A 72,089-nucleotide genomic window follows, 5' to 3' on the forward strand; every position below is an offset into this window, starting at 1 on the left:
CTACCCCGAAACTCGGAATAAGACCTATTTGGAAATAGGATCTTTACAGATGTCATTAGTTGACATCATACTGTATTAGGGTGAGGTCTAAATCCAGTGACTTTTGTCCTTTTAAGATGAGAGGGCACACAGAGACACAGGGAGAGGCAGTGTGAAAATGGGGCCAGAGATTAGAATCACGCCTCACAATCCAGGAATCTAAAACATTGCCAGCATCCACCAGAAGCTAGGAGAAAGGCAAGGAAAAATTTTTCCCTCAGAGCCTCCAGAAGGAGTCAATCTTGCCAATATCTAGACCTTGGACCTCTAGCATCCTGAACTATGAGAGAATAAATTTTTGTAGTTAAGTCACCCAGCTTATGGTAATTTGTTATGTCAGCCCTAGGAAACTAATACAGATGGCCATGAGAATATGCCCTACACCTCTCCATCTACGGGTAGTATAAAGCTCCCAGCTACTTCATTCTGATATCCACAGGGGCATTTGCCCCAAGGCCACCTTTCTCATGGGCTCCTCCAAGCCAGTGACCTACTGCAGCAGATGTGCAAAATAGACCAATTCCTGGGAGACACACAGTCCTTTGATGAGCCACGTTATCTCAATGACTCTTTGACAACCCTACCACATGTCTTTAGACTGACCAGTCCCGGACGCTGACACCAAACCTTCTTTCCTTCTCTTGGAATAGTCTTGTCTCCTGGTCTCATGGCTCTCCAACCTTCCCCAGCTCCCTTCCCATTTTTTTTTTCCTCATTAGAGTTTCCCTAATAAAATCTACACTCATTTAATTGTACCTTGGTGTCTACGCCTTGCCAAACTCAACATAACCCAGAAGGGAATTACAAAACCCAATTTCTATTTTAAACAGATTTCTTTGCCTGGTTTGTGGAGAATGGACTCAAATTTAACAAAATTGCGAGAGCAAAGACCAAATAGGAAGCTCATATAATAGCTAGAAGAGCAAGGCTTGTGGCTTGCAGTAGGCCAGTGGTAGCAGTGGCTATAGTGGTCAGATTCCAGATATACTTTGGCAACAAAAGATAATGAATCCTGGTGATGGATTTATGTGAGGGTATGGGGAAATTGGCATCGAGATTGATTTCTTAATTTCTACCAAGAAGGAACACTAGGATATTGGTGGCATTCACTGAGAGGCAGAAGACTAGAAGAAAAGTAAATCCACAACTAAAAGATTAAAAGTTCAGTTTCATATATATGTAAAGATCAAAATTACTTGGAATTATCTAAACAAAGATTTCTCAGACAGGTATAAAGGTATGAAGCTAAAATTTCTCTATGAATTCAGGAAATATCAGAATATAGTGTAGAAAGCTGAGGAAGTAGTTAGAATCACCTGGAGAAAAAAAGATAGCATGAACAGCAAAAGGGTAGTCCTGAGGCCTTCCAAAATATACAAGTCAAGAACACAAGAAGAAACAGATGATGAATGCTAAGAAGGAATAATTACAGAGGTAGGCGGAAAAGTGTGAACATGGTATCCATAAGCCAAAAGAAAAGAGAATTTGGAGGATGAGTGGAAGGTCAACTGGCCAAAAGCTGCTATGAGTACAAGCAAGAGGATTTCAAATCATCTGCTGGGTTTGGAGACTGAGTCTTGGGTCATCTGCCATATTGGTGCAGTGGTCTAAAGAGAAAAGAAGACTTCAGGCTCAGTTGACACCAAGCTGGGAAACGTTTTTGCCCCAAACACATAGCACAGATAGCAGAAGCATGGTTTTTCATATTAAGATGATACAGCCAAGGAGATTTCCATTTCATGTGGTATTTTTGAATGTATACTTAAGCACTTTCCCAACACTGCCTTAATAGTTTTTAAAAAATTAATTGTAACTCTGACAAAAAACAAGACACATTTTTGTGTAGACTAGACAATCAACAGAAACATAGAACAGTAATGAGGGCAATACATACATTGGCTCAGAAATGAAAAGAAACAAAAGCATAGCAGAGGCACCAACACCCTTTCTGTCAGGCATCAAGTTCTGATCCCTTGGCATTGAGGGATACTTAACTCCCAAGAAACCAAGGCAACTTATTTAGTTGACATTCATTGGAATGACCATATCCACTTCTTAAATATTGAAATATTTCTGTACTACTTAGTAAATAGCCTGTATTCCAACCCCCTCCCACAAGGTGTTGTTTTAAACAAATCATTTAAGAATAATGTTACATGTACAAATTATTGAGTCATCATATTCTTAGCTATTTAACTCTTTCTCATTTTACTACTTTCTGTAGTAAATACATTCCTGCTATAACCTAACTCTCCATGTCCTTTCCAAAAATCACCGGCACAACCTCACCAACTTTATTAGAAATGACATCATTCATTATGTTTAGGTCACTGGGGACCTTTGCCCATAATCTCAGTCTCTACTGCCATTTCACTTGGAAACTTGTGGTCCTTCCTTAAGAAAAAGTGGTACCCCAATGTTTATAGCAGCACTCTCAACAATAGCCAAATTATGGAAAGAGCCTAAATGTCCATCAACTGATGAATGGATAAAGAAATTGTGGTTTATATACACAATGGAATACTATGTGGCAATGAGAAAGAATGAAATATGGCCTTTTGTAGCTATGTGGATGGAACTGGAGAGTGTGATGCTAAGTGAAATAACCCATACAGAGCAAGACAGATACCATATGGTTTCACTCTTATGTGGATCCTGAGAAACTTAACAGAAACCCATGGGGGAGGGGAAGGAAAAAAAAAAAAAAAAGAGGTTAGAGTGGGAGAGAGCCAAAGCATAAGAGACTGTTAAAAACTGAGAACAAACTGAGGGTTGATGGGGGGTGGGAGGGTGGGGAGGGTGGGTGATGGGTATTAAGGGGGGCACCTTTTGGGATGAGCACTGGGTGTTGTATGGAAACCAACTTGACAGTAAATTTCATATATTAAAAAAAAAAAGAAAAAGAAAAAGTGGTCATTACAAATACTTAGACCTCAGAAATAAAGACTACCTACGTACTTTACCCTAAAGAAGTAATATTCAGGTATAAAGTCAATGAAAACTTTAAAAGAGTGATACTCAAACTGCAAACACCCAATATAATAAAGTTACTCTTTAAAGCAAAGGGACTAAAAATAAAATATAACAAAGTTTGTATGGGACATTACCCTGAATTTTTCACTGAATAAAAAAATTATTTCTTAAGTATGGCATATTTTTCATCTATGTGAGATCTATAAGTACATGCCTCCAAGTCATTATTGATACAGAAGTCTATATGGTCAGACACTAGGACTAAAGCACACATTATTTTGTGAGTGCTCTGCCCAAATGAAACCAGAGCAACGAAACATTAAAGCAGAATCACTGTGAACTCTACTTGGAATCCCTCATATACCAATGATCCTGGGGAGGTTTGGGGATCCATACAAAGGCACTCCCTGTCCCACAACAAGAGCGCTAGGTATTTTTGTTTGTAGTAATGAAGTATCCATAAATATACCTCATGTTGCACAAATACTCCAGCTACCTGGATAAAGAGCATGCATGCCAAAGAGGGGAAAAAAATCAAACAGAATGCATTTCTATATTAATAACTCTGTCTTAATAGCAATACCAAGGGCCATGTAGCTTTCTGGCCAGGGTTTAAGATATCAGTGGAGGCCATCTACACCAGGCAGAAAAATAAATCTTTAGAATATTCAAAATATCCATGTCCTGTTTGAAGAATACACAGGGGGAGAGACAAAAGTTTCCCCTGACTTTCAGGTGCACTTGGGCTGCCAGCAAGTCCGAGTAATCAGTGGCCAGACCCCACACATGCTCTGCTCTCTGTTCACTGGGCAGGCATTTGTTAAGGTGTAAATTATTTATGGTGGTCTCCAAATGCTCTGAAAAGTTACTTCATTTTCTTAAAAATAACAGAAAAAAATGATGAGACAAGTATTAGATGAAATAGGAGCTTAGTAAAGGTATATTCCAAGAATTAAAGGTTGCCTTGATTGGAAAACACACACACGTGCATAAATCTTGCCAATACCAAATGAAACATCTGATTCTAATTATTCAATTCTCACTTTCTTGTCACTTTAGACTCTAAGGACATGAATAACAATGTTTAAATGTAAGCATTGAAAATAGACAATGGCTTAAGGCCTCATCATTTTAACATATCTTCACTGAGTGATAACAGATACCCCAAAAATGCATAATTAATTACTTTGTAGTTACTCCATCTCTTAAAGATGCTCAAGAATACTAAAAACTTAAGAACAAAAATGCAGCACTTTTAACTCTTCACTGAAACTCAATTGTAAGGTAACAGTACAGTGACACTGACTTTTTTATTTTTTCGTTCTGTTTTATAGGTGTAAGAAAGGGGGGGGGGAGGAAACCAATTATCTGTGTTAACCAGCAAATTCGTGGTCAGAATGCTGTCCACAGCAAGTGACAAAATACTTGATCATGTGAAGCTTAAGTAATAAAGTTATCCCATTTCTTCATTTAACAAGAAGTTTCAAGTAGCAGTTCAAGGATTGGTTCAATAGCACAAATATGTCAAATCACTGGGTCCCAGAGACTAACTTGCTTACTCTTTTCTTCATAGCCTCAGGGTGCTGGCTGCCAGCTCCAAGCAGTATATCCCATGGAAAGTTGATGTGTGAGTAGATGGGCTCCCTAAAGGAGCCTGAGCCAAGGAATGGGCTTCAGTTGATGGCATCCAAAACACAAGAGGCAGAAAAATCCCCTTCCCACAGCTAGCTCGAAAACTCTCTCTCTTATCTGGGAGAAAAAGCAAGTTCCTTAAATCCTCCCCCCAGCAGATTCTCCATGAATTCTCATTGGTTAGAAGTAAACCACATGTTCACACTTAGGCCAATCAATGTCTAAGGGAACCAGATTACCACATTGAATTAGACAAACCAGCTTCATCTGGGGCTGGTTTAGTTGCAGCCTGAATAGAATCAGGATATTGTTAACAAAGAAGCAGAATGTTGGTAGGCAACAAACAGCATCTGTCACAACCATACTTTGCATATACTAGAGGTCAAAACATTTGGCTCAACTGGACATTTCAAGAAAAGTAATTTCTCTTTTTTCCCCAAAGTGATGTAGAGTTTCAACTTTACAATCCAGCCCCCTGGTTGCCCTCCATGCTGGCATAATAAAGCACCAGGAGATAGATGCCTGTGGGCTTCCAAGGTGTTTAGATCCCCAGTGACATGAGACTCCATAGATTCAAGTCAGCATGCTGAGCTCCCCTACCTGGGATTAAGCAATTACTGCAGACTTTAGGACACAGAGTCACAGTGAAAAATACAGCTAACCAGAAAAAATGCATATTACTACTTCTATTTCTGAGCAGTTTTCCAGCTTAAGTACAACCCGTGGCTATAATCTGATCAAGAAGTATCAGAGCTAAGGCTAGCTGCGGCAAAGAATATCCGTGCTGACAAGTTAAACACTGATTGTTCCCCCAAAATGGAATGGCCAGTTTAGATTATATCAAAGAACTAATAAACATCATTCTCTAGAACTCGAAACTGAACCAGATATAACTCAGCTTGAGATTTTAACAATTTACTCTACCCTTTGTTACTGATTTTTTTATTTCAACTTGACTTGAATACTCTGCTATAAACCCTATTATGAGAACACAGTGGTATTCTATCCAGTCGGCCCTGCAGTTGTAAATCGGAAATTCTAAGCACAAGTCTGATCTTTCTGTACTGTGAACTAATGCACTCATAGACATTGACCTAGGGCCAACCATTTCAGGTGCCTAAAATAAGAGATAAATGAAAAAGTTCTTCACATCCTATTACGGACACAGATGTGAACAATTATAAGGTGATGCGCAAGAAAGAAAGAATCTGGAAAAGGAGTATAACACACAATACTATGTACTCAAGATGGGCTTTGGAGGCAGACAGAAGGTGGTTCAGATCCAGCCTGGGCCACTTATATGCTATATGACAGTGCATGCATTGTTTTCTCTCTAAAACTCAGGAAAATGTAATATTACCCCGTACCAGGAAGGTTTTAAGAATTCAATGAGATGACAAATAAGTGCTTGGCACCATGCCCCACAGAGAGGGGAAGCTAAACATTTGTCCTTTTTCCTCTTGCTCCTCTCCCTTCTCCAGGCAGAGAGCAGGGAAGACTGTTCCAAAGGGTAAAGCTCCAGCTTTAGGCACAGTGGACCAGGGCTCAATTGCCCTGCCTAAAAGTGTTTAAGCAAATTTGAACTGAGGTCAGAAGGAAGAGTTGGGAGTTAGGCCCTGCCTGTTAGCTTCTTTCCTACTGCAGCCAAATTCACACAGGCATCACCCTAGCTGGGGCCCTATTTACCTCCAGCCACGCTCCACGAATCAGGAATTAAAAATGTCTTCATTGGGGCTCCTGCGTGGCTCAGTCGGTTAAGCATCTGACTTTGGCTCAGGTCATGATTTCATGACTCCTGTGTTCGAGCTCTACATCAGGCTGTCTTCTGTTAGCACAGAGCCTGCTTTGGGTCTTCTGTCCCGGTGTCTCTCTGCCTCTCCCCCAAGCTTGCTCGCGTGCGCACTCTCTCTCTAAATAAATAAATAAACATTTTTTTTAGTGTTTTTTCCTCCATTTTCTCAGGTCCCATTCTCTTGTGCAAAACATATAATCTGGCACTCATTCTCGACACGGGATGGGAATTATTCTCAGGTTGTTTGGATTTTTTAAAAAGAAACTACGTGGTCATGTAATTTACATAAAATACAGTGTACTCATTTAAAGTGCACGGTACAGTGAAAATGCTATTAAATATGTAACTACATACACATCTAACTACAGACTATGGAACGTTAACATCACCCCCCCAAAATTCCCTCATGTCCCTACCAACCCTTAAAGTGAGCACCCTAGGGAACTACTGATGTGACTTCTATCCCTAGAGATTAATTTTACCTCTTCTAGACTATCATATAAAAGGAATTCATACCGCAGGCATTGCTGTATGACTGACTTCTTTAACTTAGCATAATGTTTTTGTGAACCATTTGTTATCTATTATCAATATTTCACTTAATGTTATTGCTGAGTAGTTTTTTTTATTATATGGATGTACATGATGAGGGACATTTGGTTTGATTTCCTGTTTTGGAGTTTATGAATAAAACTGCTCTCGACATTCTTATTCACAATTATATGGACATATATTTTAATTTTGCTTTCATCAAAACCTAAGAGTGAAATTTATGGATCATATGACAAATGTATGTTTACACTTTTAAAAACTGCTTAAATGGCTTTTTAAAGTTGTACCATTTAATATCCCCACAGACAATGTATGAAAGTACCAGTTGCTTCACATCCTGATCAACACTTAATATTATCGTATTTTTTATTTCAGCCATTCTTCTAGGTATCTTCCAGTATCTCATTATGATTTTTATTTGCATTTCCATGATAATTAAAGACATTGAGCATCCTTTCAAGTACATATTGACCCCTCGTATTTTGTTTTAGTAATATTCTGTTCAACCTCTTTGCTCACTTTATATAAAACTGAAGAATCAGCTTGTTAATTTCTGCCAGAAAGTCTGCCAGAATTTTCACTGAAATTGCATTAAATCTATAGATCAATGTGGGGAAAGATGCCACCCTAATGGGGTTTTCAATCTAAGAATATGGTGTATCTCTCCATTTATTTAGGTCTTTTTTAATTTTTCCCAGCAGCTTTTCGTAGGTTTGGATATAGGACTTGCATATCTGCTACTGAATTTATCCTTAATTGTGATTATAAATGGTTTTCTAAATTTTACTTTCCAATTGTTTATTATCAGTATGTGCAACTGCAATTGAATTTTGTATGATTGTGGTGGGTTGAAAAATTTTCCCCAAAATTTGTCTCCACTCAGAACTTCAGACTGTGACCTTACATGGATGTAAGATCTTTGCTGATATAATTAAGTAAGGGTCTGAAGATAGAAACATCTTGGATTTATCTGGGTAAATACAATGACTGGTACCCTTATAAGAAGAGGAAAGGACTCAGAGAGACACACATAGAAAAGTCCACATGAAGTTGGAGGCAGAGGCTTGAGCTACACCTGGGGCCACCAGTCACTGGAAGAGGCAAGGAAAGATTCTTTGCTCAAGCCTTCAGGGCAGGTTGTTCAATATATACTTTTCTAGCTGTTGATGTGGACAAGTCTCATATGACCCCTTGTATATTTTGCCTCTCATTTATTTTGGCATGTGCACTGATGATAAATCTATTGCTTCTTCGCTCCAAGTCCATAATTTTTTTTGTCCTGCATTTTTAGAGTAAAGCAAAACCCCATAAACACCCCTGGTTTGTTAGCTAGCACAGTGTCAGGCTTTGCTAGTGGAGAGGGTTAGAGGGACACTGGAAGAAATAGCACAGAAAAGGGCTTCTTTTCCCAGTTCTGGAGTGATTTTTTCCCCTCCCTCTGGGATGGCAGCTGGTGGCATGCAAGGTTCCCAGAGATGCTCACTTTCCAGCCAGTTTCTGTGACCCTCCAGAGGGCAGCTGTCTGCAGACAAGCTTCATCCCTCAGGGCCTAAAAGAATTTCTCCACCATCTATAATCCATAGCCACACCCTGTCCCATGAGATCGGAATCTATGGTTGTAGGAGGAAATGTCTTGCAAATTTTTTGTTCCTTCCTTGGCTATGCTCCTCAGTCCCATAGTAGCAACTCCCATATTCCTAAGGATCCTTTTCTACTCATTTTAGTCATTAACCACTTTTACAAATTAATGTTTTTTGTATTAAATATTCCTGCTTAATGGAGTGACATCTTTAAAGTACTTAAGGAAAAAAACTGTCAGCATAAAATTGTATATGCAGTGAATATAGCTTATAAAGTAAAAGAGAATTAAAGACTGCAAATAAACAAAAACAGAATCTGTTACTAGCAGACCTGCATTATAAGAAAGATTAAAGAAAATTCTTCACATGAAGATAATAATACCAGAAAGAAACTTCAATCTACGCAGGGAAGTAAAAACTACCAAAAGTGGCATAAACAAAGTTAATAAAAAACTTGTTTCAAATACTTTTCAAAGTCCATTGATTGTCTGAAGCAAAAATAGTAGCAGCATTTTGTGGGATCATAACTTAGGTAAAAGTATAATGTGTAGCAAAACTCGTATGAAAGATGGGAAGGAAGACTGGGGACACATTGTTGGAAGATTCCTACATTGTACAGTAAGTGGTATAGCATTATTTGAAGGCAGACTGTAATTAATTTTAAAAACAATCTCTATGACAAACCTTACATCCAGAGAAATGAAAACTTCTGCTCACACCAAAGAATGCCCACAAATACTTTTTGTGATTTTATTCATAATCATCAAAATATAGAAGCAACCCAAAATCCCCCTCACCTGCAGAATGGATAAACAAACTGGCTATCCATACCATGGGATAGTATTCAACAATAAAGAGAAACAAACACCTGATATATGCAACGAAATGAATGACTCTCAAATGCATTATGCTAACTGAAGGGGCCAGTCTCAAAAGATTATATACTGTGATACCATTTCCATAACATTCTAGAAAAGGCAAAATTATGGGGACAGAAAGCAGATCAGTGGTTGCCAGGGCTCAGGGTGAGAAGAGGGATTGACCACAATGAGGGTTGGGGAATTTTTTTTAAGATGATAGAACTGTTGTATGTATTGATTGTGGGGTAGTTACATGCCCGAATGCATTCATCAAAACTCATAGAACTGCATACTAAGAGTAGTCTATCTTACTGCATATAAATTATATCTTAATTTAAAATAAAATGAAAAAAATTGTCAGTTTCCCCATTCAAATTACTGGTGTCACATCTATCCCTGACTGGAACTTGACTGTGTACCAGAAAGTTTATTTTATTGTAGTTTATTAAGAATATTTTTTATAATATAAGAATTTAACTATAGCCACTTAAAATATATTAAGATTAAGTTGCTCTGGCCATTGTTTATGAAGTAGATGGTAGGCTTCTACTGCACAACTATTTGTTTGTTAGAGAATCCCAAGGTACCGCCTAGAGAAAAACTTGGGCTGGCATAATTTCATCCCAGCCAACATCCCCAGAATGGTGTGTGGCCTTCTCTTCAGGAATGCACCCTAGGTAAGTGTCTCATTTTTTGCAGTAAGATCTCTACCTTGCCCCCAGTATGCTAAAGTGCTAGAGCATGTGTCCATGCACAGGAGCAGCAATGCCAAAGAACATCATGCCAGTTGCTATCTAGGCCACAATGCCAAATTCACTGCTGCTCAAAACCTAGCAAAAGTTTCAGTGGAAAACAAGAATTATGGAAGACTGCTCTAAGCATGTGCCATCTAATCTCTCCTCTGGATTCTTTAAAATTTGTCCCTGAGTTAAATTAGACCATTCAAGAGAGCAGTCTACCTACACAACATCATGGTGGCCTCTATGAATTGATGTGATTGAATTACCATTAAGGACCTAGATTGAAGAAGGTTATAAGAAAGAGCTCAATGAAGCTCTTTGTTTTTATCAAGGACATTGTTCACTTTGGTGCACAGTGCCTATATCTGTCCTTAGTATAACATATGGTTGTGTTTCTCTTGGTCAACATTGTGACACAGAAACTAAGACTGGTCCTACTGCCTATTTATTCACTCACTGCTAGAAATCTTAAAGACGAGTCTAGCTTAGTATTGGTAATAGTGCATTCCATGAACTAACCTACCTGTAGTTACTTTAGTTCCCTTCTTTTATTTTTGCTAGGACTCATTTTTCTTACTCTTGTTAATTCAGTTCATCCTGCTATTTTATATTATAGCTACCTAGCAAAAGATGAAATATAAATAAATTGAAAATTGCATACATGTATAGGGACTTGTGATCAGTTTCCCTGTGGGCTAAATAAAGCAAATGTGCCCTTTGTGCTCTGGCCCTGGCAAAATTCAATCTTCTGCATATAGAAAAGAGTGAAACAGCCAGCCATTTTAGGCCACACTTTTACCATCACTACAATTTTTGTCAAAATCATAGGTCTCAAAAAGTAAAAAGAAAGATTACCTTTAATGACACTTTCTTTTTATGATGGTTCAGATTATTTGTTCTTATTCTGGTTTACCTGCAATGAAAGATACACCACAATTTTTAATCTAGAAAATTACTTGATGATACTGTCACTGTAATAAAATCCAAGCTATAAGACTAAGAGAAAAATAGGACTTGGCAAGTAGAGCACAGCATTTGCCTGACCTGCCTACTACATACAAGAATACACAACACATAACCTAACACCAGTACCATTACATTTTTTTTTTTACATCTCGGCATAAATTTGCTGTTGCAAGACTGGGGTGATAGTACTATTTATAAATTTATTTTGGAAAATCTGGATTCTAATCCTGACTCTTCTGGGTTCCCTGAGTAGGTCACAACTCTTAGGACCTCAGTTCTCAGCCATGCCAGCAAATGATAGTGACCCTGAATATAAATAAGAGTCCTTTAGCTAATAACATCCATAAATCAATAAATAATTATTGGACACCTGCCATGCTTCTAGTAGGCACTGACGCTCATATGTCTGTTTATGAGATGTCAAAATTTCTACAAAACATTGTGTTAGATCTCAAATTTAAAGGCACACTATAGATAAATCTCAAAGTTCCAACTATACTATTATTGAAACACAGTATCTAACAAATTACTGCAACAAACACCACAAATTGTACACTAACTCCCAATTGTGTTTATTTCAATGATTCACCCTGTACAGGGCTATCCAACTCCAAAACTCTACCTTTCTTCTCCCAATACACTCCCTGTGAGTTTCCTCCTCTGTGTTCTTTTCCCATTCTTCAGGAAATAAGGGTAGACTCTCAATGTTTAGATTAACACTTCTTTCCACCTGTGAAGTGATCCATATCTTAAAGAGGGTGCAATAAACACTAGTACTATCTTTTAGTCCATGTATACATGATCTTAGATTCAAGAACGTAGCACACACGAAGATTTCCCAAGGTGTGCTTTTTGAGAAAAAGAAGTATGTCTGTAGGGATGTGTCTGTGTGTGTGTGTGTGTGTGTGTGTGTGTGTGTGTGTGTGTGTGTAAAACAAAGAAAATCCAGGCATAAATTGTTGTTATAAAAATAAGTTGGCCTGTTATAAAAAAAAGGGGGGAAAGACTATTTGAAACAAATATAGTGAAGAGAAACTGATTCATATACTATTAAGACTAAAATGGAAAGAAAATGGAACAAGCATTTCATTTTCCACTCATCATTTTAGAGCTTGAAAAGATGAACAGGAAGCAAGGATTTGTCCAGAAATGCAACTATGTTTTCACAATTTTAGTAAGCCAAAATAGGATAAAATCCAACATCTGCAATTTGAGAAATGATTTTTATCATTTTAGTAAAGTCTATTTTAGCACATGAGCAGATACCTTTTTTATGCTTCCTGCAATGCATAACCTTATCCTGTCCTCTAAAGCTTTCATTTTCCCTAGAATGACCTGACAGCCAGCTGAAAGCTCAAGATGGGCCGCCTGACTGATTATACCCTGGGAATATTTATGTAACTTCTTGATGACAGCAAAATACTGAAAAGAGGATACAGGAGATAAAGTAATGGAAGCTGGCCTAACTTAAGCCTCATGTAATCCCTAGCATCTCCTAAATCACAAGGTAAGATTAGTCAGTGATAAAAATTCTTTAACAGTTGGCAGCTGTCTGAAAGCCTGCATTTTCCTTTTGAGTGGACTGTCAAATTTAGAGAATTTATGACCTGACCTATCAAAGATATTACCTTCAAGTCCTTGACCAATTTTATAAACATTACAGACAACTATTATTATGTGGGGTTTTTTTTTTTTTACTTTTATTGTTTTTTATCGGAGTTACATCCCAGCGGTTCACACGGTGAATAGTTGAATGCTACACCAAATCACAGTGGCATCTGATCAGGCCAAAGCTCAAGAAATGGTTTTCCTCTTTACTTCTGACTTTTGAATGACTTCCATTGCAAATGTGAAAAGGAGTCTTTCTTCTTTCCTGTATGTATGTCAAAAATAAAGCATTCTCTGACCTCTTAAAAATCGTCTCAATTTTTACCTTTTAAGAAACAAGAAATCTTTCATCTTTTTTCTGGAGTCCAAGAAATAATGTTACATAAAGCTCCATGCAATATAACACAATTTTTAAAAAGCTTCATATGAACAAGGATGATTCACAGTGATAATCAGAGAACATAAAACACTAGATATTATGCAAATATATCATTATAATAAGATTCTTTAATATAACTTTGATCACTATTAGGATGCCTACATTATAACATTTATTTAACAGCTTCTATGTAGCCTGATTCTTTCACTGCAATGTAATGTGGATATACTAGTTTTAAGTCAAAAGTGCATTCTACTGTGATGAATCTACCTGGGATTCTCTCCAGGAACCAAATAGTTTTATTTATTAGATTTCTTCCTCAGTGAAAGATACAGTGAGGGGGAACATTACTTTCTGTTAAATTTAAGAAGCATGTAATATAACAGATCAAATCTACAGTGGATAAAAGCATAGAAAAATTCTCTCCATTTCTTTTGCTAATGTGTCCACGACCTAGCAAAAATACTGTGCTCCAGGCACAATGAAATGCACATGCTTGGGAGCACTACTAACATTTAAATATAACAATAAAGGCACAAAATGCCACCACAGCAAAACTGACACTTTGTAACCATGATCCTGTGACATTGGACTCTTAAGGTCAACCTTCAAAAAATACATGCACAGAAGTTATAGGTTCACCCAAAAGTCAACAATATAACTAAAAAAGAAAATCACAACCTACAGTTGGCTCCAGAGAGTGAGAATTAAATAGAAAATTCCCGCATATATTTTGAATTTTGTTCAGAATGGTCTGTTTTGGTTCAATAAGTGAGGGATGAAAAAAACAGTAAAAATCCAATTTGAGCCTTACAGTTACAAATCTTAAACGTTTTCTTAAAACCAACCATATTTTATTCAATGAAACCAAAATCCTAATAATAACCAAAACACCCATTTTTATAGTTTAATTTCAGATCTAATAAAAATTAAACTAGAACAATATTGGCAATACAGAAATTTTTAATATTAATGATTAGGATGACTGCTGTATCAGGGTCCCAGCAATATATGTGTTGCAAATTAAGGGATTTATTATAGATATTAGACTTAATCAATGGTGGGAGGAGACACAAAGTATAAGTCCAGAAGGCAAAGGTTGGGGAATCAGCCCCAGAGGACAGGAAGGGGACCTGATGAAATCTATGGATGACTGTTAACTCTGCATCTGATGATGAACCCAAAGTGGCTATAGGTCAGTAGGGCCTATGGTAAGGAATAAACATTGGATATAAAAAGATGTAGAACAAGATGGACTGAAGTCTTCAAAGACAAAGCTAAATCAATGAACCCACTGGAATACTTACAACCTCTATCACACTGGTGACCTACAGATGAGGCTGGTACTTGTCACCATATGTGCCTGGTCTGAGACTCAGAAAACTAAAAGGGTGATCTGGAGAGGCTACAAGCACAGATGATGCTGTACTCCATCCAACAAGATGAGCCAGCAGATCAGCATCAAATTCCCTATTTGATGTTCTGCAGTACACATTAACCACTATGAGTACATCTTATGTCGATAGTAAAGCAATAGAAGATGAGGGAATGGAAGGAACTGAGATAAATAGATGATAGATAGATAGACAGACAGATAGCTTGTCACCATATGTGCCTGGTCTGAGACTCAGAAAACTAAAAGGGTGATCTGGAGAGGCTACAAGCACAGATGATGCTGTACTCCATCCAACAAGATGAGCCAGCAGATCAGCATCAAATTCCCTATTTGATGTTCTGCAGTACACATTAACCACTATGAGTACATCTTATGTCGATAGTAAAGCAATAGAAGATGAGGGAATGGAAGGAACTGAGATAAATAGATGATAGATAGATAGACAGACAGATAGATAGATAGATAGATAGATAGATAGATAATGTATATGCAAACACATTCATATCAAAATAAGTAATAAATTATCATGACTATTACAGTTCTTATTTCTAATTGGTCATACAGTTGTAGCTGGTATGCATACCTTCCTTCTTCCACCACCCATTACACTTTCCCTTTGCCTTAGAAGCAATTTTGTTACTCAACTTTCCTCACCTGTTGAGGTGACTCAAACCTGTATTTTTGAAGTGTTTGGGCCATCCATATTAGATTATTATGTTTTTTCCATTAACTCTTATGAAGTTTCCAAGAGGTACCCCAAGGATATTTGCACTCTAGACACACCCTTCCCACCCCCAAGCAGCATAGTAGCAACATAATTACTCCCTTGATAATCAAGATAAACAACCCAGCCACCATAGCACCTCCTTCTGTGCCTGCTGATTGACTATCATGAGAAACCCAAAGTGATCAGTCTCAACTTCCAAATTAAGGGAACCAGTACTGTGTCCTTGTAGAAGCATTATTCCTTGGGAACTCTGACTTCTAAATCAGCAGAGCCTAAAGTCACTGGGACAAGGAGCCAACATTTTTCTACTGGATGATCACTAGGGGAACTATGAGAGGATCCAGTCCCATTTTCACTCCTTGATTCCAGGAACCTTGAATTCTGGATTTGGGAAAAACAAGACCATGTATTGCACACTGATGGAAAGCATATACCACATCCTGAAGAATACTGTCCCAACCCTGCAGTGTGTTGTCATATAGCTGGTGCTATAATAACATCTTCATAAGATCACTTCACCACTCTATCTGGTCTCTACTAACTATAATAGAGGGTTTTAAAAAAAGCATTTCCAGGTAAATAGCTACATACCAAGTTATGAGAGTATGTTTCCTCCAAAAACAAAACCACATCTGGAACAGCAGCTAGAATTGGAATTAGCAACCAATTAAGGGTATGCCAATCAACTGACATTCTCCAAGACCCATCTGTCTGCTGCACAGCCAATATGCAACTTGTGTGAGGATGTGAGTCACCATTTTGCAAGACCCAGTGGTTGCCATATTCTCTGAAATAACTTCTAACGTGTACTTTGTCTTTGATTTATTCTTTTGGTAAACAGAAAAGGGTCTATGAGCTACCTACCACATGGCCTTTCTTATTAAAATAGCCACCATTCCATTGGTTGGTGAACTAATGTAGGGATTCCGCGAGGTGCTGAGGATGCCTATTATGATGATGCATTCCCAAACTGGGGAAATAATCACAGGATGGATTCAAGGACCCATTGGTATACTCATATCCAAATCAAAAGTCTATTGATTACCTTGTATCCATAAGCCACTTCTCTGACTGTGGACTACAATGGCATTGAGGGTTCCTAGAAGTAAGTGTCAGTTATGAAACCACTATCCAGTAATTGCCAAAAACACTGGTTGTTTCTCTTCTTCACTTTACTACCCTGGTAAATAACAATAGGTCCCTTTAAGGAATGTTGAGATTTCCAATATAAGATGTTGGCTATTTTAAAGGATCACTCCTCAAGGGAACCTGGCCTCCCCTTCATTCAAGGAATTCTGGATCTGGAAACTGGCTCATGTCTGGGAATTAATCAAGAGGACATGACTCCACTGTTGTTATTCAAGTCAGGCTTTTGTTCCCAGACCTAGAATTTGCCACTTAAACAATTCAAGTAAGACTATAAGAGGCTGTAAAAATATTTCAGTTTGACAGACACCATGATTACCAAAAATCTCTCTCTCCCTGTAGATCAAATTCTGAATACTGATTCAGCTCTGCTGTCTAATATGGTAACTACACCCACCTTGCTTTTTACAATTAAGGGCCACCTTTTGGTGGCCCTGCCACTCGGGATCTCATCATCTCCTTTGAATTTTAATGGCCTTATTAATGACAGCATACCCACTGTCAGTCCTGATCTATAAAGAATAGCCACTACAGAGGTCTTAAAGGATACTGGTCTCCTTTACAAATATATTTCTTATAGTTTAAATGCAAAAAGTGTTCTCTGGATCCTCCTATGAAATACAGTTCAGGGCTAGGTGCATAAATCTTATGTAACATACCACCTCTTACATTACAATTTCTTAAGCCTTTCCTAGGTCTATAGTACATCCAAGAACTCCTGAAATTTCAACTTTAATTAGTGTAGGTCATCTTGGGGCCCATGTTTCAATGAACTAACCAAGTACTCTTAGTGCAATATTAGCTGCTTAAGCTAAAACATGAAATCCAGAATCTCTGCTTAGTTCATCTATATTGACAAATTCAGTTCAATCCATGACTATATTTCTCTCACACTGTTCTACCTTAGGATTCATTCCCATACATGTTACCCAGGATTCTATCAATAAAAATTGGGGAAAATCTTGCAGTTATTTTTGTGTATATGGCACTATTTTATGTGTCACATTTTCAACCCCCAGGGCCAGCCCCAGGATTTCAGTCTGGTTATGGATCTAGAACATATTGAATAGACATAGGTCTTGAGAAGGATCAGTAGTGCTTTGCAAGGCTTCTACTTCAAAGGAGACTTTATGTTCTTCAAAGAAGTAGACACCTACCTCCACACACAATGGACAGGAGCCTCTTCTAGCAAAGGAGGCTCAACAGAATTAAGAAAGCCAATGTCCTCAGTTTCATCAGATCTGTCTATATGTCCCCATCTCAATTTTTTAGTTTCTACTTCTTCCAAATCCATGTAATCAACATTAAAAATTCTGCAAAAAAATTTAGAAAACTTCAGGACTAGACTTTAGGTTTGGTTTTCAGAAAATTCAGCCCTCTGTTTATGTTAAATAAAAATTTACATAGGCCAATTAGATGAACTCTAGTCCCTCCTGAGACCTGAGACCACCATTTTCTTCCTTCAAGTTCTCCTGTACACTTAGAAACAGCCTATCTAGCAGAACACCATGCACCTGTTACCAGTCTCAGGACTCCAAACACTTCTGCCCATTGCATCTTGGTGTCAGAGTCACCAGGGAAAATACAACGCAAGCACTGGATGGAATAATGCTTTATTCACATAGAGAAGAGAGAACAAGATCAGCCTCAATAGTGGGTGTCAGTCCCTCATGGCCAGTGGGCCACTCCTGGCAGCCAACACAGGGCTGTTCTATCTTGTGTCTCATTGGAAGAATCCCATCCCCTCCTCTCAGAGGACAGACCTAGAAGTGATATTGGCCAGGGTCCATAGGATGCTGACTCATGCAGAACAAAAGAAAAGATGTTGGGCTTACAACCAGAGGAAGATATTCTCCCACAAGTTGATAACTCTGGCACAAGCCTGTGTGAGCTCTTTACCTCCTGGTAATGAACTGTCCAAGGCCCAACACCCATACTTAGGAGACTGAATGGGGGGTTGAAAGATCCACCAAACTGTGTTTCCCAACACCAAGCATTAGCATTTTACCCATAGCATGTCATGGACTACAGTGTCCCCTTTATCTTTGGCAACAGTGCTATTAGTGCTGCTAAATTTCATCAGATCAGAAAAATACTTTCAGATAATCCAGAACCAAAATAGAGACCCATCCTCAAGCTCTGTTCCTTTGGAAGCTCAGAAAGCACAGGCCACATATGGTACCATTATGTGAGAAGTAAATGGAAAAATCCTGCTTTTATTTTGAATTTTATTCAGAATGATTTATTTTACTCAGGAGGTGAAGATTAAAAAAAAAGAAAAAAATTAATTTAAACTTCAAAATTACAGGGACACCTGGGTGGCTCAATCGGTTAAATATCCAACTTTGGGTCAGGTCGTGATCTCACGGTTCGGGAGTTCGAGCCCCGCATTGGGCTCTGTGCTGAGAGCTAGGAGCTGCGAGCCTGTTTCAGATTCTGTGTCTCCCTCTTTCTCTGCCCCTCCCTACTTGTACTCTGTCTCTCTCTCAAAAATAAACAAACATTAAAAAAATTTTTTTAAAACCTCAAAGTTATAAATACCAAACATATTCTTAAAGCCCACAAAACTTAATTAAGCAAAATCTAAATATTCAAAATCCCCACTGCTTTCTTTATTATGTGCTTCAAGTCTAGAAAAAAATTTTTTTGAAAAAATAAAGAAATGACAATGTTTCCAAAATATTAAGTGTTAGTACTGACTAGCTTGAATGCCTACACTAAACCCTAAAAAGGAAATAAATGAAAGATGGCTACACTAGGCTTATCAGGAAAAGAGATTTGCACAAGGCAATGCATTTGATTAAGCAGAGCATATGGTATATATGGCAATTAATACAAGCCCTGTGGTGCAATATTTGCCTTCATGCATGTGGCAAAGCATCCTTTTCCACATCATCCTATTAAAATAAAATGCATTTGCAGCAGAAGTTAAGTGCACTGTCAGCCCAGCAAAAGCCAATGATTGGTATCTTTGCATCTCTTTCAGTATGGAAAAGATTTCCTCCCTCCTTTCTCACAAGCTTTTAGAGGCAAGGTTTAAAAAACAAACAAACAAACAACAACAACAAACCAGCATAAAAATCCTCTTTGAGATTGCTTTTATGTTGATTAACTGACATGTAAGGATTATCAGATATTGCCCTGGAAAGTCATTAGGCATGGTTAGGCATCCCTTTCAGAGAAACTCTACTTTCAAAACCAACTCAAACCATTTGAATAGAGAACAGAATTGGGTGTGGTTATCCAAATGATGCTCTCCTTAATATCACACAAAGCTCTAGTATCCAACTTGTCCCTTCAAGTGCCCTACTCACAATGCCAAGCAAATACTGGCAGGTCCCTCTAAGCATACTCTTTCTAGGTATAGATCCATGAAATAGTGCCAGTGTATTCACTGTGACTTGGCTTCTTGCAAATTCTCTCTTTTAATGCATTGTATTCACCAACAAATGAGTGTCCCAGAGAATTATGTCTGCTATATCGATTCCTTTCTACAAGATAAGAATCTTTCACTCTACTCATTTTTGTTTGTAAATGCAACCTTTGCTTAAGTCTATTAGAAAAAAAAGCACATTAGTGCATTTCAGGATATCATCCTATTACACTCATTTGTCTTTTGGGTCCATTCAACCTTTTCAAACATTAACTTTCGCTGAACTCCCTCAAAGTACAGAGTCACATTTTAAGACAGCAGGAGGAGTAAAGTGCAAGGTCACATTGCAAAGTCAGTGTTAAAGAGAGCAAAGATTCTCAAATTAAGTGATTTCTCTGCTCTATGGTGACCTTAGACATGCCCTCTCTTACCCCCATCACCAAGTCAAAGATCCATCTCACTTCCACAGGGCCTCAATCCCACCAGGTCTGATACTAATGAGAAGGGAAAGAGCTTCATCTAAGTAACCTCATCACAACAGAACAGGTATCTTACAAGTTCATGATTATGGCAAAGGTCAACAAAGATCTCTATAGAAAACTGGCACACATGAAAGGTATAGCTCATCAGGGAGTTAGAAAGCAAGGATGTCCAAATGTTCATGATGACCTGCACCATCCTGCAGCTATCAAACGAGACAGAGGCACTACCAATGTATTTTTAAGTCTCTGTACTTTTTTTCTTAATTCTAAAATAGGCTCTTCCATCTTGTTATGGAGAAGAATAAAATACATACAAAAAAGTGCTTAAATCATGAATGCAAGACTTGATGAATTCTCACAGGCCAAATACACCTGTGATCTTTATCCAGCTCAAGAAACAGAAGATTACAAGCACCTCCAATGCCAGTTTCCCCTTACTCGAAACCATTATAGTTATGCTGGCTACAAAGGAATCAGTGCCAGGATACTTCACATACTTGCGCTACATAAGCTACTTATTGCAGACTAGCATACAGAACTTTTAAAGGATGTAACTTATACATCAAAATATATCCAAAATTCTACCACTTCTTGCCATCCCACATTGCTACCATCTCTTGCCTGGGATTTTACAGTGACCTCCCAACTGGTAACCACTGTTCTTTTTTTCCCCCTTCAGAATATTCTCAAAGTACCAGATAAAGTGAATATTTGTAAATGGACATCCCATCATGTCATTCAGATCATATTATTCCACTGTTAATTGTAACGTTTCTCAATCTGGGCTGCACATTGAGTGGCTTCAGAACTATCAATGCCTGTATTTATTCCCCAGGTTTTTAATTTAATTGGTCCTGGGGGTGTCCTGAGATCCCCAGATGATTCTACTGTACAGACCTTACTATGCCTGATGAGGGAACATAAGTAAAGCAAGCTGACAGCCCGGCTACAAACACCCACCCCCTACCAGGTGCGATATGTGTGATATTCCTCAGGCACTCCTGGCTGCCCAGAAACAAAGGAAAGGGGAAAAACAAATGGTTAACTTATAGAGATCATAGTCCTGAAGGACCTAAATCTCCATTGCCCCTCCCTAGTGATGGGGGGAACAAAGGCAGAAGGAAATGGCAGATAGAACTCAATTTCCTTATAACCTGCAGCTCATTGGCAAATACTTGAGGCAGAGTAAAACTTTTCTCCAAGAACTCCCTACTGTCTTAATTCTAATGCTTCGCTAGAGGGAAAAACAATCCTAGTTTGACAATAGCTAGGCCTCCACTATCCTGTGAGTCTTCTTTAGCATAGGAAAATCTTGCTAGAAACTTCTTCTGGACTTTACCTCTCCCAACTCCGTAGTATATAACCAGTCTCTCCTCATGGTCCCAGGGCAGCTCTTCCTGCCCACGGGTCCTGTTCCTGTGCTTCAATAAAATCGCCTTTTCTCACCAAAGATGTCTTCAAGAATTCTTTCTTGGTTGTTGGCTCTGCACCCACAAACGCCACTGTCACTCCCAAAAACCTCATCATGACCTCAAAGCCCAACATGAGGCCCACATTCACTAACTTTATCTCTTACTATGTTTCTTCATTCACACCATTGCAAACACACTGGCCTCCTCTCCATTCCTTGAAGACAAGAGGCAAGCTCCTGCCTCTGAGCATTACATTTGCTCTTCCATCTTCTTCAGTTGCTCTTCCAGGGATATACAGCTCCTTCACTTGCTTTAGGTCTTTACATAAAAGACTACTCTTCAGTGACCCCTTCACTGAACATCCCTGACATTTTATACCTCATTTCCTTGACTTGTATTCTCAGCAGTAATCACTATCCAGCATACAATATACTTTCTTTCTTTATTTTGCTCAGCCAGAATAGGGCTTTCTGCCTGCTTGTTCAGGGTAGTGACCCAACTCATAGAACGCGAGTACCTAGCACATAGAGCTCAAGAAATGTTTACTGAATAAACAAATGATGTTTTCAAGTAATGAAAACTCTGCTAAAGACCTTTGAGTCAGCATCTAACAGCCAATAATGGGACACCAGTTGTGATCATAAGCATTAAGTACATTGGAAGCCAAAACTAGTTAAATGAAAACAACCCAGATAGGAAGGTATAATTTACAACAAAATAATGAATATGCTCTGTGCACTTCATGCTTCAGACAAAAGAAACCCCTAGAGAAAGATCATATCTTCTTTCACAGAGCATTCAGAGCTTTCAGGACTGCCACACATGTAAAAGCTTCAAGAAATATATGTCAGAAGCAGGAAATGGATTAGAATTAATCTTTCTCTTTCATATATGTTTTTATATTTTCTTTGTAATTCACTCACCTTGGGTATTAGAAACTGCTTGACATATTATTATGGAAGTACACTCATTTGCAATGATTGCTTTAAAGCACATAGCATGGCATTCATTCCACCCACCAACTCTCAGCTGCCTCAAGAGGACTTTCCCGGAGAAAATGATTCCTGACTCCATTTATTTTTTCCCAAGAAATAAATCTTGAAATAAGAGCTCCTGAGCTTTCCACCCTGACTAAAATATTAGGCTAAAATATTTTCCAAAGTATCAAGCTGATGAGAAAGAAAGAGAGAGACAAACTCATCAGTACAGCATAAGAAGAACAGATCAGCAAATACAGGGCCATTTCCAGTGGTACCCGTACGTACTATTGACCAGGACTAAGTCACAATTCCACTGGGCCCAGCTCTCCTCTTGCTCAAAGGAGCTAATCCATTATTCATTTCCACCTACCTCAGAGACAGAGAATTGCTAAGGCTTATGTTTGAAAAAATTGTTATAGTATCTTGATATTTTGGTGTTTTTTTTATTATCACTGTTAATCATAAAAATATAAACTGTGATGCTTTGTAGCTCTGATACCCAGAAAGATGCCCAATCTATCTGAACACTCTGTAAAATTCTGGTTAATCGCAATAAATATTGATAAAATAATAAAGCTTTCAAATTTCTGAATTCTTTTCTACTTCCTACACATTCAACTTCATGTAGGAATTTGTAATTATACAAATAGCATTTTAAAAGGCTTCTAAAATTTGGGTTCCTTCTTAAATTCTGTTCAAGGAATGTAATTCCATTCTACTAAGCTGTAAACCACACAGTTTGTTTTGCTTCATTTTTCTCTTCTCTTGCTCCCATGAAAATTCTATTTTCTAGTACTTTGCAGTTAGAATGTTCTAATGAAGGGGTGCCTGGGTGGCTCAGTCATTTGGGCATCTGACTCTTGGGGTTTGGTTCAGGTCATGATCCCACGGACATGGGATCAAGTCTGGCATCGGGCTCTGCACTGATAGCGTGGGGCCTGCTTCCGATTCTCTCTCCTCTCTGTCCCTCCCCCCACTTCCTCTCTCTCTCTCTTTCTCTCTCTCAAAATAAATAAACAATAAAAAAAGTAAAGCCAAACTCAGTGAAACAAAGTACAAAAGTAGTTGCCAAAGATTTGAGGGCAAAGGAAATAGGGAGAGGTTGGTAAAAGGGTACACATTTTCTACTATAAGACAAAAAAGTCTGAGGCTCTTACGTCTAATATGGTGACTATAATTGATAACACTATATTCTATAATTGAAATTTGTTAAAAGACTAGAATTTAAATGTTCTCATCAGAAAAAAAAAGTAAATATGTGAGGTGATGAATGTGTTATCTTGATAGAGGAATCCTCTCCATATATATATATATATATATATATATATATATATATATATATATATATCAGATTATCACATTGCACACTTTGAATATCCTACAACTTTATGACTCCTAAAACTAGAAGAAGAAAAAAACGAAGTTTATCATTCAGCTTAGTTTATTCAAACTGGTTTATCATAAACAACCAACTTATTCTCTTTGTTCAAAAAGTATTATTAAGCTCATATTATAGACTAGAAATTGGGTTAAAATGGTGAACAAAATATATATGACCAATGTTATCATGGAGTCTAATGAAGAAGACAAATATTAAATAGAGCCACTAACAGTGATAAATTCTATAAAGGAAACTAACAAGACACTATAAGAGAGAACAACAAATTTTTGTAGTCTGAGAATATGGGAAAGTTGGTGCAAAGACTCTGAGCACGAAATTATTTCCTGGCTTGAGAAGTCCTGTGAAACTAGAGTAATAATGTCTGGAGAGAATATTTTGAGATGAGGTAGGCAAAGATCATATTATAACTGATATAATAAATTTCTTAAGAATATGGAATTCCTTCAGAATTACCAAAGGTCATATTTATCAGAATTTTATGCTTAATCAGTCAATGTACTGCTTCACAAAGCATCTTGCATGGATAGTCATCTTTATTTTAAATGATTTCATAGTCCAATGTGTGCAAAATTCAAGCTTATACAAAATTAAATCACTTTCCTTCCTGCAGAACTTCTCAAACCCTTAGTTAATTGTAAATATTCATATAAAGAACGAGAAGTCACATTTAACAAGCATTATATTATAGAACTCCTTTTGCAAAGGATCTCAGCAGACTATTATATACACAGAACCTACATTGAGAAATAGTGCATTAATGCATTTATTCAAAAAATATTTTTTTAGGACCTACCACATTACAATCCCTATGCTGAATTCCAGGCACATAATGAATACTGAGTAGAGTAGCCAGCCTAGAGAAACAGAGTACATCAGAGAAGAGAGTGTTACCCATAAATTGGACTACTGCACAATATGACTGTTATTCTAGATATATGCTCAGGTCAGTATAGTAACACACACATGAGACTATCAAGCACTTATCTATTAGGTTTGAAGGGGGATGAATTTTTGAGTTAAAACTAATTTTTTGAAAATGGCAATCAATGTAAATTATATTCCAAGGCAATGTGTTTTTTAACATGGGAAATTACAAAATTTTAAAACTAAATAAGACCTTGGAGAGAGTGTATCTCAAGTTTCTCATTTACCCTGAGGAAGAAATGGGCTCAGGTAAATCACTTTATTTACACAAGTTAGTTATGGGGTCAAAACAAAAGTCAGGAATTTTATTAATTCTATGGCATCGTAGTACCAACATTCATGATATCAGAGCATTTCTCTCATTTCAAGACATCGAAAGAACTTTTCATTTCTTAACTAAAAACTCCCATGTTCTTTGAGCTACATTTCCAATCAACCAGCCCCAGGAGGCTCTGGTTGGAGGCACTTGGGCCCATCATTCCTTTATTCCTTGACCCCAAATTAAAATTAACAAGATGCCTTAGGTGATGAACAGTTCCTTGTCAGGGCTGAAATTTTCCTTTTGGTTTGGGGGTTGTGGTAAATTTAGGGCTCTAATCTTTCTGTACACATAACTGAATATTAAGTAAATGTCAACACTGGCATTTCCTAGTTCATAGAATGAAAAGGAAACTGTCAGTAATAATTATTGATGTTATATCATTCAAGTTGTACTTCAGGGCACAAAAAATGAAACAGAATAATCCATTTGTGATATATTCACATCTTTTAATATAAAAAATTGTGGGGCACCTGGCTGGCTCAGCCAGAACATGTGACTCTTAATCTTGGAGTTGTAAATTTGAGACCCACATTGGCTACAAAGATTACTCAAAAAATTTTTAAAATCTTTAAAAAAATTGTAAGCATGTAGCACAGGTGCTTTTTTAAATTTCTTTACCTGTAAATGATCAAAGGATTTAAGCATGATTTTTTTTTATGTCATTAGATGGGCAGGACTCTAAAGAGCATAAAGATCCTGCCACCCTATTTTTTTGTTAAAACTGTTATGGTAGACAAAATACTACTAACCCCCAAAGATATCCACACCATAATCCTCTAGAACCTGTGAAAATATATTACCATATATGGCAAAAGAAATTGTGCAAATGTAATTAGGGTTGAGGAACTTGAGATGGGGAGATAGTCTTAGTTTATCCAAGAGGGCCCAGTCTCCTCACATGGGTGTTTAAGAGCAAAGAATCTTTCCAGGCGGTAGAGAGAATTGTGCCTAGGGAAAAGGAATTAATGAGATGCAGTATTGCACCTTTAAAGATGGAGAAAGGGACCACTACCTAAGGAATGCAGACAACCTCTAAAAGGTTAAAAAAGTGGGGGAGGGGCAAAGAATTAGATTCTACCCCAGAGCTTCCTGAAGGAAGCAGCCTACATCTTCCTTTCAGCCCACTGAGACTATAAAATAACAAATCTGTACTGTTTAAGTCACCAAATTTCTAGTAATTTGTTATAATAGCAATAGAAAACAATATCATACAACCATCTTTTAATACAATATTATAATATACATAAGAACACTCAGAAGAAAGATTACATGACATATTTGTAATAGAAGAAAATGCTATTACCGAGTCAAACATTAATTGGTTGCTGTTTTCAGGCAGGGTTAATGGAAATTTTAACCCTTGTATAGATGTTAGTCTAAAACCTGCCTGATTTAAGGAGGGGTTGGCAGTGCTGATAACATATCCACGAAGAGAGAAATGAATAAAATTAGGAAGTGAAAAGAGGGCAGAACCGGTTGACCAACAGCCAAACATAGACCATCACTAGCATGGTGCTAAAGAGCAGTCTCCCTTAGATCCAGAGAAGTCATTGTCTCAGGGGCTCTAAAGCTTTGGACATCTTTCTTTACGTTTTCCAAGTTCTTTTTCAGTATCAGGAGTGCTTAGCCATGTAGTGCCATCAAAGCAGGATGCCTGGGCTAAACAAGATGGGAATCTGTGGAGGCCATGACTCTGCTTCTGTCTTTTGGGACTCTGACCCCCTCTACAACCAGAGGCACAGAAGACCTTTGGGATGATATCATGTCCCCATGGAGGGCCCAGTTCCATGATCCTTCTCACTCACTATTGTGGTACACAGTTTGAGGTATCTCACTCAGGTCTCACTATGGATGAATCTGGTGATGTGGGTTACCTACAGTCCATACCAACCCTTGTGAGCCACACATGTATTGTTCTTGCTGGTTGGTGTTCCAACAACATGCCTCAGTCTACAATACCCAAAGGTGACGGGGGGTAGTGACAGGCATTATTTACCCTGTGCCCACACATAACTGCCATGGTGGCAGGATGTAAACTTCACCTCTCCTTGAACTAACCACAGATAGCTATGCATCTCTCCAATGAAGGCTTTTTGAGCTATTGCTTGCAAATACCAACAAGGTCCTTTCATTAGTGCCCTCTCTTGCCTCGCATCATGGTGATGCTATGGTTTCCCCTACAAGTCCTAAGTCATTCCAGATGAGGGATGAACATTCCTTACATCCAGGACTGCTCTTATCAGCACCTCAGTTATCCCACGGATGGCAGTGTGGAGAGATGGGAGTTCACAAAAGTCAGGGGTGGGGTTACCATCAAAAGACATCACTTTCTAGGAATGCAATAATTGCAGCTTAAAGAGTCCAAGAAAAGACATGGTTGGATGATGTGTTGGTCTATGTTTATTCTAAAGCTTTTGAAAGATAAATTTAGTATGTCCAGAAAATGATTTAGGTATGCTTCACATTTTCCTGCACACTCTGGGTATGTCTTGAATTTGTAGTCATTATCAAGGAAGCAAAGTAACAACCTTTGAAAGAGTCATGGGACACTAATATTCATGGGTGGCATGATGAATGATTTTGCATCATGGATAATGAAGCAGCATTAAATAAATGGCATTGGGAAACTGCAGAAGCAAGATCTATATTATTAATACAAACAAAACAATGACATCAGGAGTAATAACAGTTTTGCTACCTACTTCTCCTTGTAAAATATGAAATTGGCCAGGAACATTCCACCTGAAAAGATGGTTTGTAAAAAATGTTTGCCTGGTATATTAGTTTGCTAGGGTTGCCATAACAAAATACCATAGACAGAAACAACAGAAATTTGTTTTTTCACAGTCCTGGAGACTCTAAGTCCAAGACCAAGGTCCCAGCAGGGTCAATTTCTGGTGAGGCCTCTTTCCTTGGCTTACAAATGGCCACATTCTCAATGTGTCCCCACATGACCCTTTCTTGGTGTGTGTGCACTCCTAGTGCCTCTTTGTCTTCTCACAGAACACCAGTCAAATTGGAATAAGGTCCTATTATTATGATTTCATTTAAAATTAACTACCTCTTTAAAAGCCCTATCTCCAAATACAGCCATATCAGTGGTTAGGGGTTCAACATATGAATTTGGGGAACACAAGTCTGTCCATAACACTTTCAGCCCTACACACCCTAGCAAAAGTCTTGCTAAAAACACTCCTTTTATATCAAATTAAAATACCTTAAAACCACCTAATAATTGTAACATGGCAGCCATAGAAATATTTCCAGGATGCTTCTGGTAATTAAAAAATATATATTTTCTAAGTTAAAAGGGCATCAGAATAGCAAGCCATAGCAAGATTTTCCAAGCTAAAAACAGTGTCCACCAGCAATTCAACTAGTATCATAAAGTATGAGCACACTCATACACAAACAGGCTGAAGTAAAACTTAAGGATCACATGTGCAACTCAGTGGTCATGATTGGAGCTGAAATTTAAAAACAAAAACATAGTCACAGGAAAAAAGGAATAGAACCAAAGAGAAATCTTTATTTGTGAACTTGTTTAAAATTCTTAGAACATACATATTCTGTATCCTTGTACTATTTTTTTAAGCAAATAACAAATGGATATATCTTTCTGCAGGACCAAAAATAAAAACAAAACAAACTTCTAAAATTCTTAGGGCACTTGGGTGGCTCAATCAGTTAAGTGTCCAACTCTTGATTTTGGCTCAGGTCATGGTTTCAGGGTTCATGGGATGGAGCCCGTGTCAGGCTCTGTGTTGACAGCATGGAGCCTGCTTGGGATTCTCTCTCTCTCAAAATAAACAAATAAACATCAAAATTAAAGTTCTCAAAAGTACAATGATCCCCTTTAATTTTGTGGTAATTTTACCTCTTTAGTGTACTAATGTATCCTGATAGAATTCATACAACTTGAAATATGCAGACTAGTTCAAGAACAAGATTTTGACTGGTTGAAAGATTGAATGGTAGCATTTTGCCTGAAAAGGGCATATATTTATGACCAAGTCTAAGATCTCTGATCTTATTATCAGATCTCTCATCTGTCACACTATCTACTTACTAAATGAACGTCTTTATTTTCCAATAAAAAAGTTATATTTCAAGGATTTTGTTGAAAGTATTGAGACTAATATCAGATCACATAAGATTTTAAAAACGTTTTAAGGAAGACATTATAGCCTCATGGACACTTGATCCCAATAGAAATGAAGCACTTTAATCTGAATATTGAATTTCACATTTGTCATGATTCTAAAAAGAAGCAAGTATTTGATGGATTAGAAAAAAAATATGCTTTTTATCAGAATGATTTTCTAGTCATTTATTTGAAGCAATCATTTATAATGAAGCACACAGACTAGATAAGTAGGATGATAAATCTTTAGAACATCAAAGATAGTTATCTCTATCTCTACATTCTCAAATGAACAAGCTAAGTTCAAATTTAAAATGTGAGTATTTACTATATAGTCCCATTTAATGTAAACTACTTAAGACATCTGCTGAGAACCAGTTCTGTAAGACATAATAGCATCTATGTTCAGGCTCTGTCTCTATAGGTACCTGCCTTCCCTGCTCTCCATTCCAAAAAAAAAAAAAAAAAAAGAATCAAATTTTAGAAAAGTACCTTATCTCCATTTGACATTTATATTAGTCAGGATTGTCCAGAGAAATGAAACCAATATATCTACACAGAGAGGGATTTATTGTAAGGAATTGGTTCACATAATAGAGAAGCTGAGAAGTCCCAAGATCTACAGTCAGCAAGCTAGAGACCCAGGAGATCCAATGGTGTAGTTCTAGGTCAAGTTCAAAGGTCTGGAAACCCAGAGAGCCAATTGGGTAAGTTCTAGTCTAAAAGTCAGCAAGCTGCAGACCGGAGCCAATTTTTCAGTTCAGGTTTGAAAACAGGAAAAGAACAATATCCCAGCTCAATAATCAAGCAGGAGGAGTTCCCCTTATTCAAAGAAGAGTCAGCTTTTTTGTTCAATTCAGGCCTTCAACAGATAGGATGAGATTCTCCCTGCATTAGTTTACCTACCAACTTAAATGTTAATCTCCTCCAGAAACACCCTCACAGACACACCCAGGATAATGTTGAACCAAATGTCTGGGTGCCCTGTGGCCAGTCAAGTTGACCCATAAATTAACCATCACAACATCTTTCCAAATAAACATATATGACTTTTTATATTTTTATGCATAAATTAATGCTTCCCTTGTGGGAAGTTATGGACAAGATTTTTCAGATGTTAGAAAGGCAGAGAAAATGATTAAATTTGGAATTCAGAGAGTACAGAAACATATGTTTCTAAGAAAAAAAGTCAGAAGAACAGAAGTAGAATCTTTAAATCTTATGTCAGCCACCAAATTTCTTTTTATAGTAAAGTTCTTGATGGAAGAGGGCCTGTCTTGAAGGAACAAAACAAACAACTCTCTTGCAATTCTTTGTCCAGAAGGAAACAAGGCCAAGAGGAGCTAAGAAGTCTGTGGTCCTTCAAAAATAGAATAGTAATGAGTGCAGGATGATATACGGAATTGTTGAGTCACTACATTGTACACCTGAAAGTAATATAACACTGTATGTTAAGTAACTAGAATTAAAATTAAAAAGTTTAAAAAGATAGAACAGTAAATAACGTAGCTCAGAGCACAAAATCACCTTGGAACAATGTTATTAAAGGCATAATAGAAGAAGCAAGTCCTTTGACATAAGCCCATAATGATCTATTTAAAAATCATGAAATTAGAATATATAGAATATAATAATATTTAAATGAAATATGATGTTAAAGTTTTTCACTATATCTCAGCAGACTTCACCTCATATCTTGTTGCAAATGTATGTAATTTCTGTATATCTTAAGTTTAATATATATTCCCATTGACAAAGGAAGAGCAAGGGGGAAAACAGTCTTTAAATGCCAAATTGCTCTTTATTCAAATTTTTGCCAAGCACTTACCTCATACATTTCTTGCTTAGGAAAATTTGTGTTGTTTCCAGATTGTTCTGATTTATAAGCAAAACTGGCAATGCATTGTGTGTACACGTGTGCCTGTATGTACAAGTGCATGTGAATACATGTGTATGAAAACTCACATATTTAAATGATAGCAATTAATCAAATTTTAAAAACACAAGGTGAGCCAAATAAAACAAATTGATGCTCCAACTTTGACCCCAGACTGCCACTTTCCCCACTTCAGATTATCATTTCTCTCTCCAATTCCCTGCATCTTTTAACTGCCTGGCAACTCTCTCTTATACAACAAAACCTTAGAATTCATATCACAGTCTTCCGATATGTACCGAGAATCACCACTGGTCTTGGTGGCTTCAACAAGAAATAGGATTTCTCAAGCATCAGGTTAATCCCATCATTTTTTAACATCCTGCATTCCAGGGACATCCATTTCATCTTTACTCCCAACAGCCATATATTGGACCTCCTTCCTGGTTCAGGTTTACTTACTAGGCACTGATGCAACCCAAACCTCCTAGACTCAAATATTAACCTCTCTGATCACAACTTCTTTCCAACAAGATTTCTCACACAGTAAACTTCCAGAACATCTGTTCCACTGGTCCTGGATCCTTTCTTATCTTCAATCTTTCCTCCTTCTCTATTCTCCCTGGACTTCACAGTTCAACACATCAACAACTTCCTTGCTACCATCTGCAATGTTTGCTTTGTTTTCCTTCCATCAGTCTTTCCTAACTACATGCCAATACAAGATGAATCCAACTTCTCATCTTCTCTGTGCCTGCACACACACTGGGAGCCATTTCAAGCAAAATTATACAAACAGGCACATTGGTCTCATGACACATTTGAGGTCTCCAAGTCGACAAAGAGCTACTTGCTGCCAAGCATCTTCATGTTTCCTTCTTTAGCTTTTTCATTCACTCTGCAAAATACATATTTCAAATCTTTCTGTTAAACTCCACCAAACTCCACCAAATCCCTCACCATTCAGTAAATGGTTTTCCTTCCTCCTCTACAGAGAATGACAGAAGCCCCAGAGGGAAACTACCTCAATTCTTTGCATCTGTGCCTACTCTTCTTCCTTTTTCCTTTTCATAAGGAGGTATCAACTTCCTAGGACTAATGCCTCATGCAGTGCTCTAGATCCATCCACAGTGGCCTCTTTCTGTTTATCCCCTCTCTCTTTTTCCTATATTATTTTTTTCTCTTGTTCTGTCATCCATCCAAAGACAACTTAAACATGCTCGTATTTCTGCCATTTTACATAAAACTCTATCATTTCTTGATGTAGCCAGTACCACAATTTCCTGATGATCTTAGCTACTTCTTCTCAAATAGGATAGGCAGGGGATGGACCTTTTCTGTTTATTGATTAAATGTCAATAGTCTCGTTCCTTGTCCTCTTTTAGTCTACAAACTCTCTCCCTAAATAATCTCATTTACTCTTAGGGCTGCACTTACCACTACCACTAGTTCAGTGTCCTCCTAAGTTTCAGAAAAGTTATGTGATTGCAATGACATTTATCCACTTAAATGTCTCAATCTCCACTTGTACAAAAATAAACCAATAACTGCTCCCATAAATGTGTTCTTCCTTCTGTGTTTTCCATCCCCATGAAAAGCAGCAAAATCCTGCTAACAAAAACCATCCTATGTTTCCCACCCCAGGAAAAAGCTATAAAATTTCCACTCACTAATCAAGCCAAAATCCAGTATGTTGTTTATAACTCTTCTTCTTCCTATCTGGTTGATTCCACCTCCTTAAAATTTTGCAAAGCTGACACTTCCATTGGTCTTTGCTGCCAAATCCAGAATGCCATTATCTGCTGGTGTGATCAGTTTAACTGCCTCCTACATGATCTCCTCACTCTTTCTGCCTCCACTCACACTAACACCCACTTCCTTCTCAGGCTGCAGCCTGAGTGAACTTTCAAAAGCATAGGTCTAATTATGCTACTCTTTGGTTTAAAATCTCTCAATAGGTACACTTGGGTGGCTCAGTCAGTTAAGCATCCAACTCTTGATTTCAGCTCAGGTTATGATCCCAGGGTCATGGGATAGAGCTCCCTGTCAGCCTCTAAGCTGGGCATGGAGCCTGTTTAAGATTCTCTCTCCCTCTCACTCTGCCCCTCTCCCCCACATGCACTCTTTTTCTCAACTAGCACTAATCATTTTTCCCTGGATGAAAGTCTAACAATAGAAAAGTTTAAAAGAACTGAAGAATTTACACAGATGAATGCTTTTCCTATTGACACCTTCCAAGTGATTTTTAGGAGATATCTAAAGATATAAGTTCCAAATCCTATAATCTACCCCAAAATAATAATAATAATGCTTAACATTATATAGCACTTCTATTTATAAGGCACTTCCATATATATTATTTCATTTGTTACTTTTAAGAGTGCTTGAGATAAGGATCATTGTCTCCATTTTATGAATAAGGAAATGGAGAACTCAGGGCTAAGTGATTTACCCAAGGCCAATTATCTCTAAGTGACATGATTGGTACCGACTTAAATAAAACTAAATTACTGGGGCACCTGGGTGGCTCAGTCGGTTAAGCTTCCGACTTTGGCTCATGATCCTGGGGTCAGTGAGTTCAAGCCCCACATCGGGCTCTGTGCTGACAGCTCAGAGTCTAGAGCCTGTTTGGATTCTGCCTCCCTCTCTCTCTGCCCCTCCCCTGCTTGCACTCTATCTCTCTCTCCCTCTCTTTCTCAAAAATAAATATTTTTTTAAAAAAAGAAAAAAAACTAAATTACCTTACAGAGAGACTGATTTAAAGCATCTTTCTGGAGGTTCAGTAAACAAACTGTTTAGAATAAGATTGCAGCCAGAATCATCGTACATTAAACTGAGATAGATGGTAAATACATAGATGATAAATGATAGATAAATGGATGGTAGATAGATAAAGTTTATAAAGATATCCCAGTAAAGAATTAAAATAAATGTTTAAAACCAGAAATGTGATCAATAGTACTTTAAAAGAATTGTAAACCCTGGTCCAGTAGGATTTATACCTGGAATGAAAGAATGATTCAACGCATACATGCAAATCAATCAATGCCATACACCACATTAATGTAATGAGTTAGAGACTACACCAGGTGGAGTTGTCACACAAAGGAAACTATTTGCAGCAAATCATGGGGAATAATTTCCAAAGCCTTGACTCCCTGCATCTGGCTGAGCAGGTTCCTCTCATTTAGGATTAGGATGAATATTCAGAAAGGGGAGTTTTGTCATCACATGGGAAGACTAATTGTGAGCATAAGGTTGCACAAAGTACTTAGAAAATTGCCTATAAAGGCATCCTAAGTTATGTTAATGCCTTTTGTGCTCCTCCCTGGGCAGAGATTTTAACGTTATAAGGTAGAGGTAACTGGGACCAAGGGGAAAGGGCTCTGGGGCTCTGAGACCAAGCCAGTATAAACTGGATGGGGTCTTGGGCTCCTTATCTCAGGTAAGAAATGCAGGGCTTTGCGGTGCCTGGGTGGCTCAGTGGGTTAAGTGTCCAACTTCAGCTCGGGTCATGATCTCATGACTCATGGGTTTGAGCCCTGTGTCAGGCTCTGTGCTGACAGCTCAGAGCCTGGAGCCTGCTTAGGATTCTGTGTCTCCTCTCTCTGCCCCTCCCCCACTTGCGTGCCCGTGCGCCCTCTCTCTCTCTCAAAAATAAATAAACATTTTTTTAAATTTTTTTTTTAACGTTTATTTATTTTTGAGACAGAGAGAGACAGAGCATGAATGGGGGAGGGTCAGAGAGAGGGAGACACAGAATCAGAAGCAGGCTCCAGGCTCTGAGCTGTCAGCACAGAGCCCGACGCGGGGCTCGAACTCACGGACCTTGAGATCATGACCTGAGCCGAAGTCGGACGCTTAACCGACCAAGCCACCCAGGCGCCCCAATAAACATTTTTTAAAAAAAAAAGAAATGCAGGGCCTTGCTTACTTTTGAAATAGCACTGGGAGTTTTAGCACTAATTTATTGCTAGGCTATTTCCTGGCCTGGTAGAGACTGTTAGTTTTTGCATTCCCTTTGTTCCCTTAAAATCTCTGGTAATTGGAGTTTTTGTATTTCTTTGAAATTCTGACACCTCCTCCAAAGTTGTTCAGCAACAAGTGTGGTAGGACATAGATCACAGACAATAGCTGGAGGCCTAAAATGACTTCTTTCTTTTTCTGAAGATCCCTAACTTTTTCTGCTTATGAAAGCATTTGACCTTCATTAATGATAAAAACTCTCTAGGGGCGCCTGGGTGGCTTGGTCGGTTAAGCGTCCGACTTCGGCTCAGGTCATGATCTCACGGCTCAGGTCATGATCTCACGGTCTGTGAGTTCCAGCCCCACTTCGGGCTCTGTGCTGACAGCTCAGAGCCTGGAGCCTGTTTCAGATTCTGTGTCTCCCTCTTTCTCTGACCCTCCCCTGTTCATGCTCTCTCTCTCTGTGTCTCAAAAATAAATAAATGTTAAAAAAAAAAACTCTCAACAAAAAAGGTATAGAAGAAATTTACCTCAACACAATAAAAGCCATAAATGAAAAATCCACAGCAAACATCATAATCAATATGGAAAACTGAAAGTTTTCCTCCACAATATAGTATAAGGCAAAAATGCCCACTGTCACCATTTCTATTCAATGTAGTATTAGAAATCCACATCAGAGCATTTAGATAAGAAAAAGAAATAAAAGGTATTCAAATCAGAAAGGAAAAAGTAAAATTATCTCTGTTGGCAGATGACATATTATATATGTAGTAAACCCAAAAGTCTCAAAAACAACAGTAGAAAAAAAAACTGTTAGAACGAATAAACTAATTCAGTAAAGATGAATGATATAGGGGTGCCTAGGTGGCTCAGTCGGTTAAGCTTCTGACTTCGGCTCAGGTCATGATCTCACAGTTTGTGGGTTCGAGCCCCACATCAGGCTCTGTGCTGACAGCCCAGAGCCTGGAGCCTGTTTCAGATTCTGTATCTCCCTCTCTCTCTGCCCCTCCCCCACTCATGCTCTGTCTCCCTCTGTCTCAAAAATAAATAAACATTTAAAATTTTTTTTAAAAAAGATGAATGACATAAAATCAACATTCAAAAATCAGTGGCCTTTCTATACACTAACAACAAGCTATCCAAAAAAGAGTTTTTTTAATCCCATTTATGGTAGCAACGATAAAGAACGAAATACTTAGGAAATAACCAAAGAAGTAAAAGACATGCACACTGTAATTGTAAAATATTGGTGAAGGAAATTTAAAAAGACACAGATAAAGACATCTCATATTTATGGACTGGAAAAATTAATATTGCTAAAATGTCCATACTAGCCAAAATGATCTACAGATTCAGTGCAATCCCTATCAAAATCTCAATAGCATCTTTTACAGAAACAGAAAAAAAAAACAACTAAAATTCATATGAAAACACGAAAGACTCCTTATAGCCAAAGTAATCTTGAGCAAGAAGAAAAACGCTGAAGGCATCACATTTCCTAATTTCAAAATATATTACAAAGCTACAGAAATCAAAACAGTACTGTATGGGCATAAAGAAAAACATATAGACCAATAGAACAAAATAGAGAGCTCAAAAATAAATCTACACAATTAAGGTCAACTTATCTTGACAAGGGTGCTAAAGAACACAATGGGTAAAGTTTAGTTGCCTGAGTAAATGTTTTTGGAAAAACACAGAAAAATGAAATTGTACTCTTATCTCACACCATATTCAAAAATCAACTTAGAATGGATTAAATACTTAAACATAAGACTCAGATGAACCTGTAAAACTTGTAGAAGAAAATACAGGAGAAAAACTTCTTGAAATTTGTCTTGGCAATGATTTTTTGCATATAGCACCAAAAGCACAAACAAATTAAGTGGAATTGCATCAAACTAAAAAATTTCTGCACAGCAAACAATCAACAGAGGCAAAGACAGTCTATGGAATGGGAGGAAATATTTGCAAACCATATAGTTGATAAGGGCTAATATGCAAAATATATGAGAAATTCATACAACTCAATGGAATATATATGTAACCTATTTAAAAATGAATGAAAGAGAGGCACCTGGGTGGCTCCGCCAGTTAAGTGACTGGCTCTTGGTTTCAGCTCAGGTGGTGATCTCAAAGTTCATGAGTTTGAGCTCCACATCTGGCTCCACACTGACAGCACGGAGCTTGCTTGGGATTCTCTCTCTCCCTCTGTCTCTGCTCTCCTCTGCTCTCTCTCTCTTAAAGTAAATAAATTAATTAAAAAACAAAAAACAAAAAAAAGACCTGAATAGACATCTCTCCCAAGAAGACATACTAATGGCCAACAGGAATATGAAAAGGTACTCAACAACACTAATCAAAACCACAATGAGATAACACCACACATGTTAGAATGGCTATCAAAAAGACAAAAGATAACAAGGGTTGACCAGGATGTGGAGAAAAGGGAACACTTGTGTATTATTGGTGGGAATGTAAATTGGTACAACAATTATGAAAAACAGTATAGAGGATTCTCAAAAAATAAAAATAGAACTACTATATGATCCAGCAGTTCCACTTCTGGGTATATACCTAAAGAAAAAAAAAATGAAACCAGCATCTCTAGGAGATATCTGCACTCTCATGTACAGCAGCTTTATTCGAGATAGCCAAGACATGAAAACAATCTAAATGTTCATTAACAGATAAATGCATTAAAAAATGTGATATACACATACATGCACTCAGTGGAATATTATTCAGCCATAAAAAAGAGGGAAATCCTCACATTGTGACAACATGGATGAACCCAGAGAACATTATACTAAGTGAAATAAGCCATGTACAAAAAGAAAGACACTGCATGATCTGCCTTATACATAGAACCTAAAATAGTCAGGGTGCCTGGGTGGCTCAGTCAGTTAAGAATCCTACTCTTGATCTCAGCTCAGGTCTTGATCTCAGGGTCATGAGTTCAAGCACCACATTGGGCATGAAGCCTACTTTAAAAAAAAAAGAATCTATAATAGTCAAACTCATAAAAGCAGAGAGTAGAATGATCATTGCCAAGAGCAGAGGGAAAGAGAAATAGAAAGGGTATAAAGTTTCAGTTATGCAGGATCAATAAGTTCCAGAGATGGGACTATAGTTAACAATACTATATTGTAGGAGTGCCTGGGTGGTTCTGTTGGTTAAGCTTCCGACTCTTGATTTCAGCTCATGTCATGATCTCAGTGTTGTGAGTTCCAGCCCCACATCAGGCTCTGTGCTAACTGCACAGAGCCTGCTTGGGATTTTCCCTCTCTCTCTGTCCCTCCCCCCACTCACACTCTCTAGCTCAAAATAAATAAATAAACTTAAAAAAATACTATATTGTATACTGAAATTTGCTGAGAAAATACTTCTCAGGTGTTGTTAGCAAAGAAGGAAGGAAGGAAGGAAGGAAGGAAGGAAGGAAGGAAGGAAAGAAGGAGACAAGGAAGAAAGAATTCTGTGTGAAATGATGGATATGTTAACTGGCTTGACTGTGGTGATCATTTCACAATGTACACATATATCAAAGCATCAAGCTGTATGCCTTAAATATATACCATTCTTATTTGTCAACTATACATTAGTAAAACTGGAGGGGGAAAAAATAGCTATCTGGGATTTAGAAGCAATATTATCCCCAGGAGAGAATAAAGTTTTTTTCTAGCTTCATTTTCTTTTGTCAAGGACTAAGTCTAATAGTACATTTGATGTATGCAAAAGATGTCAGAAAATATGGAAGTTTAACTAGGTGAAGCTTTATCTTATTTTATCTATTTCAACTCTAGAGTTGACTTTCAAAACTAAATTTTGAAAAAGCAGTTCCTGCTGTAAAATGACCCAGTTACCATGAAACAAAAGGTGTTGGACTGCAGTGAAGGTTGGCTGAAGGGTAACTGAAGAGGTAAAGGAGGAGATTCAGCACTGTCATCACAAGACAGGAACATGGCAACACAACTCCACATGGGGAACTCTGCCAAGAATAAAATGAATGCCCACCACCAAGACCAGCTGACAGAGGGAGTCACAGGAGCACATGTGAAATAAAAGACAGAGAACAGAGCCAATTCAGGTCAACCAGGTCTAATGAAAGACCAGATGAGAGAAGAGATAGAAGCCAGACAACTGGAATGCTTGTGTAGATAAGGGCAAATGAAAGAACCCACTAAAATTAATTATGGACAAAAGTTTGCCCTTGTAGACCAACCCTCCAAGTGATTGAAATGCAAATGCTTTACATGACAGCAGTCTTCTCCAAGTAGACATAAAATCCAAAAAGAAACTTTTCATAATATCACCATTTCTAGAGATAAAAGGAACCCTGAAACTCATTTTGGCTTAAGGGGAAATTGCTTACTAGTCTGCTAGTTCCCTGGATTTAGTGAAAAGCTTTGAAAAGAAAAAATCACAATGGTAGTTGCTGCTTTTTTTCCAACAATTAAACAACAAACAGAAACAATAATAATAATAGTAATAATAACAACAACAACAACAACAACAACAACAACAACAAAAGAAAATCTTCCTGAGATGAACCACATTATGACTAAGCAACCATCCAGAGCCAGATTCCTCCAGGGAAGCTAGGTGTGGATAATGGAGCAATTCAAAGACCATCCAATTTTATAGGAAAGCTTGTAGGCCTAGTCTGAAATAATAAAATAAAGTCATGGAGTAAAATAACTTTTTGTAAAGCTCTTTCTTTTGTAGCTGTTTGTATTAAGAGGGTAATTATTTGGCTAAACATTTTGCTAAACATATTATCATTTGCAGCAAAAGTTTAGGAATAATAATAGATACATTAAGATGAATTGGCTAGAAAATATTTTTAAAATCCCAGCAGGCATCAAGAATGTTTTCTTCCAAGACTAACTAAAGACACAGTTAAGCCTCCCTCGATGTTCCCAAGAAGACAAGTGTCCCACAGACTGTCCCAGGTTGGTATGCATCTACTAGTTTTGAATGACCACAAGATAAACTCTTTGGATCAGCTTTCAAATCTCTATGGTTATTTGAAAGGAAAGCAATTGCTTGCCTTTCTATTAATTTACTTTGCAAAAATTTCACCCATCAGGTTACCCTTGTCCAAACCTCTTAAGTTTGCCATCATATACCAGAAACTAAACGTCTAGTAAAATCCAGTTGTGGTAGAAGTATGGGAAGAGTCTGTCTGGCATATGACTGGTACAACTGTAAACCACCTACAACTTTTTATAGTGGAATTGGGCCAAATCACCAAAATTTAAAGTGTATCTGTCCTTTAACCCAGAAATTCAACTTCTGAGAATTTATTCTGTTTAAGACTCACTGAAATATATATGGTGACTATTGAGCAGTATTATTAGTCCTAGCAAAAGAAAAACAAATCTAAATATTCATTAATAAGAGAATGGTTGAATAAATTATTGTCCATCCACACAATGGAATTAGTACATAGTGACTAAAAAGACGAAAGTAGATCTATATTCTTTGCTAACAAAAGCTCCCCAGGACGAACTAAATTTCAAAAGTCAAGTTTAACACACTATGATAGCATCCTTCCTTTCACAAACAATTTCTAAAGCTTATTTTCTTATTGATATATAAGGATGTATCTATGTATACATGGATTCAGGCACACAATGCATACACTAAGACAGGTTCGAGAGTGGCAAACCTTAGGTTCAGGATTTGAATGCAAATGGGAGGGTGAGTCTTCAGGTTCATTTTACACTCACTATACCATCTAAATTTGCTGACTCTGTGCATTTACAGCATTTTCTAAAATGTCTATGGAATTTGTCCAAAGAGCTAGGGTTTGGGCCCCTCCGAATTTTGGTTTTGTTTTGTGTTTTTTCCTGATAAAAGTTACTTTTTTTAATGCAACAAGAACTGTCAAGTATGGAAGAAAAGGATCAGGTTAGCCATGGTAGGGTTTCTTGGTGCAAAATGAAGCATAAACAAATACTCATACCTAACCCATATCGTACCCACAGTACTGGCTCAATATGATCACATTCTCTTCCTCCCTCCAGAGTAAGCATGTTCAGTGAGGCACAAGTGTTTAATTAAGCACAATTTTCAAAAGCTGGATCAGGCCCCACTAGACATATAAGTGCAATATACTTAGCACCATAAAGTTTGCTAATAATACATATCCATAAGGTAAAAGCCTCTTTAGATAGCAGAGTATTAGGTTAGCTAGAATCCAATTTATGGAAAAACCTCCTGTATATTCTCACTGGTAAGCAATAATGCATTTCAATTCCATCCTGACACAAAATCTCTCAGGTTCCTTTATGTTCTTTTAAATAAGAATCATAAAACATTAATAGAAGTGCTCTCCTAGGTCTCTATTCAAATGTTCTTGATTTGTAGATTTCATTAACAAAATCAAGAAAATTTTCTTTTGCCAATATTACAGAATAGGACAAAGCAGATAACACTTGCTTTGTGAAAACTTGCATAATGGCATTTAAAAACAACTTTGTGTTGGGGCCTTGTCAAAATCAGAAATGATTTCTTGTGAGGACTAGGCTTATTTTGATTGTCTTTTTAATACAGAATAAGATGGATGCTTCAGCATATCAGGAGACAAAAACCAGTCAAAGGAATATTCTACTCTTTCCTTTATTCCTTCCCCTGAAGCAATGCTTTAAAAAAAATCAATTAGGATATATCTCACATTGCACTTCAGCCTTTTGCTGAAAAAGGAAAATTCTGAGCAATCTGGGACCGTCTCCAGTCTCAACTCTGAGCTGGCATGGCCCCTTGCTCTTGGAGGCAGACAGAGAGAAGACTGCCCACAACCTACAATTTCACTTGAGGGTGAAACAGGGACTTCAAAGGCAGGAGATATTCTGATCACTTCATTATATCCTCTGGAGCACAACAAGGAACAGTGGTGATAACCAATTCTCATTCACTTCCTCGCTGGGACAGGTTCAGGGGACAAGTCTTTGTCTTCCCCAGCAACAATATTAAACAGCATGCAGGACTAATTTCTCAAAGTGCATTTCTCATAGGAATTTTACAAGCATTACATGTTCTATTTGTTGTAATATATATTGTTTTCTGGGGAAAGGACACACAGATAATAGTCCAGTTGTAAGACTTGCTTATGAACAACAAATATTTGTTCCCAAGATACTGTTTATTACCAGTTTGGTGAGTTTGGAGAGATTTTAAGCCAATAAAGGACAATCTGAGCATAGGCCTCTCAGAATAATGCTAAATAGAATCACTGAAGAGAAACTTTTACATTTCTATGAGAATAAAAATTCAGGTTTTCACCCATATATTGACACTCAATTTACCCTTACCAGACAGAAACAGAAGCATGCTAAAAAAAAAAAAAAAATTGAGCCATAGAACTGCAGGTTGAATGGGGGGGGTGGGGAACCTTTTTATTTTCAGGCCCAAAGAAACTGACGACTGAAAGTGTTATACACCTCAGAGAACTTTGCCTTTTAATAATATGTAATAATATTTCTCATTAACATACATATCACTTATCAGCATTGCCTACCCACAGAGTATTTAGACACAAGGTATCTACACACAAAGTATTTTGTACGTGTTTGCATTCATGGCCTTAACTCTTATACTAAGTGAACTCTATATAGTTTATACTGTTTATTCACAAACATCTTATCTCATGAGATTGCCATCATAATAAGGTATATATTATAGACTTTCAGTGTGTAAATAGTGGAAATAGAGCCTGAGAAAGAATGAGTTTTTAGGATCACACAATAGTTTCAAAACTTGAATTGGATATTTTTGCCTCCAAATCCTATTCCTTTCTATCAGGACCTTATTTACATACAATTAAATGAGACACTATATTAGAAATGTTATGGCTTATATGAGATTTATGCTTTATATACATTTCAGTTATAGGACACAACTCCTATCTTCAAATAACATACCTATGTATCATAGTCAATCAGCTCACAAATATTTATTGATTACCTAATATATGCCAAGCACTTTTTTAAGTCATAACAGTGAATATGAAGAATCTATGAAGAGCTGACATTCTAGGAAGACAGGAGCAAAAAATAAGCACAATATGATCATATCAGGTACTGATAATTGCTAAAACAAAGACATGTTAGTGTAATACAATGTAAGGTAGACCACTATGGGAGGCTGTTTTAGATGGGTGGTCAGTGAAGGCCTCTTTGAAGAAATGACATTTGAGTTGATAATCTCATTGAAGAGAAAGAAGTAGAAGGGAAGTAAAAGACCTGAAGGGGAGAACAATCCAAGCAGAAAGATATCAAGTGCAAAGATTCTGATTTGTGTGAATTTATGGGTTGGGGGGAGACAGAGTAACTGGTGCTTAGTGAGAAAGGAGAGATGTAAAAAAAAAATAAAAACAGAAAGTTAAAAACAAAAAAATAAACAAAAATCATGAGTTTGAAGAGATGAACAGGAGCCAAATCAGGGGGGGACTAAAACCGTGGCTTAATAAAGTAAAGCTTTATTTCTTATACATGTCACATTCCAGTTGCCTGGGGTAGGTGGTTTGCTCCATGGTGAGTGAAGAAGTCATCTTCCTTTCATCTTGTGGGAATACCATCTTTAACACAGGGCCTTCAACTTGGCCACACAAAAGGAAGGGAAACTAGAGGGACATGTTTTATGGGCCAGGCCTGGAAGTAACAACCACTTCTGCCTACATTCCATTGCCCAAATTCAGCCCACCTCCACAAGGGAGGTAGGGAATGTAGTTTAGCTATGTGCTTAAAAAGAAGAGAAGAAAGGAGGATGCTGGGGACACCAGCATTCTTTGCCACTGTGTATACTATGTGCATACTTTGTATACATAATTTTAAAACTGAACTTTCATGCACAATCTGAAACCTTCAGAAGGTTTTAAGCAGGAGAGTAACAGGAAGATATTGTAGAAATCAAGGCAAGAAATGAGGGTTGTTTGGATGAGTGATAGCAAACTGAATAAAGGAGAAGTGGCCAGATTAGAATTACAGTTATTTTAGAAGAGGGGGGTAGAGTTTATTGACATGCTGGATGCAAGAATAAGAGAAAGAAAAAAATCAAGAATGACTTCTTGATTTCTTTTTCTTCTTTTCTTCTTTGATTAAGCAATTGGTATAGTTGAGGTATAATGGCTTGGAGAAAATTAGATTTGGGACTGAGGTAGAGAGACTAGAGAGTCTGTCTATATTCCTAATTGGAAATACTAAGTTTGAAATACCAATTAGATCTCCAAGTGAAGACATCAAATAAGAAGCTGGTTATGTGAATGTGGAGCTCTGGAGAGCAACTCAGTTTGGAGATATAAATTTGAGATCATCAATTAATAGATGGAATACAAAATCCAGAAATGTCATTTTCTGATATTTGCAAAGAGCTAGAGAGATAATGTTTAAACACACATATATCTCTTAGTGAATATTTATAAAAGACACAAAAATTTGGATGAAAATACTTTTAGGAAAAACCATGTTTGAGAAAGTAACAAATTAATAGAATCATATTATGAACTTACATTAAGATACAGATATAATATTTTGTTTGCAATTAATGCAATAACAAGATATAATAGCTTTTCTATAAATCTTCTTTAAAAGGGATAGAATGGCATTATACAGGTATATGATGTATCTCCTGATTTTATCTCTTAGAAAAATTAAAAACCATGGCTCAAAATTTAAAGTAACATATAGAAAATCAAGTTTCTTGATATTGCCCACTGAAGTATGAAAATATTAGGAACCAATAGAACTAGACCCAATTATAGTCAAAAAGATTATTTGATCTTCAAAGGGCTTATTCCTATTTAGAAACTTGTTATAAAAGTGTGCCACCAAATAAGATGTTTCAGATTTTACTTTTAGTTCAAAGTGGCCTACATATATATTATATATATTTCTAATTTTTTTCTTACTTTGAGAGAGAGGGAGAAAGCACGTGGGGGAGGAACAGAGAGAGAGAGGGAGAGAGAGAATCCCAAACAGGCTCTGTGCTAAGAGCCTAATGCAGGGCTTCACCCATGAACTATGACATCGTGACCTGAGCAAAAATCAAGAGTCAGACACTTAACCAACTGAGCCACTCAGGTGCCCCTATATTTCTAAATTTTTTATTCAATTAATGAATAATAGTTTAAAAAGCCTCAATATCTGATATTTTTCTTAAAAAAAAACTGCAATGAAGTATTTTAAGAGTCTTTCTACCTTGAACTCAACATAACACAAAAATGTTTAGCATCATACGGGCTGTTTTTTGCAATGCTGATTTGGTTCTTTCCCAGTGTCCTGGGCTTATACTTCATCTTATTACCAGTTTTCATCTGAATTCTTTGAGGAAGGGAATGATTTTGCTTTCGTTTCTTTGCTAGGAATTTCTTAATCCTGAAAGTCTTACCAGAAGATAAGGCAAGGCAAATCCAAGTGCACCCACTAAAATGAAGAGAAAGAAAAAGAAGGCTTAGTTATATTTTATATATTACAGATTTTATCCTAAAATGGACTAAAGAGTTAATTTTACTTGTGTTAGCTGGTCATCCAAGCAGCCAGTCAAGTAGGTGGTTTTAATTTGTCGTAAAGAGACAAATTTTTTTTAAAGTTAGTAGCTGGTCAATACAATTACTATTTAGGAAAAGAAAGAGCATTACTAAAGCTTTAGGTGAAAAAAGAAAGTGGGAATGGTGTAAACATCACCCATATTAAAGACAAGTTATTGAAAAATATAAAATTCTTCCTATGAAGTTATATTGTGTTATTAATAATTTCCAATAACCTTCTTCTTGAGCATAAATACATTATCTTTAATTAAAATCCCAGTGAGGGGTCTTTACGGCATTACTGATCTCTTCTCCAGTGACTATTTTAAATAATCTGTATCTGGAGTGGAAACAAGAGCATTGGATTACACAAATATCAAGACATCTCTAAACTCTCCCTGCATGAGGATATAAACAAATGCTGTCTGGAACATAGTAATCAAGAGCAATTCTCAATACTAGCCTCTTATTCAGAAAGTTTAAGTGCCAATCCCACCTTTTCATCAACCAAAGAAGACAATAAATTCATTATAATGTTATATCTAATTCCATCCCTCACAATTAAACCAAGTCCCCCATTTATGGGAAGCAGTTTTCTTTTTAAGTGTATTTATTTTGAAACAGAGACAGCATGAGCAGGGAATGAGCAGAGAGAAAGAGAGGGAGACAGAGAATCCCAAGCAGGCTCTATGCTGCCAGGGGCAGATTCCAATGTGGGGCTTGAACCCACAAACCACAAAATCAAGACCTAAGCCAAAACCAAGAGTTGGATGCTTAACCAACTGAGCCACCCATGCTCCCCTTGTGGGAAAATTTTAAGGACAGAGTCCTCAGCATGGTAATCACCACCCTCCTTGCTATACCTTAAGTCTCCATTTATCCCCCACAAATCTTCTAGGTATACTTTGTATGAGTCTTACTGTACAACTCTGTGTTTCCCCAACCTATGGCTTCATCTACCATCTTGTTCCAGCTCATACACACACGAAGGCCTATTACCTAGGATACATCTTCCTTATCAATATCAATGACCTTCTTATATGTTTTGCTTTGGGCAAACACTCAGATACATACAAATGCATGTGTGCACACAGGCACACACACACCAGGCCATGCCCTTTGAATTTCCACTGCACTGCCACACATCTACAGAGCACTTATCACATTCTAATGACGTGGTTATTCTGTGATCATTCTATCCATTCTGAGTAGCCAAAAAGCTTCTTGAAGTTTAGCACAATGCCTTGCTCAGAGGGTGAGGTAGTAAATGAAGATACACAGGAATAGGGGCCATAAGATGAGTCTGAAGCCCACTTACCAGCAGCTTAACCTCTTTCTCTCTCTAAACTTCCCTTTATTCATCTGTGCAATAAATACATCAGAAATTACCATGCAGTGTGACTATAAGACTTAGATTGGTAATGTATGAGAAATCTTCTACAATATAAAGCAAACAAAAACATAAAGCATTATCATTTTACATCATCATTTTCCAGAATTAACCTATTTTATCATAAATGCTCAAAAGACATTTTTATATTCTTATCACATTGAAGATAGGAAGTTGTGAAGTACTATTTTTAAAAAGCAATTTAAAATAATCTCAGATCCAAATGGAGACCAGGCAAGTAAGATAAGGACCTCAAAGATACCCAAGTTTGTTGGGGCACCTGAGTGACTCCGTGAGTTGAGCACCCGACTCTTGATTTCCACTCATGTCATGATCTCATGGTCCATGGGATCAAGTCCCGCATAGGTGTCTGTGCTGGCAGCATGGAGCCTGCCAGGGATCCTCTCTCGCACTCTCTCCCTCTCTTTCTGTCCTTCTCATACTCACACACACATTCTCTCTCTCTCGGTTAATAAACATTTTTTTAAAGATACACAGGTTTGTTGATGGTAATAAATAAATGCTTCTGTATCCACTTGCCCATTCCATCTGGCTATCAGAATGGCATAAAGGGACACCCCAGGGCTGGAAAATGTAATAAATTATTCTCCTGATGTGGATGAATTGTCCCAAGCCCCTAGAAATTAAGATGATGTGCTGTCCTGACCACTGTGCCACCAACAAGAAGGGTCTGCCCCATCCCAAAGGGTTAGAGTAGATGGAGGGGAAAATGTAGTTTTATTATAAAGGCAGAAATATGGGTCACAGAGTAGAAGATTACAACCAAAAGTCCATATCAAGAAAAGAAACAGGAAAACATGAACTCAGAAAAAGGTTTACGTAGAGCAAATAGCTCTATACACTTGGCATATACTGTATTATAGCATAGTGTAACAATTGATGTACACAATAATGATCGTGAATCATCAATAACTTTAAGTATGCTCCATATTCTTTATCTAATTAGGCAGAGATGTTGAATACTTTGCAGTGCTCTCATCATCTGGAAAAGTCTTGTGAACATAATCATTTGCAACAATAACAGATAAATGAAATGTTGCATTAATGAAATAAAACATTTTGCCTAACTCAATGTGAATGTACTATGAATTTAAATAGAGGGTTCAAAAAGGGGTGGAGTTGTCAGGGAAGATTCCAAGAAGCTGGTAGTTAGTGCCTGTATTCTTCTTGGACTAGTTGGGAATAAGCAGAAGGGAGGATGAAATTCCAGAACAAAGGAACACCACTATTAAAGGTGTGCAAGAATGAATACATATGGCATGTTGGTGAAGCCATACAGAGATCAGTCTGGAGAAAAATCAATTTGAGAGCTAACAGTTTAGCCAGAATGTAAAAAGACACTTAAAAGCCACAAGGAGAAATTTAGTTCTAACAAAACATGAAATAGTCACTCACTGAGCTTCTGAGCTAGAAGCAATCCGATGAAAGCAGTATTTAAGCATGCTTGTTTTTGTGTGTTTTTTGTTTGCTTGTTTGTCATCATTTGTTTTCAAGAAGACGGTGAATTAATTAGCCTGCAAACAAGGATACAAGTCATCAGGTTCTTGGTATCACCCAGCCATCAAGTTCTCAGGACATGACTGGAAAATGATCTTTCCTTTCTTCCTTAAGTGTGTACCAATACATGAAGTAATCCTGTGAGAAGAGTTTTACCATCTAAACAGCCTCAAAACTTATGTGAAGAAACAAAAGTTAATTATTAAGAGAGAAAAAAGAGTTTTGAGTCATGACTTACCTGGGCAAAATCATTGTTTTTCATGGTGTTCAAGGAAAAAACTTGAGTTTTCATGAAATGATTTTTAGGTTATATTTTTTTTGTTTTTGTTTTTGTTCTTGTTTTTGTTTTTTATCACAACACTACTCTGAGACTAAATTTTAGGGCTTTTCGAGTATTACACAATAGTGTTGAAATACCAACTTCTAGAGTAAAAGCGAACATATCACATTAAACTTTGATGAGCCTTCCAGAAATGATCCTAACATAAAATCATTTTCTAGGGGCACCTGGGTGGCTCAGTCGGTTAGGCATCTGACTCCTGATTTCAGCTCAGGTCATGATCTCACAGTTTGTGAAATCAAGCCCTGCACGAGACTCTGCGCTGTAAGCACAGAACCTGCTTGGGATTCTCTCCCTTTCTCTCTCTCTGCTGCTCCTCCACTTGTTCTTTCTCTCAAAAATAAATAAATAAATATGAAAAATTTTTAAAAATCATTTTCTAAAGAAAGGGAAATATCCTGAATCCCGATCTGAGATATATTGACAAAGGAAGTCTTCATTCTCATTTTTTTCTGGAAATCAGGAAAATAAAATTTAATAATTCATACTGATGTTGCATTCACACAGAGAAAACACAAATATACTGATAGGTCTCTTTGTCCATGGCTAGTAAAATAGCTGGTAAGAATAGAACCCATTGAAACTACAGCCCACATCAAGATCCCTGTTTAAAGAAAATGCACAACATGGGATATACATCTATTTCACAAAGATATCATAAAGTCTTAGGAAAAAAAGGAAGAAGTTTTTTTTTTTATTTTAAGAGCCTAAGGCTACATATGATAAATTATTTTCCTAACGAAGTGGTTTTATACTTGCTGAGTTTTATTAACAGCTTTAGAAGAGAGAATAAAGACAACTCTGTTAACATAATTGTTTCCTTTTTTTCCCCACATGGCTATTTGTTTTCATAAACAGATAAAATACCAAAGGTTCCCCACCTAGGTCTAATTGCCAGAGAAAAAGTGACTGAAGCAGGAAAGTACTAACGATTGTTTTCTCCCAGCACTTTCTAACCTACAAAGGTTCTGACTTCTAAACTTCCCACATCCACTGCTCCTCAGTGTCAAGTTGCTAGATTGGACTTTTTATACATCAGTGGATATGGGGAAAATAGGAGGTGCTGTTAAGAGGAGATACTCAAGTATCTAAATACTCATTAAAATCCTCATTTGTAAACTGTAACTCCCTCAACAGAAATCACTGGCCATCTGTTGGGCTTAATGAACTGCCAATAAAAACTATTTTGATCTTAATTGGACTTCAACGTGAATGTTTCTTAGGAACAAACAGATTACAAGTTTCTCTAAATGCCAATTTTCCCCATTGTTGCCTTTTCAGTGACTTTTCATTAAACCTCGGCTATTGATTTATCAAATCAGTAATACATAATAGGCTTCTTAATTTCTCTATTTCTCTAATTTCTCCTTTTTCCCATATTTTTGATTACTGGCAAATTCAGGAGTTATCTAAAACCTGCTGGACAGCCTCAGTAAAACTCCTCGAAGTTGTTCCCCACCCCTGCTGAAAAGAAAAATAAACATTTGTCTCTTTCTTCTCAATAAATAAAACATAAAAGAGGAAAGACATTTCATCTTCTTCTTTCTAAGGATGGGACCTTAAAAAATAAACTGGAGTAGAATTTGCCCACCTATGCTAATAATGTTATCACTACAATTTCTCCTAGTTTGAGAAAAAACAAAAGGCCTATCTTTCCACTTAATTTAATTTGTCAAATATTCATGAAGTGTCTCCACACAAAAAATATTTTTCTAAACATTGTGGGAGATTTTGAAAATGGTGACATACATTTCTACCTTACCTGTGATAAATAAGACATGTTAATGACAAAACAGTTATTTCAAGGCTGACTGTGTCAAGGGAAGGCATTCAAAAAGTTACATGAATGGTTCAAAAGGTAAAAAGAAAAAATCACCTTCATTTGAAGAAAACCAGAAAATAATACATACTGTCACCAAGGTTCTTTGATAAGTGACTCCAGATCAGTTTCTTTAACCATAGAACACTCTCAATTAAAAAAATAATAATAAAAGTGAATACTAATTATTAACGATCAATTTATCAGTTGAGAGCAAGATCTAGAGAACTTGGATCAAGGGGCAGGCAAGTTTTGCTAAGACTAAAGTAAAGAGGAAAGGTTTGGCCAATTTAAGGGGTTATAGTGACAAATCTTCAGCATTGAAGGATGTAGTTTGAAATGATATAAAAGGGTTGAACTGTCAAATCGCATTTACAAGGATCAGAGAAGTTATTCAGAATTAAACCGTACAGAAAATTTCAAGGAGACAGGAAATCATGAGAAAAGAGAAGGGTGGAGAAGTCTGGGATAGCCAATACCACTCCCCAGATCCTTTTGTGGCTGTGTTAGTGTCTGCTCTGGTCTAGATTTAATACATGAGCTATAAGTGTTACATGCAGAAGCATTGCTTATATTTAAAAAAGGTATTTCTGTCCTGAAACATCTCCAGTTTTATACACAGATGATTACATAGCTTGTGTTCCAGGTAGCCATGCCCCATAAATTCACATATTTCCAGGTTTTATGCAAGCAATCCTAGACCACATACATGTACTAAAGTACTCATGTGTGAGAATTCTTCTGCTAGTAAATCACATTACTGTGTTTGCCAGGAGTTCTATCTTACAATGTTTACAAAGGCTTTTTATATATCTTTCCTTCCAGAGGCATCTCACAGCAAAAGGAGAAAATGACTTGCAGGGCTGAGATTAACATTTTCCTTTCTGGCCCACACTCTGACATCACCCAAGATCCTTTTGACACATATTTCTCAGGTATCTTTTTTATTATTTGTCTTACAATATTGTTTTGTCTTACAATATTTTATACAGAATAAGTCTACTAACATCCTGACAACTACCATAATTTCAGTTCATCCAATGAATAATACAAATTTCCTCTACAAAGCATGTATTGTAGCCATGTTTCTTCACAGATCTTTTCATATTCTCTTACAAATCTGATTACTCTTCTCCCACTATCACCTGTGGTTATTTGAACCAGTTTATGTTTTAATGAAGGTATTTAATTGTGTGTGTAATTATTTCTAAAATAAGCCTAAATTCACTCATATTTCTGACCAATTTGTTTCCAGACATATCTTCTGTGGGCTTCAGATCAACCTCCCAAAATATTTTCTAATAACAGTATAATTTCATCAATTAACTAGTCATCTGTTACACTATACGGCTTTGGCAGAAAGATTAAAGTTACATTTAACACACCATGAAATGAGTTAAAATTACAGTGTCATTCTCCATTTCTTTACAACAGAAACATTTTCCATGTATCACACATTCCCAATAATTGGGATGGTGACTTAGAAGGCATTATTTGGGGGGCATTCTAGATTCCATTTGGTTTTTGATATAACCATATCCTAGATACCAGTATACAGGTATTTACAGATACAGATTGCCATGTGTCATTTTCTAACATCACTTCTCACCTCAGATAGGTAGGCACAGTAAGTTCATCATCTGTCCTAACCAAACCAATTACAAAAGGAAGACAACTTCATTTTGTATCCATTATGCCTGAGTCATTAGAAAACAATGATAAAAGCCTCCCTGTCCAGTGACAACCTTCCATAATTTAGGATTATCATTTTATTCCCATAAGTGTACTGTCCCAACCCACACCAGTGTGGGGACAGTGGCACTTAAAAACATCAGATTCAGTACTGACTAGAATATCTGATAGTCCTTCCTTGGTGAGGCACAAACCCTCTCCTATTGTCAATGATTATGGTGCTCTGACTGAATAATTAATTAATTAATTTACTTATAGCTTTAGTATCCTCTCTACAGTGATTTCTGGAAGAGAGCTCCCTCTGGTGTCACTGTTTGGGTTAACAAGTTCTTTTCATTATCAAGATGATCATCCAGGAACATTATTTCAAGCTGAATCAATACTCAAAGCCATCTCCTAAAATCTCTACAGAACATCTGGAGCGGCAAAGCCACTGCTTATTAAGCTGCCATATATGTTTCAGCCATTTGACAAGTATGATATGTTTTTCAATTTAGAAATACAGTCTACAGTGAAAAATATTGTGTGATCACATGAGGCTCTCAGTGAGGGTATATATTCTACCCTCAAATACAGCTTCATCTAAGTATACCATACTGGCTCCCATAAACATCCTCTGTGTACTTCCAGAATGGACTTGCTGGTAATATTGGGTCACTGGGTTCCATTTCAACTTTCTTTAAATGTGTTATGTGCACATTTACATTTGATATGCTCAAAGGGACAAATCAAGCTCTAATATACTTGGCAGGAGGCAGCAATCTACTTTCCATCATATCCAGGCAGATGTTGTGGCAATGCATCACCACGACTTATGCCCAAACAGAAGGCTGAAGTTTAGCATTTCTACCCAATAAGATTCATTTTCACAGGCCAACTGAGAAATAATCACAGTGGTAAGCACAACCTGTAAACAATGAACAGAATGAGAGCTGTGGTTAGCTGGAATAAGTTGATTCATAAGTTGTTTTTCTTTAGAAAAAATGGATCAAGATTTTTCCCAGCATCCACCATTAGTCAGCATCAGACCTGAGAGAGATAGCTAAGTGTATTACTCTCTTGTTCTTACTGCATTCCTCCTTTGCATGGTGCCCCACCTCTGTTTGCTATGATATCGCCCTGTTTCCATTTATTAACCTGTTTGCAACCCATCCTTTTCCCCATGGTTGGGTTTTCTGGCTCAGATATATTGTTTAACCATGCATAGCATTGGCAGTAACAGAATAATTCTTATTGCTTCTCCTTGGATCACTCCCTGGAATAATTTGTCAATCCATAAAATCTCCTCCATTCAACAGTATCTAGATTTTAAAAATTGTAAGAATCCATGACAATAATTAAAGACTCTATTACAGACCTATCACTAACATTTTCCTTTTCATAGCTTAAGAGAAATAGGATGGGAAGAAAGAATAATGAGTCAAATGAGACTATTCCAATAAGAACAGGCAAAAGTGCAAGTGACAAATCTCAACCTATTTCAGCTTTGCTCAGGAACAAACTCTATTAAAATAATAGCTCAGTTTTCATTTTCATTTTACTGAAAGTTTATGAAGTTTCTTTTCTCATATAAATTTGATTGATTATGAAATAAATATGTAGGTAGGTTAGGATAAAACATTGAACTCTATTTCCCCTGGAATTCTGGAGCAGACATATGTATCCTATGAGATCTTTGGAAGAACTTTCTTGTATAAAGAGGTTCCAAAGCAGAAGATGAGGAACAGGAATTAAACTATGACTCTGGGAGTTGAGACTCTGCAGTCCTCACCTAGACTTTGAACTGAAGTGCTGGGAAGCTCGGGGCAAATCACCTGCAGTCTCGGTGTTTGTTTTCCATTTGGAATTATGATGGACCAGAATTTTACTGCATTATTTGCTATATTTCAGAAGAGAGTCACCCTTGATGAATCAAGTCCCAACTCCTTAGCAAAGTACATGAGATACTTCACAATCTGCCTCCAACTAATGCTCCCTTTTGAATCTGGCAAACTTCTTCTGTAAAGGGCCAGAGAGTAAATATTTTCACCTTTTCAGGCCACATTGTCTCTGTCCTAACAACATAAGTCTGACATTTTCGTGCAAAAACAGCCATACACAATATGTAAACAAATGAGCATGGTCACATTCTGAGCAAACTTTACTTATGGACACTGAAATGTCAATTTCATCTAATTTTCACATGTCACAAAATATTATTCTTCTTCTGATTTTGCCAGCCATTTTGCACAGCTAATGGGCCAGACAAAAATAGGTAGTGTGCTAGATTTGGCTGGCAAGCCATAGTCTGCCAGCCCCTAATGTGTGCTGCTTACACCATACAGAATGTCTCACCACTTCCCAAATAAAGTATTTTCAAGGTTCATTGCTGTTACATATCTTTGGTTCCACACCCTTGTTCTCTCCTGGTGAATTCCTACAGGACCATCAGAACTTGCTCATATATTGTGTTCCTCCCCAAATCTTCTCCTACAATCTTCTCATCTTGATACGTGGCTGCTTCAAACATTCAGTGACTTAACCCAGTTCACTCTTGACTCTTTCCCCCACATCTCACATCTAATCCATGAGTAAATCTTTCTAGTACTGTCTTGAAAAATACATCCCAAATCCTACATTTCTGTCCATGATAGTCTGTGACACCATTATCTCTCATCTGATCTATCTGAACCCCTTTCCTTCAGAGGGGAGAAGAAAATACAGAAGCCATAGTGTTTTTCAACACAGAAGTTGGAGTGGTTCCATAAAAATATAAGTCAGAATATTTATTCTTCTGCTCAGAACCCTCCAGTGGCCTCCTATTTCACTCCAAACAAAAGCAAAAGTCTCACACAGCCTATAATCTCTACATGGAATAAAAATCCCCACTTATTATCCCTCTGATCTCATCCCCTGCTACTGGTCCCTCCAATCACGCAGACCTTCCACAGAGTTGCCTGATTATTCCTGGAAAATGCTGCACAGGCTCCTGCCTCAGGACATTTTTACTTGCCATTCCTCATGCCTGAAATGCCTTCCTACAGCTATTTGCAAGGATCACTCACCTGCTTCAGGTCTTTGCTAAAATTGAAACTTCTCAGAGGACATTTCTAAATTCTCTATTCAAAATTTCACACTCAATTACGCCGGAACTTTTAAATCCTCCTTCCTGGTTCATTTGCTCCATCATGCTTATACTATTTGATATAGAATATGTTTTACTTTGTGGTTTATCACCTGTCTCTCTCCACCAGAATATAAGCTTCAGGAGGTCAGTAAATTGTGCCTGTTTGTTCACCACAGAACCTCCATTGCTTCAAACGGCACCTAGAACTTGGTAAATTTGTTGATCACATACCATGTGCCAGATTCTACTACTGAATTCTCAACACCAAATTCTTATTTAATACCTCCATGCCTTGAGTGTCCTTTCAAAATTTATCATTACAAGATATCTGTTAAAATCAAGGGAAAACAACCAAATATAGCATGACCCACCCTAATATTGGACTCTGCTTCAGTACAAAATTTCCCACAAATACCAGTACCACATTTTTAGGGACTTCTAAGGAGGTTTCTGAATATCAGAGGCATAAAAAATTATTGCTTTTAAGTATTTAAATCAAAATGAAGGAATATGATGCATTTTAATGACTTTAAGACAGTGGAAGTCTTCTTTAGTTTACAATTTCTTTCTTTGGCATACTACCTCTGCTGTAATCTAAAATCTCAGCTGAGATTTTCTGCTATATTAACCAATCTTACAAAACAGATATCCATATGTAAAACTCCTTAATCAAACTACCCACTCATTTACTATCTCTTGAGAATGCTTTTAAAAAGCTCAATTAGAAAGAAAGCTATTTTTCTACTATCAGGGCATACATAGCCGTTGACCCCAAACAAAGAGCTATGTGCAAACTGAAGTAAGCCTGCAGTACGGAAACAAGTTAGTGGTTTTATGTAGCAAAGTTGTTGCCTTGTACTGTACAATTCATTTGGTTAAATCATTTGTATCCATTAGATCAACAATTCTTGCTATGGGGAAAACTCGGTTATTGAACATCATTTCAATTACATTAAGTTTAACATCTCTCCAACTTTCCCCCATCCAATCCATTTGACCCAAACTAAACAATAAAGATAAAATAGCATCAAGACAAAGCAATTCAGAAGCAAAAATTCACCAAATGTCAGTAGTTAGTCACTAAATTTATACCTAATCAACTATTTTATATATAAGTAACAGAAACCAAATGTTTAGCAAAGATCAAAAGATATAAAATTGAGAAGAAATCTTAGCCAAAAAGTTACATATAAAATTTAATTTATACATATATCTATTCCAGAATTGTTACCGGTATTGAGCAATTTGAATTTCTTTAAACAATACAAACTCTCTTTTTTAGGGTAGGCCAAGGCAAGAATTGAAAAAATGCAAAAAGTTACCAAAGTCATCAAGATATCTCATCATTACTGTTTATTTGTGCAAACTTCCATTATGTAACAGCAATTCTCAATACCCCCAACCTAAATTAAAATTTAAGAACCCTATCCATCACTGCTAGGGTGGGATAAATTAATATATTTAAGGGGCTTAGAACAGCATCTGGGACATACTGAATATACAATCAATGTTGGTTACTGCTCTTTGGGGCAATGAGAGCAGTGGCATCACAAACTGGAAAATGCACACCCCCTATGGATTGATATTCCAGGGCAGCTTCTCAAAGCTACAGGACAAATTCATATCTTTTCAGAATATCAGTTTTACCTGGAAGCAAAAAAAGCAAACAAGTTAAAACTTTTTAAGTAGAATATAGACGTGGATACACGAAACAGTTGAATACAGCATTCAAGTGAATATTTTAAATAATAAGCTAAATTTTAAATAAATTTTCCTATTCCTGGAGAGCTTTGGGCTACAGTTACAGACTCAGTTCAATCTCTTCCTCTGAGGGACATTTTGGTGGAAAAGAAATCTTTGACAAGCACTGCTTTATGAAACAACTTCTTTGTTCCTATAGACAAACAAATAGCACATGTCTACCCTCAATTTCCATGTAGATGAAAAGTGCACTCTTAACACCCTGCTCTAACTGTTCATGGGCCACATTTCTTTTTACTGCCTTCTTCACCAGGAAGCTTTTCTTCCTGGGACATGTGGAAGCAAACCTGAGCTCCTCCTCCTATTCATAAGTGGTCCCCTTTTATTCTTTGCATTGCAAAACCAAGACTAATGCCTACCTGCAAATTCCTAAAATGCAGTTGTTTTTTAATATTTGATTAATAAGTTATAATTAGGAAATACTAAGTACCATGTATTTGCATCTTGATGAGAATATTGGAAAGGAGGAAATCAAAATAATGATTTTTTGTGTTCTTAAGAAGTTCTATAGAATTTAGTGTTTATGTCTTGATTACAAAACCTCTTCACAATTCACAAAATGTTCTTCAGCTCTGCCTCCCATTTAAATCTGATTAATCCAGATGACCTTGTTCTAACAGTGGGTGGTTTACTGTGATTTATTTTTGGAAATTGCTAATGAAAAAGAAAAATTTAACTTTAAAATATCTGTGCCCTAGGAAAATAAAATGTAACTTTTATGAAGCCCAAATATTTTAGAATTATACTCAAAGCTGGTATATTTATGGCTTTCTACACTGAATTGAAAAATTTCTGAATATCCATCTCTCAGGAAGTTTTAAAAATAAGTGCATCTAATACCAAAACCTGAAAATGTATATATTAAAGAAACTACAATTTTTCAAATTATCTTACAAACACCTGATATGTATATACTTAATTGTTTATATTTTTAATTCTTCTCTCTATGTGTGTGTGCACATATACATATATATATATACACATGTATAAAGAAAAAGTTGTAAAAATCTACCAAAAAATGTAGTTTAATATATTTCCACCAGAAGAAACTAATAAATAGCTGAAGGAAGAGAGAAAATGTCCTATATTTGCTATTCTTTTTTTAACATGATAAAATACATTTATTGGCATTGAGAAAACAATATCAGTAAGAAAAAATGATAATTCTGATGTCCTCCTTTGGGAATTGTTAAAGCATTTTATAATTGGGTCCCACATCATCCCTGTGAAATAGTCATTACAAACATTACATCATAATTATTGAAATAGAAATACCAAAAAAATATTCTCTTTGGCTAAAATCTGTGAAAAGCAGACTAACCCAAATATTAAATTAGCATTAAATGATATCTTAAACATTTTCAAGAATACAGAAAAGGAACAAAAAAAGAAAGATTGCATATAGTCTTCTGGGTCTTTCACCATTCATCTGTTATTTTACAGATGATAAAGAGTTAGAAGTTAGTCCAGTAGAGAAATAAGGCCTAATTTAATTTGTATGCCCTTTATTTCTGTTTGTTGTCTGACTGATGAGACTAAGAGTTCCAGTACTAATTTAAAAAGTAATGGTGAGAGTGAGCATCCTTGTCTTCTTCCTGACCACAGGGGAAAGTCTCTCAGTTTTTCCCCATCGAGGATGATATTAGCTGTGGGCCTTTTGTATATGGCCTTTATGATGTTGAGGTATGTTCCATCTACCCCTACTTTGTTGAGGGTTTTTATTAAGAAAGGGTGCTGTATTTTGTCAAATGCTTTTTCTGCATCTATTGAGAGGATCATGTGGTTCTTATCCTTTCTTTTATTAACGTGGTGTATCACGTTGATTGATTTGCGAATATTGAACTAGCCCTGCAGCCCAGGAATAAATCCCACTTGATCAAGGTGAATAATTCTTTTAATGTACTATTGAATTCAGTTTGCTAGTATTTTGTTGAGAATTTTTGCATCCATGTTCATCAGGTATATTGGTCTGTAATTCTTTTTAGTGGGGTCTTTGTCTGGTTTTGGAATCAGCATAATGCTGGCTTCATAGAATGAGTATAGGAGTTTTCTTTCCATTTCTATTTCTTGGACCCATTTAAGGAAAATAGTAATTAACTCTTCTTTAAATGTCTGGTAGAGTTCCCCTGGGAAGTCATCTGGCCCTGGACTCTTCTTTGTTGGGATATTTTTAATTACTGATTCAATTTACTGATTCAATTTTTTTCTGATTATGGGTCTGTTCAAATCTAGTTTTTTCTATTTCATCTTTGGTAGTTTATATGTTTCTAGGTATTTGTCCATTTCTTCCAGATTGTCCAGTTTGCTAGCATATAATATTTCATAGTATTCTCTTATACTTATTTGTATTTCTGTGGTGTTGGTTGTGATCTCTACTCTTCCATTCATGATTTTATCAATTTGGGTCTTTTCTCTTTAAGTCTGGCTAGGGGTTATCAATTTTGTTCATTCTTTCAAAGAACCAGCTCTTAGTTTTGTCGATCTATTCTACTGTGGGTTTTTTTTGTTTGTTTGTTTCTACATCAATTATTTCTACTCTAATCTTTATTATTTCTCTCCTTCTGATGGCTTTGGGCTTTATTTGCTGTTCCTTTTCTAGCTTCTTTAGGTTTAAGGTTAAATTATATATTTGGGAGGTTTCTTGCTTCTTAAGACAGACTTGAATCACAATTTACTTTCCTCTATGACCACCTTTACTATATCCCAAAGGGTTTGGATTGTGCTGTCATTTTCAAAGGCTTCCACGTAATTTTCTATTGCTTCTTTAACTTCCTGGTTAACCCATTCATTCTTTAGTAGGATGTTCTTTAACCTCCATGTACTTGAGGGCTTCCCAAGTTTTTTCTTGTGGTTGATTTCAAGTTTCACAGCATTAGGAATGGTATGTCTTAATATTTTTGTGCTTGTTGAGGGCTGATTTGTGTCCCAGTATGTGCCCTTTTCTGGAGAATGTTCCATATCCACTCGAGAAGAATGTGAATTCTGCTGTTTTAGGATGAAATGTTCTGTATATATCTATTAAGTCCATCCAGTTCTCTGTGTCATTCAAAGCCATTGTTTCCTTGTTGATTTTCTGCTTAGATGATCTGTCCATTGCAGCAAGTGGAGTGTTGAAGTCCCCTACTATTATTGTATTGTTATCAATGAGTTTCTATATGTTTGTGATTAATCTATATATTTGAGTAGTTCCACATTGGGGGCATAAATATTTATAATTGTTAGATCTTCTTGGTGGACAGACCTCTTAATTATGATATAATGCTCTCTTCGTCTCATGTTACAGTCTTTGTTATAAAGTCTAGTTTGTCTGATATAAGTATGGCCTCTCCGGCTTTCTTTTGGCATCTTTAGCATAACAGATGGTTCTCCATCCCCTCACTTCCAATCTGCAGGTGTCTTTAGGTTTAAAATGAGTCTCTCATGGGCAGCATACAGATGAATCTTGTTTTTTTTAAATCCAATATTACACTCCATGTCTTTTGAATGGAGCATTCAGTCCATTTATATTCATAGTGATTATTGAAAGATATGAATTTAGTACCATTGTGTTGTCTGTAGAGTTGGTGTTTCTCGTGATGCTTTCTGGTCCTTTCTAGTCTTTGTTGCTTTTGTCTTATTGTTTTGTTTTTTTTCCTCCCCTCAGAAAGTGCACCTTAAAATTTCTTGCAGGGCTGTTTTAGTGGCCATGAACTCTTTTTGTTTTTGTTTTTCTGGGAAACTCTTTATCTCTCCTTATATTTTGAATGACAGCCTTGCTGGATAAAGAATTCTTGGCTGCATATTTTTGTGATTCAGCACGTTGAATATATCTTAAAACTCCTTTCTGGCCTTCCAACTTTCTGTGGATAGGTCTGCTGCGAACCTGATCTGTATTCCCTTATAGGTTAAGGACTTTTTTCTCTTGCTGCTTTCATAATTCTTTTCTTGTCTGTGTATTTTGTGAATTTGATGATGATATGCCTTGTTGATGGTTGATTTTTGTTGAATCTAATGGGAGTTCCCTGTGCTTCTTGGATTTTGATGTCTGTGTCCTTCCCCAGATTAGGAAAGTTTTCCACTAATAGACTCACATAAACCTTCCACCCCTTTTTCTCTCCATTTTCTGGGACTCCTATGATTCAGATGTCATTCCTTTTTAATGAGTCACTCTTCTCTAATTCTTGTATCATGCTCTTTTGCCTTAGTTTCCCTCTTTTTTTTTCCTGCTTCATTATTCTCCATAATTTTGTCTACTACATCGCTGATTCGCTGCTCTGCTTCATCTGTCCTTGCCACTGTGGCATCCATTCAAGTTTGCATCTCAGTTATAGCATTTTTAATTTCGTCATGACTAGGTTTTATTTCTTTTATCTCCACAGAAAGTAATTCTATGGTTTTTTAACCCCAACTAGTATTCTTATAATCGTGATTCTAAATTCTAGTTCAGACATCTTGCTTATATCTGTGTTGATTAAGTCTTTGGCTGTCATTTCTTTCTGTTCTTTCTTTTGGGTGAATTCTTTATTTTGTCATTTTGGAGGGAAAAAAATTAATAAAATAAAAAAATTAAATTAAAATATTTTAAAACAACACAAAAACAAATAAAGGAAGCTAGATCCTGGTGTGTTTTGGTCTAGTTTTTGAAAGAAGCTCAAGAGAATAGAGAAAAAAGGGAAAGAAAAAAAAGAGAAAAGGTAAGAAAATGTTTAAAATTTCGTATACAAAAAATGGCATAAAATGAAATGAAGAAAGTGAAATAGAATTTAAAAACTTTACAAAAAATTTAAAAAATTAAAATAGTAAAAAATTTAAAGGTAATAAAAAAACATAAAATAAAAATAAAATTTTCTCTTTCTGTATCCAAGTTAAAAAAAGAAAAGAAAAACAAAACAAAACAAAAAACAAATAGATGGATCAGTGAACAGACTGAAATCCGAATGTAACTACATCCAGTTTCCCCTAGAAGTCTAACTATGAAGCACTTTATAATCCATACACTAAGCAGGCGAAGAGACTTGCAGTGGTCTTCTAGGGCCTGAGCTTGGTTGGTGCAGTTGGACGGGGCTTGATGTAATGGCTCTGTTCTCCACTAGGTGGCACTGCTTAGCTTACTGGGGTGGATCCATGTGGCATGCGTATGCATGTGTGCACATGCATGGGAAAAGTGAAAATGGCCTCATCCAGCTTCCCAATCTCTGGCACTGGAACTCTACACTCTCACTGACCAGCAATCAAGCACCCCTCCTTTGTCTCCATCTTCCATCCACTCCCTGATTCTATACTGTCCATGTCCAATCCATCAGCCTGCCAGGCAGCACCTCCCTCCTGAATTATATCTCATATGGGGCTGTGCTTCCAAACCCCTCACTTCTGAGAGCATTGCAGCTTGGACTGGCTCTGACCCTCAAGGGGAGGATCTCACCAGACAATGGCCAGGTGCCGACTTGCCCCTGGGAACGTTCATACATTCGCACCATTGCAGAGGTTCAGATTGTGACAAAACACAATACACAGCCAGGGCCTGGTTTCACTGCACCCTGGAGTCTTTGTTCCAATACCAGCAAATGTTGTCTCTGGCCTCCGCTGGGACCTTTGCCTATGGGGACGTCATATGGCCTCTACCTAAGGTGCTCCCAGCAGGGGAACTGTGTCTCCCTATGTAGCCTGTGGGCCCCTCAGATCTCTCTGCTTACTCCTGGGGGTTCACCCTTCCCACCAGAGCACCACCAAGTATTAAGCTGTGGAATTTCCCACTCTGCTCTACTCTGTTTATAAAGTCCTAATGGTATTGAAACCCTCTCCTTTCTTTATCCCTTTCTTTTTCAGTCCCTTGTGGGTGTTTCCACTCTTTCTCTTCCTCTCCAGCTACTTTTGGGGGGAGAGCTTTTTATGCACTCTCTCCTCTTTCTCTGTCCTCTCTCTGCAAAAACAGCTCCCTACCCTCTATGGCTTCTCTCTCCCCCAGTTCACTTCTCCAGACCATGTACCTGCCAAATTCTGTGGCTCTAGTCATCAACTTTTGTCAATATCTTTGCCAAAATCTTACTTTGTTTTTATTTTAACTTGTATTTTCTTAAATATTAGTGAGATTGAACACCTTTTCAGATGTTTATTTGTATTTCTATTTTTGTAAATTACATGCTCACATCTTTCTTTTTTTAATTAAAGTTTTGTTTTTTAAAAGTTAATTTATAGGAACTTCAGTTCAGGTCATGATCTCACGGTTTGTGAGTTTGAACCCTGTATCAGGCTCACTGATATTAGAACAGACCCACTTCAAATCTTCTGTCCCTCTCTCTCTCTGCCCCTCTCCACTTGTTCTCTCTCTCTCTCTCAAAAATAAACATTAAAAAAAATAATTGATAGGAGTTCTTCTTTGTTGTATAATGGCATAGTGCATTTGAAAATATTTTCTCATAGTGTCCCATTTCTTATACTTTTGTTGCAAGTAGTCTTTAATCTTTACCTTTTTTGAATCTGGGTTTTTTTATATTCTTGAGGAGGGCATTCCTTTCTTTAAGACTGAAAGTTAAAAAAATGTATTTATTGTAATATACTTTTGCTCTTTGCATTTAACTTTTGAATCCAAGTTAAATTTACTTTTACACATATTATGACAGAGGAATCTAACATATTTGTTTCCAAGTGTGTGGCTGGATACATGCACATCATTTATTGAATGTTGATATAGTTATCACTTGCCACAGACTGAAGTTTGTGTTCCCCTAAATTCATAGGCTGAGAGCTTAACATCCAATATGATGATATTAGGAAGTGAGGCCTCTGGGACATAATTAGGTCATGAGGGTAGACCCTCATGAATGGGATTAGTGCCCTTTTAAAGAGACCTTTATTAGAGACCCTAAAGAGCTCCCTTGCTCACTTCCTGTGTGTTATTATAGTGAAAAGATGGCCTTCTCTGAACCAGGAGGGAGGCCCTCACCAGACAATGAATCTGCTGGCACCTCAATTTTGGACTTCTAACCTCTAGAACTATGAGAAATTTCTGTCACTTATAAGCTATCCTATTTATGGTATTCTGTTATAACATCCCAAACAATATAAGACACCACTGATTTGAAATGCCTTCCAAAAATTTTTCTGAAATCCTTATTTTCTTTCATTGGTCTATATTTAATAATTTTGTGTGGATATCATTTTATTTCAGTTCTGGTGCCTTGAAGTAATACATTCTAAGGATTAAGAAACTAGTGTTTTGCACTCAACATACTAATTTTATTTATTTAATAGTATTATTTCATTTTTTATGTAGGCAAAAAGAAATCATTATAAAAGAAAATAATCTAAAGGAAAAGCCTGTAATGTTCAATGTGTTGGAAATAACCATATGCAGTCATTTTTTTTTCTAATAACAAATTATATTTCCTAAATCTCTACATGTAAGGGAAAAAATGCTGCCTCTGACAATGAGCCTATTTAGTACTCTGATTTTGGCCTCTAAATAACAAGGTTCCTTGGGACTATGGCAATTTCCAGGTGTGAACCAGGTCATATAAAGGTTTAGCCAAAGAGAGCTTGTTGTGCCATAAACCAAGGAAGTTTTTAAGGATCTACTGAGTTTTGTCAAAATAGCAGAGGAACCAAGGACTCCAAAGATGAAGCAATTTTCCCAATGAAAGAAAAATGGCTATAATAGATTGAAACACATGGATACACTTCATAAGGATTTCAGAAAAGAGAAAATAAAATAAAAGCCTTATTTGTTATCGGGGGAGATGACTATCACACTAACTCCTTAAGATACACATTACATTGTTAATCAAGAAGAAAGAATTAAGTATTTATTGTCCCATTCTAATTAGAAATGAATTTCAGGATACCCAAATTGTCTCTGTTATAAAGGGATTTCTTTCTAATGGAAACTAATCAATATGGATTAAGTAATAGAATTAAAAAATAAATAACTTCTTTTTGCAATTTATACTGAAATAATTTATTCAGGAAAAGCTTATCAGTGCATGCTAAATCATTAGGGAGAGGTGCTGGGGACCCCAATATTTACATGGTGACAAAGTACCAGTCTATGGATTACTTTATGATTGTAAGCAAAAAAACTCTAACTTGACAGAGGAGCAATCAGACTCTTACCACTCAAGTCTAATAATCAACCATAGCTACATCAGCAGTGGACAACCTAATGTTTTATATCTCTAAATGTGATATAAGTGAAACCAACATCACCTATTAAGCACTTCTGCCAAAAAAACTTAAACCTATGCCTAAGAAAGCCTTTACATCCAACTTTTATTTTTTAGGAAATACAGGGCATAGAAAAGAGAAAGATTCTAAACAAGATGATGAAAACCAATAAAATTCCAAGCATCGTTCATAACATAGGACAGCTGACACAATTGTCTTGGTCTTTTCAACAAGTCAATAACAAAAAAAAGAAAATTGTGTGCATGTGTGTGTGTGTGTGTATGTGTGTGTGTATGGGAGGAGTGTTAGAATGAGTCCCACCCTATATTAAAAGAGACAAAAGATACAACAACCAAATGCTACATGTAGATCCTGCTATGATCCTTATCTGAACAAATGAGCAAGAAAGATAATTTTTAGGACAACTGAGGACATTTGAATATGATTAGGTATTCATATAGCACTATTATTAATTTTGTTAAACATTCTACCTTTATTGTGGCCATGTAGGAAAATGTTCTTATGTTTTAGAAATTTATCTTAAATTATACAGGATTGTTTTAAGTCCTTATTAGAATATACTTCAGCAAGTAAATAAATGCATATGATTAGTATTAATTGTTAAGTTTTTATTAAGTTTATGGTTGTTTATTTAAAATATGTATATATATACATCTACTCTGTGTATTTGAACATTTTTATAATAAAAAGTTGAATAAGTAAAAACAAACAGATATAACATATATAAATGACATGTATGAATATATAGTTCTTTTGGATTCAAATAGACAAATAGGCCCTAGGATATTTAATCAGTGTTTTATTTTATATACATATTCACTATATTACATCATTCTAATATTACACCTTTCCACTGATCAGAATTTTAAGGGAATGTTAACACTTTTATGGTTTTCTTCATGTAAGATTTGAATATTTTCTGTTAGATGCTTTTTTTTTCTTGAGAGAAAAAGAGAGCACTAGTGGGGGAGAGAGCAAGAGAATCTCAGGCAGACTCTACCCTCAGCTCCAGGTGGGGCTCAATCCCACAACCCTGGGATCATGACCTAAGCCAAAATCAATAGTCAGAGGCTCAAGCAACTGAGCCACATTTGCACCTCTATTAATTGTTTTTCTAAGTATCTTAAGTATTTAGTTGCTCTTGTCTAGTACCAACTGCTTATTGACCAGAAGGACCAGAAGAGCAATGGCCTATAGAGAGGTTGATTTTCTTTCTGGTTATCTTGCCAGACTCTTTTTAGTGTTAATAGTTTTGCAGGAGGAAGGAGTTATGGCAGAAGAGCAGGGAGACCCTAAGCTTGTCTCATCCCTTGAACATATAGTTATCAAATCACTGTGAACATCAAAGAAATCAACCGGAGGTCTGAATGAACAAAAACTTCAAGGTCACATGTAGAAAATGGATCACAGTTTAGAACGCAGGAGGTACAGAGAGTTTATCAGGAGAGAAATTGCTCTGGGTCTGGCTGCAGGGAGGAAGCCTGCTTACCAAGGCTACAGCAAAGCAGTATAAGCCGCGGAGCACAAAATCTGAACTTTTAGCACTATGCTACCTGTGGGGGAAGTGCCTGGCTTAAAGGTGCTCAAGTGGTGAAGCAGGGTAGAATACCAGGAGTGACACAGTGGTCCAAGAATCCCCTGGGTTGCAAGAAAGATGGGTTGTGCCATGTTCAGTGCTGTGTCCAGACGTAAGAGAGGGAATTTGCTCCAGTTGAGGGCTGCAAGCAGGGGTGCTGCCTTTCTGCTCTGTTTCGACAGAAACGCTGAAAAGCTGTGCAGTCCTGCCACTGTTTTTTTTCCCATGAGCCAGCAAAAGTGTGAGGAGATGGTCTGCCAGAGGAGCCGTGTGGCTATGCACCCCAGGAATCCCTAAAATTTGGAGTTTTGAAACTCAGTCACACGCCTATGATAATAAAAGCTTAGACACCAGCTGCGTGAATGTAGGGTTCTGCTGCAAACCAGGGTTACAAGAGGGGTGGGGCCATGTTCATTCCTTCCTTTAGAGCTGAAAGACTTGAGGGAGCAAAACAGTGTCACCTAGTGGAGACCAGAACCACTTACACCAAGCCCTGCTCCCTTGCAGTTTGGAGGTGCATTTCCACAGAAACAAGTCAGCCTGAGAATGAGGGCAGCAAGTGTCGCCCCCCAGAAGACCAGTAGAAACAACTCTCTTCCATCAAGTCTATAGAATAATGCTGAAAAGCTGCAGCTCTAGGGGAAATAGGATCTAACTTCTGTTTTACTTTTATTCTTTATTTTATTTTTTTCATTTATTTTCTTATTTTTTAATTTTTTTTACTTTTTCCTATTATTTTATATATACATTTTTAATATTTACATATTCTTTTATTTTTTATTTTATTGTTTTTTAATTAAGTTAAATTTTATTTTTGGATCTAGATTCTTGTAACAAGCAGACCAAAACATACTCAGGATGCAGTTTTTTGTTTTTTGTTTGTTTCTTTGTTTTTTTGTTTGTTGTGTTTTTTGTTTTCTTCTTTTCTTTTCTTTCCTCTTCTTTTCTCTTTTCTTTTCTGGAAAAAAAGATGAGATGGAGAAATTCGCCCCAAAAGAAAAAATAGGCAGAACTCACATCCAGGGATTGAATCAACACAATATAAATAAGATGTCTGAACTAGAATTTAAAACCACGATTATAAGAAAACTAGATGGGGTTGAAAAAACCATAGAAGACACCATAGAATCCTTTTCTACAGAGATAAAAAAAAAACTAAAATCTAGTCAGGTCAAATTAAAAATGCTATAACCAAGATGCAGTCTTGAGTGGATGCCATGACTGTGAGGAGGAATGAAGCAGAGCAGGGAATCAGTGATATAGAAGATAAAATTATGGAAAATAATGAAGCTAAAAAGAAGAAGGATACAAAGGCCAAAGATGACGATACAAGACTTAGCAAGCACAGCAACTTATGAAACAGGAATAACATTCATATCCTAGGAGTCTCAGAAGATGAAGAGAGAAAAGCAGGTAGAGCAATCCTGCCAACAGGATTTGTTTTACAGAGAAAACAATTATTTTTAGGGAAAAAAAAACAATCTGGAGCTCCTGGGTGGTTCATTCATTCAGTTAAACGTCTGACTTTGGCTTAGGTCATGATCTCATATTTCATGGGTTCAAGCTCTACCTCAGGCAGTCTGCTGTCAGCACAGAGACCACTTTGAATCCTTTGTCTTCTCTCTCTGCTCTTCCCCCACTCACTCTATATCTCTCAAAAATAAATAAAATTTAAAAAAAGAAAAGAAAAAATAATCTGATAAGCCCTTAAGTAATAAACACAGAAGACAGATGTTGGTTTATATCAAGGTTTCAGAGAATGAGGTAATAACACGTGCATGACCCAAAAAAGTAATATTCCAGAAGAGGTGGGGGTGGCAAAACAAACAAGAAAGAATAAAGGATAAGAAGAAAGGACCCAAGGAAAATGAAAGACAGAGGAGGGTGACCACACATAAGGGGTAAAGTGTCCAGGAAGAAATAATTTAGAGAAGACTCTCTAAAATGAGATTTTGAGATGTTTGCAGCATTACTCAAAGAGATTCTTCCTGGTGACATAAAACTCACCCAAACTCTGAGACAGCATGTGGGTAAAGTTATTGTAGAAAGAGAGAAAGGGAGGGAAGGAGGGAGGAAAGAAAGAAAGAAAGAAAGAAAGAAAGAAAGAAAGAAAGAAAGAAAGAAAGAGAAAGAAAGAAAGAAAGAAAGAAAGAAAGAAAGAAAGAAAGAAAGAAAAAGAAAAACAAAAGAAGGGGGGGGGGAGTTGCTGATGTAACCTCTAGGGAATACAACTTTGAACAGTCATATGTAAAGAAAGACCTAGACACAAAGGTGACAATATTAAAAATAATACAATAAGAAGGCTCCAGTCATCCACAGAAATCTTATTGAAAGTTGTGAAACTATTGCATAAGTTAGAGTTTAAATCATTGTATTCAGCTCTTCATGACCCAGGAAACCCCACCCAAAATCTGAGTTCTACATGCTCTAGACTGCTTGATATTTTTTTTTTACAATGGAAATTTATTAATACTCCACAAAGAGAAGGGAGAGAGGAAGGAGGGATGAATAGAGAAAAGAAGACAGAGAGCTGGCACCCTGTAATGAACTAGAACTAGGAACAAAACTAGATGAATAATGTGTAATAACCATTCATCTTCCCTCCACTAGTTCCTCCATTGTATCCATTTCAGTTATTAATATTACTGTTTAGTCAATCACTTCACCTTAAGCTTTATTATTAATTTTCATTCCCCAACTCTACATTTTTATGCCAGTTAGCTGCAATGCCCTGATATATCCTGCAATGCCCTGATATATCCTGCAATGCCCTGAAAATAAAAGTCCTCTTTCATTTGAAAAAGGCATCCTCTTCACCTCAGAGCTTCAGAAAGAAAGTACAAGTTCTGCAGGAAAAGAAAGAAAAGATGGTCAGTTAACAAGACAGATCAGGAATACTCAAGCCTGGTATTGAAATAGTGAAAGATAATGCAAGATGCTCAACCTCATATCCAAATCCCGTATCAAATAGTATATCCATTATATGCAGCCTCTCCATTCTGACCTCCACTGTCCTTATTCAATTGATATTACTTCTTACCTAGATAATGGCAGATGTCTACTACCTATTCTGTCATCTTGTCTCTACCCACTCCACTCCATTCTGTGCAGACTCTCAATTAATACTTGTTTTAGTCATGGGTCTAGATTTTAAGCCACCAAAACTGACTTGGTCTAACTTAAGCAGAACAAGTATTACCTGCAGACTATCAAGAAGTTCTCAGAATCAGTCTGAAGATGACTGAACCAAGTTTAAGAAATTGGAAAAAATAAAAGAAGGTAAGAAGGTGGGACACATAGTCAAAATCATCTTACAAAAAGAGTAGGAAGAGGACACAGCTGCTGGTGCCATGGCCACTGAGCGTTCTCCACCACCCAGCTAGATACATTGGTAACATGATAGGTTGTTGTATGTCACTACATCATTGTGCTGATCCCTCAAGTTAAAGAACTGCATAGGACTTCCTAATTGGCTGAGTCAAGGCTATGTGCCTCCAACTTCAAATGGGGAAGATAAATGTCTGCCTTCAACAGTGGAAAACAGTACTCAGCCTCCAACTAAAACCTCGTAATAGGGAATGCCCCCAAAATAGCAAGAGTGATCAGATTCTGGGTAATCAAAAATAATGATAATAATGTTAACTAAAATCTTCTTTAAAGAAAACCCTGACATCAACTAATCTCTAACAAAGGAAGCAAGAATATACAATGGGGAAAAGATAGTCTTTCAATAAATGGTACTGGGAAAACTGAACAGGTACATGCAAAAGAATGAAACTGGACAACTTCCTTATGCCATACACAAAAATAAAGTTAAAATGGATTAAAGACCTAACCGTGAGACCTAAGACTATAAAATTCCTAGAAGAAAACCTAGGCAGTCATTTCTTTGACATCAGTCTTAGCAACATTTTTTTTTCTACATATGTCTCTTCAGGCAAGGAAAACAAAAACAGAAATAAACTACTAGGACTACATCAAAATAAAAAGCTTTTGCACAGGAAAGGAAATCACCAATAAAACAAAAAGACAACACACTTAATGGAAAAAGATTTTCCAATGATATGTCCCATAAGTGGTTAATATCCAAAATATATAAAAAATAAATCTATACAACTCAACACCAAATAGTTAATAATAATAATAATAATAATAATAATAATAATAGCAATTTAAAACTGGGAAGAGGACCTGAGCACACCTTTTCCAAAGAAGACATCCAGATGGCAAAGAAACACATGAAAAGATAAGTGATGGTCAACATCATTTATCATCAGGGAAATACAATTCAAAACCACAATGAGATATCACTTCACACCTGTCAGAATGGCTAAAATTAACAACACAGGAAACAAGTGATGTTAGCAAGGATGAGGAGAATTGATGAGAATGGAAACTGGTACAGCCACTCTAGAAAAACAGTATGGAGGTTCTTTTAAAAAGTTAAAAATAGAACTACCCTTCCATACAATCCAGATATTGCACTACTACGTATTTACCTAAAGGATACAAAAATACTGATTTCAAGGGGCGCATGCACCCCAAAGTTTACAGCAGCATTATCAACAATAGCCTAATTATGGAAAGAGACCAAATGTCCATCAACTGAGGAATGGATAAAGACAATGTGGTATACACACACACACACACACACACACACACACACACACACACACACACACAAATAGTGTGTGTGTGTGTGTGTGTGTGTGTGTGTGTGTGTGTGTAATGCAATATTATTCAGTGACAGAACGAAATGTTGCCATTTGCAATGACGTGAATGAAACTAGAGTGAATTATGCTAGGCAAAATAAGTCAATCTGAGAAAGACAAATGCCATATGATTTCATTCATATGTGGAATTTAAGAAGCAAAATAGATAAACATAGGGAAAGGGGAAAAAAGAGAGGGAGGCAGAGCTTAAG

At 36.9% G+C, this 72,089-nt stretch overlaps 1 long non-coding RNA gene across 1 annotated transcript; it reads right to left on the minus strand.

The window, feature by feature from the left end:
• Positions 1-6,340: 6,340 nt before the first annotated feature.
• On the minus strand, positions 6,341-45,690 carry LOC128775521 (uncharacterized). Its single transcript, XR_008420244.1, has 3 exons — positions 45,664-45,690; positions 11,024-11,081; positions 6,341-6,550 (listed from the first exon to the last, which is right to left on the minus strand). It is a non-coding gene; the product is annotated as an uncharacterized LOC128775521 (long non-coding RNA).
• Positions 45,691-72,089: the final 26,399 nt, after the last annotated feature.

The sequence above is a fragment of the Panthera pardus genome, unplaced genomic scaffold (assembly GCF_024362965.1).
Source record: "Panthera pardus isolate Hobbes unplaced genomic scaffold, ASM2436296v1 HiC_scaffold_8, whole genome shotgun sequence".
Lineage (NCBI taxonomy): Eukaryota > Metazoa > Chordata > Mammalia > Carnivora > Felidae > Panthera > Panthera pardus.